The 72,089-nt window shown below is 44.2% G+C and overlaps 1 protein-coding gene across 1 annotated transcript; it reads left to right on the forward strand.

The window, feature by feature from the left end:
* Positions 1-15,567: 15,567 nt before the first annotated feature.
* CHRNG (cholinergic receptor nicotinic gamma subunit) lies at positions 15,568-35,358 on the forward strand. Its single transcript, XM_069768035.1, has 10 exons — positions 15,568-15,724; positions 15,944-16,053; positions 18,774-18,929; positions 21,203-21,300; positions 21,585-21,785; positions 25,159-25,273; positions 27,052-27,166; positions 28,901-29,111; positions 29,206-29,339; positions 33,969-35,358. Exons 1-10 carry the CDS (start codon positions 15,722-15,724, stop codon positions 34,149-34,151), a joined length of 1,326 nt encoding a protein of 441 aa, XP_069624136.1. The 5' UTR covers positions 15,568-15,721; the 3' UTR covers positions 34,152-35,358.
* Positions 35,359-72,089: the final 36,731 nt, after the last annotated feature.

The following is a 72,089-nucleotide window of genomic DNA, read 5'->3' on the forward strand; positions in this document are numbered from 1 at the left end:
TTATCTGAGACTCAGATAAAAGTAGTGCAGGCTGCGATTTTCTTTCTCCCGGACAGTCGGACTGAGAAAAAAAAAATCGGTTACCTTAAAAGTACTGTTGAGAGACACATGGTCAGTGTGATATCTGATTAAAAATCAGGAAGCGCATATGTGATATATTCGCTCGTTTTCAGGCACCAATAATCTCACAAATGCAAGTCTCTTGGTCTGTGAAAAATATCAGACAGGATGGCATACAAGAAAAACTTATGAAACTCTGAGAAAACTTTGATGGTAAAAGTTGACACACTGACCAAACTCTGAAGAAGGAAACATTGATGAAACTTGGACAATTTTTTGATATAAGAAAAATCACTGACATCTGAATGAACTCCGAAGCTTTGTTCAGACATCCGTTTTTCGCATACAAGTGCTGTCTATGGCTCTCATGGATAACATTGGTACCTGCAATTGTCCATGGGGCTGGAAAATCACAGAGACATGTCCCATTTTGATCCAAGGGTTGGATTAAATTTGGCAATGGAAGTCTATGGGTCAATGATAGAAGTGGACTTCACTCAGATGGTGTCCAAGTGGGTTATGATTTTAACGGACTGTCAGAAAGGAGAAGGTGAAGAAACTTTTTTTTCTCCACATGCAATAAAAACTGATGACATCCAAACCACACTCTGATGAAACTCTGCTCAAAATAATCCGTCATCTGAATGAGGCCTAAGGTTGAGAACCCTTGCCTTTAGGTTGTAACTAGGCTTGATTCTGGAATAAGTATTTTTTTTAACCTTTTAGTAGTCTTTATTTATATTTCAGTATACAAATATTTCTAGAGAAAAAGAGGTAAAAAATGTTGCCATGTATATTCTCCCATCTTTCTTTCCCTTTCTTCCCTTTTCTCCCCATCCCTGTCCCTGTCTACAACCCTTTTCCCCATCACTTTACCAACTACTCTGAAATACCCATTATGATCTTGCTTCCCTATTAAAAAAAAATTAGCTGTGGCATGTGTTATTAATTTTTATTTTTATGCTTTAATATAACACTTAGCCAGATATCCCTATAACATATTAGGTCAATGCTACATTGTAGCTGTTTAATATCATTTTTAAAGTGGTCGCATATAAACATTCTCTTCTTTCCAACGTCATAGATTATGTTTATTTTCTAAAAAAATCTTTCATCTAACCTAAATAATGGAAACCATCCAGTGTATCGGGATCAATTATCTGTTAATTGTTAAAATGCAATTTCTTGTCAGAACAGTAGACAATATATCACTGACACTAGTAAAAGTGGCCATTAGAGATGAGCAAAAAGATTCATAGGACACTGGTCCAGCGGTCAAGTCAGTAGTTAATGACCTCTGGACCAGAGCACTGTGAAAGTCCTACTATCTGTGTCATGTTCAGAGCCTCTTCTGATTAATAGGCTATTCCAACATCATTATTGTGGCCTACTAATCAGAGGTGGTGCAGAAGATGTGGGCTGCGTAGCCACTGACTAAAAGACGTGGTTGATGGTTTATGGACCTGCAACTTTTTTCTCAATATTTACATATAGAGCTATAAAAAAGGATGACATACGGATGATGCACATATAAAATAAGGATGAAAATCGCAATTTTTTTCTGGATGAAAAATGGAGGATTTTTCATACATTCGTCTGAACCTGGACTAATTCTCATTCACTATCAGAGCAGATGAAAAAACAACATAATATTGTCTCCCAAAACAACGACTCTAAAATCGCTAGTGTATGGCCAACGTAATAGCTACAGTCGTCGAAAAAATGTGAATATAATAGACGGTATGGGCTCGTGAACACATGGTCAATAGCATTGTCGGATACTATTCCCTGTATGACTACTATTTTCTGTAATGCAGCCCTCTGCTGTCACCACAAGTTCCCGATCACTCTCGGATCGCCCCATCAGTCTCAGTAATGCAGGACATTGTTATTTCCCTTTGTCCTCTTTGGTATCAACAGCTGACTATTCCTGGGACAGCTGGTGATAGTGTCCCGGAGGTCTGCTCGGAACCTAAAATAACCATTCCAGACATTGCAGAGAGGTTTAATTCACTTCACCCGGAGGACATGAGATGAAAGCATGGACAGCGTGGTCGTGTTACTGTCTCTGTGCTTCACAGGTAGGCCCTCACCTGATCCTCCTTTGATCTGCCATATGTCGAAATATAAATCTCTATATATATGTTTTATTATATATGTGGGGCTAATGTATAGGTCTAAATACTCATAACAGTAAAAGAAATAGTTATATACAGAATATTGATGCTTAAGGAATTGTGGTCTTAGGAATTCCTTACATTGAACCAGTTGCTATTGAAAAAATGTTTTACCTGTCCCCATGTATTTTCAATTATGTTGAGATTTAGGGGTTTTCTGCATATTGAAATTTTTATAAGCGATTTCTGAGCTGTTTTCTAAGAGCAACAGCTTTAATAATGTTGCTCCTAGACTAAGCAATATAAGAGATCTGTGTACTTTTATGAATTACGCTTCTGAATGTTCATCTCAAATAATATTGCTTTCAGGGGTTAAAAGCGGTGCTTTCATTTTTGGACATAATACAAATATGACCTCAGTTTTATTCTCCATATGTACAACTAAACATATATAACAGCTTCCAAATGATGGAGTTAAGAATTTACTATTGTTGTACCCATTGATTTAATAATAATAATAATAATAATAATACATTGTCTTTCATTTCTAAAGCGCCAACATAGCACTTTACAGTTCAGAAGGGACATGTACAAGCAAAGAGACAATACAGACTAACACGTAATTCATACATTCTGGAAGGAGTGAGGGTCCTGCATGAAAGCTTACAATCTGTCGGGAAATAGTGGTGACACACGATAAAGTGTTTGTATTGTTTAGTCCAGATATCATTATAATAAATAGGGCATTCAAATAACGCTGCATGATCCAATCACCAGCCAGTGTCTATACAAGTATAAATACAAATTGCCACTTATTGCATGAAGGGTCCTGATAAAAGGGATCAGATTCTGAGGTAAACTTAGAAAGGAAGACTAGTTAGTTAAATTAGTGAGGTGAGCTGATAGGCCAGTCTAAAGAAACGTGCTTGGAATTAACCACATTATCCTGGGTAGTGCATTCTAGAGAGCTGGTCCCCCACAGAAGAAGTCTCGGAGATGGGAGATTCAGAGGATGCTAGTCTTAGGCCACGTTCACACGTTCAGTATTTGGTCAGTATTTTACATCAGCATTTGTAAGTCAAAACCAGAGTGGAACAATCAGAGGAAAATTATAACAGAAACATATGCACCACTTCTGCATTTATCACCCACTCCTGGTTTTGGCTTACAAATACTGATCTGAAATACTGACCAAATATTGAACGTGTGAACATGGCCTTAGGTCAGAATGGAGAACACGAGTAGGATGATAGACAGAAATGAGGAAAGAGATGTAGATGGGTGCAGAATTACGGAGAGCTTTGTGGTTGAGAATGATAAGTTTATTGTATGTTGTATTAAGTAGCAGATGGGCAACTGGTGGAATGACTGGCACAGAGTGGAGGTATCGGCGTCGCAGCGGTTGGGTAGAAATATCATCCAGGCTGCTGCATTCAGGAAAGATTGAAGAGGGGAGAGCTTAGTATGAATCAAAGTAAAAATAAGAGTTTTTACAGAGTCACAGGTAAAAAAAATATAGAATTATAGAGATGCTTTTGAGGTGCAGGTGACATGAGTGAGCAAGTTTGTGAATAAATCGTTGCACAGCTGAAAAGTGGTGCACAAGTGGGAGCCCAACCCGTGAATAATATAAATATATAACTTGGCACTCAACTTTTGTTTAATTTGAAGATTTTTAATGCAGTCCAGCAAAAATAAACAACGTTTCGGTCCTCACCGGACCTTCATCAGGAACGTTGCTAAAGGTCACCGTATTACTTTATAATGTGTCCCGGGGAACTGGACAACAACAAGCGTTGGATGCTGCGTTGGAGAGATCGTCACGCCGCACACTGAGTCACCACTGGGTGAACCCGATACATAGAGAAACCTTGGGGCCTTATAGCGTACATCTATACTCCCTAACAGACAGCTGGTGGGAGTGTACCCACTATTACACACGGAGGGAGCGCCTTCACCCACGCACCAGATCTCTACCAGTTCCTCGGGACACATTATAAAGTAATACGGTGACCTTTTGCCTTACCTGGAAGTTTTCGGCTCTATACATGGTCACGGACCCACTATATTACTCGCAAGTACACAGTGGTTATTCCCACCATAGCAACGTTCCTGATGAAGGTCCGGTGAGGACCGAAACATTGTTTATTTTTTCTGGACTGCGTTAAAAATCTTCAAATTAAACAAAAGTTGAGTGCCAAGTTATATATTTATATGAGTGAGCAAGTGACTAGATGTAGAAAATGAAGGAAAGATCTGAGTCAAACATAACCGCAAGATAGTAAGCATGCTGCTTGGGAACTATAGCAGAACCGCAAACGTACATTTTAATATTTATTAATTGAGTTTAGGTAGGATAGCAGAGGGAGGAAGCAAAAGTAGTTCAGTTTTCAACAGTTTTAGTTTTTGGGCTCGCTCTCATCTGCATAAAATAAAATTGCTCCAAAGTTGATCCAGAAAAGTAGGACGATTGTCTGCAGTACAATGCAATTTTTCTCAACTAACATCTGTATGAGATTCGTATGATATGAGTATTCACCCCTGACTTCCTCTTCCTGTTCAATTTGTGCAAAGGAGGCGACAGTGACACCTGCGCTGATTGGGTGACAGACTCACGTGTCAAAAGAACTGCGTTAGGGCCCCAAGACCGTGAGTGCCTACACCGCTAAGCAGCCATACACATTGCATTTTGCCCCTTCCATCTGGAGTTTTATCTCAATCTCCCCAAATTATATTTAATCGGTAGTGAACTTCTAATGAAACCATAGAGTCCAAAGAGACAAGGTTCAGATGGACTCTATTTGCGCTTTTTTTCTACCACAGTTTTCTGAAAAGACGAACACTGGTGAAAAGAAAAAAAAAACACAGTGCTCATTTGAAGTCTGTATTTCTCATTGTACTATATAAATGCTATTTTATTTATGTTTTGAATAAAACCTGTGATAAAATTAGTTTGGTTATTAAATATATTTTTATATCACTGTCTCTAATTTTCATTCCAGTGGTCTTATGTCTCAATGAGGAGGAAAAACTACAGAGCGTTCTGATGGAAAATTATAACAAGGATTTACGGCCAGCAAGAAAGGATGGAGACATTATCAGCGTCAGCCTAAAATTAACCCTTACAAATCTCATTTCATTGGTATGTGCTGCCCCTGCAATCGATTTGAAATACAAATATTGGATAGACCATTAGCAGTCAGAGATTATTTATATGTTCCTATTTTCACTAATCACTTGTTATTAACACCTTCAGCCCCCAAGCCTGTTTTCACCTTCATGACCAAATTTTGCAATTCTGATCAGTGTCACTTTATGGGCTCATGCCCACTTGCGATGAAATCGGACGGATTCAATCCGATAAAAAATTGGATTGAATTCGGACCAATGTTAATCTATGATGTTGTGCTCATCTGCGTTTTTTTTATCCAGCTCGGATCACGATCTGGCTGGTAAAAAATCACAGCATGCTGCTATTGTAATCAGAAAATGGATCGTATCCTGCAATAGAAGTCAATGGGTGCGCACAGCACTGACACCATGCGAGTGCTGTGCGATTTTTACGCACCGGTGTCCTTTGAAAGCTGGCTATTCATATGCGACTACTGTAAAAATCACACTGACAGGTTATAATAGAAAAGATAAAATAGACATATACACATAGAATACATATATATATATATATATATATATATACGTCAGTGACGCACACATATATATACGTATATGTATTTATATTGCACAGAAATATAGATAGAAGAAATTACTAAAAGATTACTTTTACGAAAAAAATTGGCTTGGGCTCCCGCGCAATTTTCAGAACCAGCAGAGGGAAAGACAGCAACTGGGGGCAGATGTTTATAGCCTGGGAAAGGGGTAATACCCATGGAGCTTCCCAGGCTATTAATATCATCTCACAGCGGTATACTTAGCCTTTACTGGCTATTAAAATGGGAGACCCCCAACAATGACGTGGGGTCCCCCCATAATTAATAATCAGCAAAGGCTATGCAGACAGCTGCAGGCGGATATTAATAACCTAGGATGGGACCATGGATATTGGGCCCCCCTGGCTAAAAACATCAGCACTTAGCCACCCCAGAAAAGGCGCATCTGTAAGGCTACTTTCACACTGGCGTTTTTTGCCAGACGTCGCAATGCGTCGTTTATGGCAAAAAACGTATCCTGCAAAGTTGTTTACAGGATGCGTTTTTGCCCCATGGATTAACATTACCGATGCATTGTGACGCTTTGCCACACGTCACAACCATCGTGCGACGGTTGTGCCGTGTTGTGGCGGACCGCCGGGAGTAAAAACGTTACATGTAACGTTTTTTGCTCCTGACGGACCGCTTTTTCCAACCGCGCATGCGCGGCCGGAACTCTGCCCCCACCTCCCTGCACCTCACAATGGGGCAGCGGATGCGCCAGGGAAATGCATCCGCTGCACCCGTTGTGCAGTGCATCAAACGCTAGCGTCGGAATCTCTGCCCGACGCATTGTGATGGGGAGATTCCGACGCTAGTGTGAAAGTAGCCTAAGATGCACCAATTCCGGCACTAAGCCTTGCTCTTCCCACTTGCCCTGTAGCGATGGCAAGTGGGGTAAAAGTTTGGGGGTTAATATCACCTTTGTGGCATCAAGCCCTGAGGTTAGTAATGAAGATGCATCAAATAGACGCCCCCATTACTAACCTCATATAGTGAAATAGGTAATAAAACACAGACACCCATTAAAAAATCCTTTATTTGAAATAAACACACAGACTCTTTTATTGTTCTTATAAACCATACTTACAACATCTGATAATTCCCCAAAGCCCTCGATCTCCTGTAAAAAATAAAAAATAATAAACCAACACTATACCCATACCTGTCCGGCGTACAGTCAGTCCCACGCCATAATCCATATCTGGGGTGTATAAAGTTTACAACCGGGAGCGGTGCTAATGCATTGCAGTCTGATAGCAATCGCACTGCATTCGGATGTAAATTGGATGCTGCAAATTCCACAAATGAGCATTTTCAGTTCTTTAAAACATATCAAATGTTTAGAAATTCTACTGTGCCTAATAATTTGGAACAGTGCATTTTGAGTTTTTATTCATTTTGGAGATTATACTGTTATCATTGGGAAGTTTCTTCAATAAAATTTGATGTATTCTCTAACGGGTGATGACTTTTTTTTAGACTGACTGTCATTTGCACTGACCATTTAGGAAAATCAGAGAAAAATGTCATCTGCATAATAATTTGGAACATAGTGTATAGTACAATGCATACCCCATAAAGTATAATGCAGCCGCATATAGTATAATGCATCACCATAGAGTGCAATGCAGCCACATAGAGTATAATACAGCCCCACAGAGTAAAATGTAGCCACACAGAGTGTGATGCAGCCCATAGAGATTAATGCAGCCCCAAAGATTGTAATGCAGCCCCCCGTAGAGTACAATGAATTCCCATATAGTATAGTGCAGCCCCATAGAGTATAATGCAGCCTCATATGACATAATGCTTCCCCATATAGTATACTGCAGCCTCATAGAGTATAATGCAGCCCCCATGGAGTATAATGCAGCCTTATATAGTATGATGCAGCCCCATATCATACAAAGCATCTCCATAGAGGGTAATGAAGTCCCACAGAGTATAATCCAGCCCCATAGTCCACCAGTACTATGGCCACCACAAGGTACTCATCGATTTAAAAAAATAAATAAACACAATAATCACCTCTCCCCATTCCCCCTGCTTTGGTCTCTACAATGCGTCTCCTCAGCAGCTTGGTGTGCGATGAAGTGATGTCATCGTGCCCGCTCGATCAGATGCAGAGAGGGAATGAGAGAAGGAGCATCAGCTCACGCTCTCTCCTCCATCATTACTTTCAACTGTAAGTTGCTGATGCTGATACAGTTGTATGCGTGATGCGGAGGGGGAGGAGCCGGTGCTTGCTCAACCTCTTAATCACGGGCCACTGTTAGTGGCACACCACTGGCTGGGGGACCCATGGGTTAGTGGAGGCCCTAGGCAAATGCCTACTTTGCCTCCCCCTACTGCCAGCCCTGCTCCCTGACTTCGGGCACTGCTTCTGGCAGTGAGTGCCGGGTGTCAGCAAAACACCGTGCAGCAATTGATCCTGTGCACGCAAAATCGATATAGAGTATCCATACATCCAAGGTTAGGAAGTACTTCCCCACATAGAAGTATGGATACGTCCAAGGTTGTGAAGGCGTTAAAGTGAGTAGTGCCATAATTTTACAAACGTTTGCAATATGTAGCCAGTGTCTGAAATTGTTAAAGAAACTCAAGTTAAAGGGAATCTGTCAGGAATGTTTTGCTATTTAATCTGAGAGCAGCGTAATGTAGGGGCAGAGTACCTGATTCCAGTGATGTGTTTCGCACTGCATGCTGTCATTTTGATAAAATCAGTGTTTAACCCCTTTACCCCCAAGGGTGGTTTGCATGTTATTGACCGGGCCAATTTTTACAATTCTGACCACTGTCCCTTTATGAGGTTATAACTCTGGAACGCTTCAACGGATCCCGGTGATTCTGACATCGTTTTTGTGATTGTATTTCATTATAGTTGTAAAATTTCCTTGACATTACTTGAGTTTAATTGTGAAAAAAACGGAAATTTGGCAAAAATTTTGAAAATAATAAAAAAACAATAAGTCATATTGGAACAATATTTTTTTTAATTTAATTATTTAGGATTTTTTTTTTTTACACATGTAAATTTTTTTTAACTTTTTTACTTTGTCCCAGTGTGGGACATCATGGTAAAGTGTCAGATCGCTGATCTGACACTTTGCAATGCACTGTGTCAGATCAGCGATCTGACCGGCAGTGCAGGAGGCTTACCGGCGCCTGATCTGAGCAGGCGCTTGCAAGCCACCTTCCTGCAGGACCCGGAAGGAGCCCCACGACCATCTTGGATCCGGGGCCTGCAGGGAAGAGGACGGAGGAGACGCTCGGAGCAACGCGATCACATCGCGTTGCTCTGAGGGTCACAGGGAAGCACGCAGGGAGCCCCTTCCCTGCGTGATGCTTCCCTACGCCTACGGAACGCTGCGATCATGTTTGTCCGTGACCACTCCTGGCACATAGTGCCGGATGTCAGCTGTGATAGTCAGCTGACACTCGGCCGCGATCGACCGCGCTCCCCCGTGAGCGTGGCTGATCACGTTAGACGTACTATCCTGTCGGTGGTCATACGGGCCCAAACCACATCAATGGGATAGTACGTCTAATGTCAGAAAGGGGTTAATGAGCATGACTGCCATGTAGTCATTGTGCTCTGTGTAAACCCTTCCTCACCCCAACACAGATTAGCAGCTTTGTGCCAATGCACAGTGTATACAGAATGATGACAGTCAGTCAGTCAGTTACATAGCAAACATTTGGTGACAGATTCCCTTTAAGGCTGAACATGGTATAAGTAAGTACATACAGTGGGTTCACCTTTAAAAATCAGATCAAATATAGATATGGGTGACACAAAAAGCTGAGTAATATTATTAATACATTGCATCGATTTTCTCACAGTGATCCTGAGTTATTACATGTTCTGTTGTTCAGAGCTGTATTTATAATTCTGCTAACTGTAATTGAAAACAGACAAAGAAGCTATTTATTATCAGACATTGCTTAGCTGATCTCATATCAGCCAGTGAAGACAGTTCCCCCAACAGGATATAATACAGAGCGTGTTGTAATAACATCTAGAGTTAAAAAGTGCCTGCTTCACACATCCGACATTCACAGTGTGAGCACTGACCATAATGTACGGAACGGCAGCAGGTCTACTGATTCGAACCAGACAACATCATGTATTCCTATGAGGCTGCAGAGTTCAGGTCAGGAGACTCACTGCTGTCCGCACTTGGTGGTTCGTTATTTGGCCATGAATGTTGGATGTGTGAAGTCGGCCTAAGGCAAAAAAGCACATACCGGTAAGTCTGTACATTCTATCGTACAAGGAATCGTATATGTGGGTCGTTATGTGTCCCCCAAGATGTACATTGAAGCATACTAAGTCCGCTGGAGAGCATTGTACTTACTCACTGCTGAGGTTACCATGCAAAATAAAAGTGAGTGTGGACTTAGTCAAATTGTTTGACCAAGTAAGATTTAGGAAGATCTGATATGGGCTTTTATTTTTGGAGAGATCTGTAGCAGGGCCAGCGTCAGCACCCGGCATACCCGGGCAAGTGCCGGGGCCCTGGCGAGAAAGGGGGGCCCTTTCAGGGCCGGCGTTAGGGGCAGGCAGCTGCCAGTGCCTAGGGCCCCCGCTTCCCCAGGGGCCCTCAGCTAGCAGCACATCACGCAGCCACTATGGGGCCCCTGTGAGACAGGGGGGCCTGCCTGCCGCCAGTGCCGACTCCCCTGCTGCATTGAACTATACCAGCGTCTACTGGTAAAGTTCAAAGCAAATGATGGAGTAGAGAGCATCACCTGACGCTCCCTCTCCCATCATTCCCCGCTCTGCCTCTGACACTGTGGGTGCGCGATGACGTCATCGCGCACTCGCTGTATGTCAGGCAGTGCAGCGGCAGCAGCCAAGACCGGAGCAGGGAGCAGCGCGGGCACTTTGAGAGGTGAGGATTTTTTTTTTTTAACTATAACAGTGAGTGCTGGACTGGACTATGGGGGTCATTCTTGGAGGGAGGGGGGCTGTGATGTATACTACATGTCTGTGCTATATACTACATGGCTGTTCTATATACTACGTTGGCCGTGTTATATACTACAAGGGCCGTGTTATATACTAGGTGGGCTGTGCTATTTACTACGTTGGCTGTGTTATATAATATGTGGCTGTGCTATATACTCTATGGGCTGTTATATGCTACGTGGGCTGTGCTATATACTACAGGGCTGTTCTATATACTACGTGGGCCATGTTATATAATATGTGGCTGTGCTGTATACTATATGGGCTGTTATATGCTATGTGGGCTGTGCTATATACTACGTGGCTGTGTTATATGCTACTTGGGCTGTTGTATACTACATGGCTGTGTTATATGCTATGTGGCTGTGTTATATGCTACGTGGCTGTGTTATATGCTACATGGCTGTGTTATATGATACATGGGCTGTGTTATATGCGATCATGAATCGAGGTATGTGTTAAAGGGGGGGGGGCACTGAGACTCTTTCGCCCGGGGCCCTCAAAAACCTGGAGCCGGCCCTGATCTGTATGGGACGGATCTCTCCCTCCACTCCAGGTATTGGGAGTAGCCCACTGGTCCATGTCCACAATTCCCATTTAAATTTTTAGTTAAGGTTTGGGTGTGTCAGTATTGAGTTTTGCAAGCAATAGAGCTGGAACTCTATGCACACCTGTCTGTGTGAAACTACACACAGACCAGAGACTTGAGAAAGCCATTACCGCACCCAAGGATTTTACAGTGGTGCAGTCGTCTATGGAAACGGACTGATACGGACTGACACAGATGTTCCGGCTGTGAACTAGAGGATAAAGTTTGGGATTTATTTGTAAGTTGGAAAATAAAGTCGTTTAAGCTGAACTTTCTTGGGTCACTGCCTCATTGGGGCACAGACTTGAAAGTCGCTGCCTTACATAGTTCATAAGTTATCATAACCATTTATGGAAATTTGAGCTCTGAATCTTGCAGAACTGTATTATAATGAATTTAGAAACTTGCTAAATGTTTAATGTAGATGCATTAAAAGTTGGGCATATCTTAATTTATACTTATACATCGATAGATTGCTATGAGAAACAAGAATAAAATATTTTCATCATACCATACATTATATACCTTATCATGCTCTGTCCAACTCATCTCTTAGAGCAGCTATGCACAACATTTTTTGGTACTAACATGAATACATCACTAGAACCACCATCAATACATTAATATATCACCAGAACCAAATTTTCGGTATTTGAGGAGGATTGGGAGAGTGTCTACTCCAAGAAGAAATGAATATGAATACACACTAACTTATGCTGAAGTTTTGCAGCAGAAACTTGCCAAATCATCCTCATAATCTCAGATCTCTAAGTTTTAAGGATTATTGCATTTTAACATAGCCATGAAGTACAATATAGATAGCTACATGTACAAGATCAGAACCACCATCAGCACATGTATGTGGAGCCAGAACCACCATCAGTACATAAATACAGCATCAGAACCACCATCAGTACATGAATGCAACACCAGAACCACCGTCAATAAATGTATACAGCACCAAGCTTAGTACAGCGATCAATTGTAATGTCAGGTCAGCCCCATATATAATTGTATTGCTTGAACCTACAATTCCCAGTGTGTCTTTAACAGTGGTAAAGAGATGCTGGGAGTTGTAACCAGCCATCATCAGACTGCCAACCATACAGGAACCAGAGCACTAAAGAGATGTAGTCAGTATCACAAATAAATGCTTACATACAGGTACCTCATAGGTGACATCTTCTCTGATTGAAGTCATTCCAATCCCTTTGTCTCTGTGTAGTACACATGCCATAATGAGCTTTTACACCAAGAGCACGTCTCTGCAGACTTCCCTCTTCTCTATCTCCAGCAGCACATCCTGACACGGTGCCCTTCGAAATAAAAGTTTCATATACTGCCACATAAATATCAATACAGTCATGGCCAAAAGTATTGACACCCCTGCAATCCTGTCAGATAATACTCATTTTCTTCCTGAAAATGATTGCAAACACAAATTGTTTGGTATTATTATCTTCATTTAATTTGTCTTAAATAAAAAAACACAAAAAGAATTGTCCTAAAGCCAAATTGGATATAATCCCACACCAAACATAAAAAAGGGGGTGGACAAAAGTATTCGAACTGTTCAAAAAATCATGTGATGCTTCTCTAATTTGTGTAATTAACAGCACCTGTAACTTACCTGTGGCACCTAAAAGGTGTTTTCAATAACTAAATCACACTTGCAGCCAGTTGACATGGATTAAAGTTGACTCAACCTCTGTCCTGTATCCTTGTGTGTACCACATTGAGCGTGGAGAAAAGAAAGAAGACCAAAGAACTGTCTGAGGACTTGAGAAACCAAATTGTGAGGAAGCATGAGTAATCTCAAGGCTACAAGTCCATCTCCGAAGACCTGAATGTTCCTGTGTCTACCGTGCGCAGTGTCATCAAGAAGTTTAAAGCCCATGGCTAACCTCCCTAGATGTGGACGGAAAAGAAAAATTGACAAGAGATTTCAACGCAAGATTGTGCGGATGTTGGATAAAGAACCTCGACTAACATCTAAACAAGTTCAAGCTGCCCTGCAGTCTGAGGGTACAACAGTGTCAACCCGTACAATCTGTCGGCGTCTGAATGAAAAGGGACTGTATGGTAGGAGACCAAGGAAGACCCCACTTCTTACCCCGAGACATAAAAAAGCCAGGCTGGAGTTTGCCAAAACTTACCTGAAAAAGCCTAAAACGTTTTGGAAGAATGTTTTCTGGTCAGATGAGACAAAAGTAGAGCTTTTTGGGCAAAGGCATCAACATAGAGTTTTCAGGAGAAAAAAAGAGGCATTCAAAGTAAAGAACACGGTCCCTACAGTCAAACATGGCGGAGGTTCCCTGATGTTTTGGGGTTGCTTTGCTGCCTCTGGCACTGGACTGCTTGACCGTGTGCATGGCATTATGAAGTCTGAAGACTACCAACAAATTTTGCAGCATAATGTAGGGCCCAGTGTGAGAAAGCTTGGTTTCCCTCAAAGGTCATGGGTCTTCCAGCAGGACAATGACCCAAAACACACTTCAAAAAGCACAAGAAAATGGTTTGAGAGAAAGCACTGGAGACTTCTAAGGTGGCCAGCAATGAGTCCAGACCTGAATCCCATAGAACACCTGTGGAGAGATCTAAAAATGGCAGTTTGGAGAAGGCACGCTTCAAATATCAGGGACCTGGAGCATTTTGCCAAAGAAGAATGGTCTAAAATTCCAGCAGAGCATTGTAAGAATCTCATTGATGGTTACTGGAAGCGGTTGGTCGCAGTTATTTTGGCTAAAGGTTGTGCAACCAAGTATTAGGCTGAGGGTGCCAATACTTTTGTCTGGCCCATTTTTGAGTTTTGTGTGAAATGATCAATGTTTTGCTTTTTGCTTCATTCCCTTTTGTGTTTTTTTCATTTAAGACAAATTAAGTGAAGATATTAATACCACAGATTTTGTGTTTGCAATCATTTTCAGGAAGAAACTGAGTATTATCTGACAGAATTGCAGGGGTGGCAATACTTTTGGCCATGACTGTATCTCCCATGCTGCTCCCCTGAATAAATAATTGTCCAACTCTGTGCTTCCTGTGAGAAATATCCTCCTAATACTGCCCTTCTCTAAAGAATCCCCCCATATTACCCCTCTCCAAAATGTCCCCCCACATTTCACCTTTCCATAATATCTCCCCCCACACTGCCTATCAGCATAAAGTCCACAACTGTACACTATAGTGTAACTCCATTCACAACCCCCTTAATTGCCTCATTAGGTCCCAAATTGCCCCATAATGTCCCCCATAGCTCCACAATTACCCCTTTTTCCCCTGAATGTCCCCCTTTGCCCCATGTTCCCTATTGCCCCACAATGTCCCCCATACTGCCCCTTACTGACCCATAATATTCCAAATTGCCCATAATGGACCCTGTATGCCCCTATTGCCCGGTAATGTTCCCCATTGCTCCCTAATGTCACCCATTGCCTCATACTACCCCTCATTGCTCCATAATGTTCCCTATAATGGCCCCCATAGTTTTACCCATTGCTCCATTATGGACCCTGGAAAGTAACACCAAGCACAAAACAAATATTTCTTCTCGGCTCCAGGAGTGCTTACCGGTGTCTGTCCCATCCTCTGCACCTTTGCGGCCCGGTGCCAGCAGCAGTGTGATGACGTAAGTGCCTTGTTGACCTCATCATGCCGCTGAACATCATGGCCAGCACTGCTCTGCCCCAGTCCCCAGGCCGCACAACATATTTCGGTGGGCCGCATGTGGCCTGCAGGCCGTATGTTGTGCAGTCCTGTCTTGAAGGGTGATACATTAAGCTGGTTATGCCAGAATTCTGGCATAAAACACCTTTATAAGTTGTAATATTTTGGGGCAACTAGGAAGTTGTGCAAAAATATTGCACAGCTGACATTTATATCTCATTCTTAACCAGCTATGCCAATATGGATATAGCATGGGCAGGGCATAGGTGAGACGGGGCTTAGCTTTACCAGCCTATCGAATTCATGATAAATTATGCCTCTTTAGTGATGTAAGTTACTCCAGAAATGTACTCCAGTTGCAGTCAAAGACAAAGTGAAAGGCCAGAATATGTTTCTCCCAGTAGTACACAATGGTTAACCTTTGTACCTTATTCATTAAGCAGTGTGCAACAGCTAAAGAATTAAACATATTGTTAAGACTAGGGTGCACAATGCTAGTCTTAATGACTCTGCCACTTAGTCTTTTCACATTTAGTCTCATATTTTTTTTATTTCATTCCCATTGCAGAATGAAAAAAGGGAAGCTTTGACCACGAATGTCTGGGTAGAAATGGTAAGTATGTAATATAATGATACATTGTAACAAGGTTTATCCTTTGTACCTTTTTGATGAATCTGTTCGGGGTTGTTAGTCATTGACTACAGTGACTTGTTATCCATTTTTATGTACTGGGATGTTGAATATTAACTGTATGTTCACATTAACCTTTATACCCATATATTAACCTCCACATATGATCCTAATGATCTTCCCTTTTACTTTTTTTATTAGCAATGGATAGATTATCGTCTGAGCTGGAAGCCTGAAGAACATGGTGGCATTGAAATCACACGTATTCCCTCCACCATGGTGTGGCTTCCAGATATTGGCCTAGAAAACAAGTTAGTGACATCCAACATCACTCAGAAGCATAAAACTGATGTGGATTGCGCCTCTTGATGCTTTGATTGATTCGTATAGTCATCAGAGCACAGTGACCATTAGGATTTAGAGTATAGTTAATGAACTTTAACACACAAGATGTTAGAAACACATTGTTTATAGATTTGTAACTTCTACAGCAGGGATTGTGGACTAATTAATTTTAGGAAGTGAATGAAATGGCCTGAAACAATGGGAAGCTTTAAAGAAGTAATCCCTATTCAGACACGTATGGTCTATTCGCATTACATGCCATAAAATTTGGACCCACCACTCATTATTACCATGGCCACCGGCAAATACAGCTCTTGTTAAAACCCTCCTACATTCTCTTTAAATGTTTCCAGGTCTAGTACACCATTGAAGGTGATTCCAAAATAAACCTACATACTCGTAGTAGCTTAAATGTCACTTAGCAAACATTTTAAACTGCATGAGAGGAATTATGACTAGAGATGAGCGAACATCGTCAGCTCCCTCCTTATTCGCCAAGCTGTAGCACTTACCGAAGAAGCTGCATCGGGAACCCCGATATCTGGAGCGCTCCGACAAGTGTCTGGCGCCGCAGCTGCAGTGTCGCCGCAGTGTAACAGTCACAACAAACAGGCTCTCCATGCATGTGCGGTGAGGTGACTGTCACACAGCCGTGACACATGCAGCTGTGGTGCCGAACAGCTGATCATCAGGAGCACTCCAGGTATCCGGGTTCTCGATGCAGCTTCTTCAGTAAGCACTACAGCTTGCCGAATAAGGAGGGACCTGACGATGTTCGCTCATCTCTAGTTATGACTGCATAGAAATTCCTTTATCATTGTGCTGCTACACAGATTTACCAATCAAGGTCCTGACAGCTTCAGCATGCCCCTGCACCAGATTGGATAGCTGAGCTGTCAGTAACTGCATCCCAGACAGATTGAGAGGTGGAATAGTGACACTCAGCTTCCCCCAGCGGACTGATTAAGGTGAACACCTAGCCTGGTTATACAAAGGGCTAGTCAGGTGCACGTAATCAGAACCTGTAGTTCTAGGATTTAATCTTAGCCTACCTACAGCGCTACAGTGTGCAAACATTAAAAGAAATATATAAAACGGCATTGCTATTGCCAACAATCCAGGTCAGTGCACAAACTCTACTTTTCTGGCTAGGTGCCCAAGATCTTTGCCACTTGAAACTGTATTGGCATCAACATGAAGCTGATACAATTAAATCCTGTGGTAAAGCAAAGAGACATGCCCTGCCTCACTACTTTCTGGCCAGTAACGGTATGTGCACACGTTGCGGATTCTCTGCTGATCCACAGCGTTTTTTGAGGTGCAGAAACGCTGCAGATCCGCAATTGATTTACAGTACAATGTAAATCAATGAGAAAAAAAAAATGCTGTGCACACTTTGCGGAAAATCCGCTGCGGAAACGTTGCGGTTTAAAAGAAGTAGCATGTCACTTCTTTTTTGTGGATCTGCAGCGTTTTTGTACCCATTCCATTATAGAAAACCACAGGGGTAAAAAACGCAGCAAATCCGCAAGAAAACTACAGCAAAAACGCACAAAAACCACTCTGGAACCGCACAAAAAATGCAACCAATCTGCAGGTGCGTTTTCTGCCAAGAGAGGCAGAATCCGCACCAGAAATTCCTAAGCCTAATCCGCAACGAGTGCACATAGCCTAAGGCTTCTTTCACACTTCCATCTTTACAATCTGCACAGGATCCGTCAAAAGGTTGAAATGACGGATCCTGTGCAGATTTTAAAAAACGGCTGCACTGGGCCTGTTTTTCTGACAGACTCGTCGAGGCTATGTGCACCTGTTTTGTATGCGTCTTCGCAGCGGTTTTCAAAAATTGACGGATTTCGACGGGAGCTCAAAGACGGAAGTGTGAAAGAGGTCTAAGCTGCAGGCTGCTGTAGGCTTATGGCCTACAATATATCAATATCCCGAGACAATTATATTACTGCATCTTGCCAACTGTGCCAGCTTGCTTTATGTTCTGCAGGGAAGAAGAGGATTTGGTCAGATTAGGTGAAAATAAACATTATTTTTGGGAGTATGTTGGGGAATGGCACACAGTTGACATTACTACTTTTTGAGGGAACACTTTAACAGAACACTAAGGGCTCCTTCTCACTTGCGAGAAATACGTGCGAGTCTTGCATGTTAAAACCAAGCTCTGGCACCAGCACTCCAGAGCGGAGCGTGCAGCTTCATGTGTTGCTAAGCATCCGCACGCTCAGCTTTGGAGTGCCGGCGCCAGAGCTTGGTTTTAACATGCAAGACTCGCACGTATTTCTCGCAAGTGAGAAAGAGCCCTAAGGGAGCATTAATAAATTCCATACTTTGCACTGACGAGGGTAATATTCCGAAACACAGTGTATGCAAATTGGGATTCTGGTTTGACTTTTATCTTAAGTCATATTGTAAGGCTCATTAAAGGGTCAATATTGACTTGTAGAATTACTACTTCCAATAGATGGCACTAGAATTCAAGTATTCTTCCTCACTGAAGAGACAAGTTGAATATTTATAATTCTCTAAGAGAGCTTTACTCACATCTGCATGTGTACAGTGAATCTCTTATCAAAGTGCAAAAGATGAAAATAGTCAAATACTGTATATAAGAAAATGTATTGTTGGAGATTTGCAGAATTAACTTGATTAACAGCAACTTCTTTTACATTTGTAGTGTAGATGGCATTTTTAACATTGCCCTATATACCAACACTTTGGTTTCTTATGATGGTTCCATGTACTGGCTTCCTCCTGCTATCTATCAAAGCAGTTGTCCTGTTGTTGTCACATATTTCCCCTTTGATTGGCAAAACTGCTCCATGGTGTTTCAGTAAGTATATGTCTGTATAGCTCTAATATCATTTTTTATAAATGCAGCTGAATTTATGAAATTGTAGATTAATTACACAGAGTGAGGGTAAAGTATATTTTGTCATTTTATATAAGAAACAAATAGTATGAGACAAAAACTAACATTTAAATAAACTAATAATGTGTTTTGTGTGTTGCGTGTTTCATAATGCGTAGTTACCAACATCCATGCTGGAATCTAAAGGGTACATTTGCACCACCCAATTTTGTGGCTTTAAACCACTGTTTAGAGTCGACCACTGACTGGTGGTCATTTAATAGCTTGCTTAAACGGGCAGACCACACTTTAGATGCAAACTGTCATAGATCATTTGTTTTCGAATAGGCTGCCATTGTTCTTGTTTAGACAGGATAATGTGATGCTGAGAATGATCATCTTTGTGCAGCACAAAAGATCATGTCAAATGATGATCAAGTGCATTGCAGCTGGTTTAGACTACATTATTGTTATGAAGCATGTGTTCCTAGGAACATTTGTTCACTATAATCTTGAAGTGTAATTGGACCTTTAGGTCCTCACCCAGAACCCCTAATTTGTGGGTGTAGTTTGCATAAATGCAGCCATTTTTTTGTTCTGAGACATTACCACATTTTTGGAATCCCATCCAAAATATTGGGACTGTCCCAGCAAATTCTGAACAATCGGCCTTGATACGTAATGTGTAAGAACAAATCCCTTGTATAAATGAGTCCACCTATAGCGGGGGGGGGACCTCAGGCCCCAGGGCTATTTACGGCCCTTGATGACCTTTTATCAGGCCCCCGAGCAGATTCTCAGGGACCGCATTCTTGGTCAGGGAGGTGTATTTTGATTACAACCAGCTCATTAATTTCTTCTTGCTCTGTTAGTACACATGCAGTGTTCATTACTGAGCACTGAAGGGCATGCAATGAAAGATTACATCCTGAAACCAGTGCCAGAGTCAGGATGTACTTTGTGGGCAGAGTTTGTACGGCCCCCGAAGGATGGTATAAATATCCAAATGGCCCTTCGCAGAAAAAAGATTCCTCACCCCTGATCTATAGGAACTAGTCTTTTATTTTTAACCCCTTAATGACAGCCAATACGTCTTTTAACTGACCTGAGATATAAGAGAATAGCATCTCCATACAGGTAACAATCCAGTAGCTGTCGGACGTACACTATAGCTGACAACTTGCTGCATCAGCCAAGATCAGTGTTTGCACCGTCCAAATCTGTTTATCCCCTTAGATGCTGCTGCCAATAGTGACTACATCATTATAAATCGTTAATAGACTGTGGGGCCTTCCTCCTAATCCCAATTGGTGCCCTCAGATCATGATTTTGTGGTCCTGATGTTTGCGATTGGCAATTCATGACAAAATTCTGGCCTAAGAGTCTGCCGGCTGTTGTAACCTGTTCAGAACTTAGAGACATTTTGGTGGTTAAAAAGGCACATTTTAATTTCTGTCATGTCACTTTGCATTAATTCCTGAAAAGCGCCTGAAGGGTTAATAAACTACCTGACAGAAGTTTTCAATATGTCAGGGGGTGCTGTTTTTAAAATGGTATCACTTTTGGGGGTTTCCAAATATATGGGACCCCTAAAGGCACTTTAAACATGGCTAAGTCTCTAAAAAAAAAATGTTGTAAATTTCCTTAAAAAAAATGAAAAATTACTGCTACATTTTTAAACCTCCTAAAATTCTAACAAAATAAAATAACATTTTACAGATGTTGCTGATGTAAAACAAACATGAGGGAAATTTTATTTATTAATGTTTTGCTGTGGTCTGACTATCTGGATTAAAGGGATAATCATTCAAAGTTTGAAAATCGCTAATTTTTTAACATTTTTCTCAAATTTCTGATATTTTTTGTAAATAAACACAAAACATATTGACCTAAATTTACCGTTGTCATAAAGTATAATGTGTCACGAAAAAACAATATCAAATTCACTGGGATTTGTTGAAGCGTTTCAGAGTTATTACCACATAAAGTGACACTGGTCAGATTTCAAAAATTTGGCTCCGTCACTAAGGGGTTAAATTATATGGAGTCTGGTAAAAAATATTAATGATAAAACATCTCAGACCAGTAAATATTCTGTAATGTTTCTTATATCTAAATGTGCTTTGATGCCTACAGTTATAATAACCTATATTATAGGACATGAGTATGGAGACAAACATGACATCACTACTCTCCAATATGTGTAATTTTATGCTATAACATATTCCATTTATTAAATATCACTCTTTACCCAGGTCCCAGACATACAACGCAAATGAGATTGAATTGCTCCTAACAGTGACAAACGGGGAGACCATAGAATGGATTGAAATAGACCCACAAGCATTTACAGGTACAAAGAAGTTTGGGTAATAAGGATGATTGAATATATGATAGACTCCAATTGTTTCCTCCTTCTACAGATTAATATTATCAGAGGTGCCATTTTATAAGAATTGCTGAGTGGTTGAGCAGCTTTGTGTATCTGGTCAGAGTTTCCTGTCTATGTGGCCTGTATGTGATGGTGTTCAATCTGTACAGAATTTGTAGCGATTACATTGAATTTCAGTAATAATGAACCCTTAGATTTCTTAAATTTTCTTCTTGTATAAATTTTGTTGAAATTCATTTCTGTAGAAAATGGGGAATGGGCAATAAAACACATGCCAGCCAAGAAGATCATAGACCATCGGCATACCCCAGATGACATCAATTATCAGGCGATCGTCTTCTATCTCATCATTCAAAGGAAGCCCCTCTTCTATATCATCAACATTATAGTCCCCTGTGTTCTCATTTCATTCGTTAGTGTTCTGGTTTACTTCCTCCCGGCCAAAGGTATCAGTCAATTTATTCTACTACCATGAAGAGTGTGACTATTTTAATTTAAAGGGAAACTGTCAGCAGATTTTGCCTCTATAAGATGTGGCCACTGCCTTTCAGGGCTTATCTACAGCATTCTATAATGCTGTAGATATGTCATGATCCGCTTAGTTTGTGGGATTAGGTAGTCCAGAGGTTAATCTGGAGGGCCTCACTCTGGGATTCTGGGAGGCTTCTTCTAGCCTCATTGTGGGGTCATTCCTCATCGCTTATACTTTAACCCTTGGCCGAGTGTGTGTGACCCTGTTGTGCCTGTGCCTGTGCTTTGTGCCTGTGCTACTTTATGCTTATAGAATCATAGAATGATAGAGCTGGAAGGGACCCCCTGGGTCATCCGGTCCAACCCCCTGCTCAACGCAGGATTCACTAAATCATCCCAGACAGTTGTCTGTCTCACCACCTCTCGTGGCAGATTGTTCCACTCATTGATCACCCTAACTGTCAAAAAGTTTTTCCTAATATCTAATCTGTGTCTCCTCCCATTCAGTTTCATCCCATTGCTTCGAGTCTTTCCTTGTGCAAATGAGAATAAAGATGATCCTTCTACAATGTGACAGCCCTTGGAATATTTGTAGATAGCTAGATGCAAGCTATGTAGATGCAAGCTAAGCATTCCCAAATCCTGCAATCGTTCCTCATAGGACATGGTTTGCAGACCAGTCACCATTCTGGTCGCTATTCTCTGAGCTTGTGGTGCCCAAAACTGGATACAGTATTCCAGATGAGATCTGACCAAAGAGGAGTAGAGGACAATAATGACTTTGTGTGATCTAGACTGTATGCTTCTGTTAATACATCCCAGAATTGCATTTGCATTTTTTGCTGCTGCATCACACTGCTGACTCATGTTCAGTTTATGATCTATTAGTATACCCAAGCCTTTTTCACATGTGCTGTTGCTTAGCCCTATGCCTCCCATTCTGTAAATGCTTTTTTCATTTTTATTGCCCAGATGTAGTACTTTGCATTTTTCCTTGTTAAAAACCATTCTGTTAGTTGCTGCCCACTGCTCCAGTTTATTTATATCTTTTTGAATCCTCTCTCTCTTCTCTAGTATTAGCTATCCCTCCTAGCTTTGTGTCATCAGCAAATTTAATTAGTGAACCCTCAATTTCGTCATCTAAATCATTGATAAAGATGTTGAACAATGCAGGGCCTAGGACAGAACCCTGTAGTACCCCACTTGAGACATTCTTCCAACTGGATGTGCAGCCATTTACGACCACTCTTTGGGTCCGATGACTAAGCCAGTTATGAATCCACCTAACAGTTGCCTTGTCCATTCCATACTTAGTCATTTTTTCAATAAGGATGGTGTCAGATACTTTGTCAAATGCTTTGCTGAAGTCAAGATATGCTATATCTACAGCATTTCCCTGATCCACCCAGTCAGTGATTCTGTCCTAGAAGGAAATTAAGTCAGTCTGACATGACTTTTCAGTTACAAACCCATGCTGACTTTGTTTAATCACTCCATTCTTATCTAGTTACTTACATAAATGTTGTTTAATAATTTGTTCAAAGATCTTTCCTGGTATGGAAGTCAGACTCAATGGCCTATAGTTCCCTAGGTCTACCTTCTTCCCCTTTTTGAAGATAGGAATGACATTTGCTCTTCTCCAGTCTTCTGGGACTTCTCCCGTTCTCCAATAATTTTCAAAGATTATGGAGAGTGGTTCAAAAATTTATTCTGCTATCACCTTCAGTACTCTGGGATGTAATTCATCTGGACCTGGAGACTTGAATTAATTTATGTTAACTAAGTGTTTCCTCACTATCTTTCTGTTTATAGATATCCTGTATTCTTCTACTCCTTTAACAGGACAGTGAAGATCAGTTGATGTTACATTACCTTTCTGAGAGAAAACAGATGCAAAATAGGAATTTATAAGTTCGGCCTTCTCAACATCCTTTCTTACAATTTCATCATTTTCATCCTGTAAAAATCCTATAGCATCTTTGACTTTTCTTTTACTTTTGACATATCCCCAAAATCCTTTTTTACTGCTTTTAACGTCTCTTGCAAGCCTTAATTCATTGTCAGCTTTAGCTAATCTGATTTGTAACCTGCAGGTTCTGCAGACAACATTATATTCTTCTTTAGATATGTCTCCCTCTTTCCATTTGATAAACATTGTCTGATTCTGTCCCTGTTAAGAGTTCTGCCTGTGCCTCCTGTACTGCGCTGTTATCTCCGTGTATGACTCCTTGCCTACGTTCTGACTATTCTCTGCTCACCTCTCCTGTAACACGCCACCCTCTCCGTGTATGACTCCTTGCCAACGTTCTGACTATTCTCTGCTCGCCCCTCCTGTACCGCGCCACCCTCTCCGTATATGACCCCTGTTTGTCCAACCTGAGTTCCCCTCTCCTTTACTCCAGGGTCCCAGTAGCATCCTGCACTCATCTCCAGCAGCAGGATGCTAAGTCTCGCCCCCTGTGGTCACATGATCGCAGGTCCTTCTGCTTTCTGCTATCCCTAGCATCCCCTCTCGCCACGATGCTCAGGTCCCGTCTGCCTGAGCTTTCCCCATGGCATCTGATCCTGGGCTCTCTGCAGTGTGGGTGAGTCACACTACTCAGCTGTGGCACTTCACTGGTGCTGACAGGATCCTGATAAGATAAGCCCCCGGTCCAACCTGAAAGATAAGAAAAATAAGTTATATTATACTCACCTGGGGGGGCGGTCCAGTGTGGTCCAGAGTCAATGGGTGTCGCAGGTCCTGCTTCTTCATCGCTCCCCACCATTGGCACTCTTGCACAGGTGTACTTCTCTACCCTGTTGTGGGCAGAGTAAACTACTGCAGTGTGCAGGTGCTGTGCCTCTCTGACCTTTCCCAGCACCTGTGCACTGCAGTACTTTACAGAGAAGTACGCCTGCACAGGAGCGCCAATGCCGGGGATTGATGGAGAAGCAGGAGGGCGGCATAACAAGAAGATGGGAGGCGCCGGGCCCGGACCTGTGATACCAATCGGACCAGACCGCCCTCCCAGGTGAGTATAATAAAACTTACTTTTCTTCACTTGCAGGTCAGACCGGGGGCTTATTTACAGCATTACAGAATGCTATAGATAAGCCCTGAAAGGCGGTGGCCGCACCTTATAGTGGCCAAATCAGCTGACAGATTTCCTTTAAGTTGTTTGTTTTTCAATTGTAGAAGTGTTATATGACATGTACGGCAAAAAAAACTAAAAAGTAGGTTAGCTATTGAAATGTAAAAAAAGGTGAAAGAATTGCAATTGGTTATAAAGAAGTATAAAAATAGAATCAAAGAAAAATGCAAGCAACTGTATTATTTCCCACATCTTAACTTTCTCTTTTTTTTAGCGGGTGGTCAGAAATGTACAGTATCCATTAATATCTTACTGGCTCAGACCGTATTTCTCTTCCTGATAGCCAAAAAAATTCCAGAAACCTCCACAGCTGTGCCACTTATAGTAAAGTAAGTGTAACCCCTTGTACAGTATATGTTATTTAGGTATACCACATATACTTGAGTATAAGCTGAGGCACCTAATTTTACCATAAAAAAACTGGGAAAACTTAATGATTTGAGTATAAGCCAGGTATGCTTTATCCCCTCAACCCTATACTGGTATACATGATTCCTCATCCCCATCATGGTCCGCACGTCTCCTCATCTTATCCTTGTATGCATGACTCCTCATCTCTATCCTGATCTGCACAGCTCCTCATCCCCATCCTTGTATTCATGGCTTTTCATCCATATCCTTGTATGCATAGCTCTTCATTCCTATCCTGGTCTGCATGGCACCTCATACCTATCCTTGTCTGCATGGCTTCTCATTCCTATCCTTGTATGGATGGCTCCTCATCCCTATCCTTGTATTCATGGCTCTTCATCTCTATCCTTGTATGTATAGCTCTTCATTCCCATCCTGGTATGCATGGCTCCTCATCCCTATCCTTATCTGCATGGCTCTTCATTCCTACCCTTGTATGCATGGCTCCTCATTCCTATTCTTGTGTGCATGGCTCCTCATTCCTATTCTTGTCTGCATGGCTCCTCATCCCTATCTTTGTATGATTGGCCCTTCATTCCTATCCTCGTATGCATTGCTCTTCATCGCTATCCTTGTGTGATTGGCCTCCATTCCAATCCTGGTATGCATGGCTCCCGTCAAACAAACAAAAAAAATAAACCATCCTACTTACCTTTTTGCACTTCCTCGCAGTGTCTTTTTTCGGTACATCATGGGCTGTTTTCAAGTAGAGCACAGCTGCCGGAATACTCACTGCTCTACACGCTGGGGCTACGTGCTTGTAGCGCAGTGAGTATTCATTGCTATTAAGTAGGGTGCATAGTGTCAGCTGCAGCTGGGCGGTCACATCTGCCCGCTACTTAAGAGAAATGAATATTCACTTCTCTCCACTCCTATGTATTTCTCTTGATATTTCTTTTAGTAGTACATCCATACATTTCCATCCTAGCTCAGCACTTCAGTTGAATGTGCCTTCAGATTATCTGATTATGCCCCAAATTAGCAAAAGTGCATATTGGTGTGGAGACATGTATTGTTTATCCTAAATCTTAAAAGCATGAGTTCAATTTCTAGAACTCTAGAACAGGGTCTGTATTTTTTATCTGAATTCTGAAATATTTAATTCTGAGTATTCCAAAGGTTCCCACACTGACCACTAAAGCACAAAAAAGAAGGCAACATTTCCTATTTTTAGCAGCTTGCTCTTCAGCTTTGCTGTTTTAGACTGGGGTAGAATAAGCAGAGTCATCTCATTGTACTGGTGGAGGTCTACATAAGTAGGACAGCAACACTATGTATGCAGCTTCCCTGACACTCCTTGGTCTCATTGTGAAGAGTGTATTTTATAACTTCTTGAATTTTTTAATAATCTATTACATTTCTCTGCCGCTGATCCCAATTACTTTCAACTGCCATAAAGCACACATTCTGCTGTACTGTCTATACAATCAATACAGAAAGAAAGTGTGTATCTTCAAATTGACTGCTCCCAGTAAGTATATGAAACTAAAAAACAATAGCTACAATGGTTAAAAGAATACTAAACACGTTATTTCTCTTCTACAAACTTATCATCTAATTAATGAAACTAAAATTAGATTAAAACATTCATGGTTAAATTTTATATGGAATATTATGATGCAAATCTTTAGATTTTAAAAAAATGTATATCCAATGATAACTACTGCTTAGTAAGTGTAATTTCTTTCTTTTCTAGGTATATAACATTTCTTATAGTGGTCACTATCACCATCGTACTTAATGCTGTTGTTGTTTTAAATATTTCTCTCCGCACCCCAAACACTCATAAGATGTCAAGCGGTGTAAGAGAGGTATGAGGCAGCACTTCTGCTATTGCTAGGGTGCAGGATATTCTGTTCTAGAAGTAGCTTCATGATCAAAAATAGATGATACAGTACAGAGTACGTGTGCGCTTTTGACCATTGGATGCGTTTTAAGGAAGCAGTCCCATTAAAAATTGTGTGGGCTACACCTAAGTGAATGTATATGTAGTGTAGTGTGGGGGCACTCATTTACTCACTGATTGCCATCTTTCTCAGTAACTAGAGCCGCTGGGAATCCTCTTCTGGGTCATATGATAGCTATTCCTATTTGCCAGATCACACTGTGCTCTATGTGTGAGCCGGAAGTCTTTTTTTTTACAATGACACTCTATAGATTTACAGCTTCCGGTTCACACATAGATCCCATCGGTGCTGAACGTCATAGAAGACAGCAATCGATGAGAATATTAATACACCTATACAACATACAGCCCTGGAAAAAATTAAGAGACCGCCAAATCAAAACCCTGCCATGGGCAGCCCAATCTCCAGACCTGAACACCATAGAAAACCTCTGGAATGTAATCAAGAGGATGATGGATAGTCACAAGTCATCAAACAAAGAAGAACTGCTTACATTTTTGCACCAGAAGCAGTGTGAAAGATTGGTGGAAAGCATGCCAAGACGCATGAAAGCTGGGATTAAAAATCATGATTATTCCACAAAATATTAATTTCTGAACTCTTCCTGAGTTAAAACATTAGTATCGTTGTTTCTAAATGATTATGAACTTGTTTTCCTTGCATTATTTGAGGTCTGAAAGCACTGTTCATTTTTTGGTAATTTGGACCATTTCTCCTTTTCAGAAAAAAACAAAAAACAAAATGTATTTTTGGAAATTCGGAGACATGTTGTTTGTAGTTTATAGAATAAAAGAACAATTTACATTTTACTCAAAAATATACCTATAAAGAGAAAAATCAGACAAACTGAACATTTTGCAGTGGTCTCTTAATTTTTGCCAGAGCTGTATACATTCACACAAGTTTAGCCCGTAAAAAAATTTATGAGAGTGTTTCTTTAAGAACAATTTGCATCTTTGAAGGTTTTTTTTTATTAAAAATTAAATTATGGAACTGTCTAGTTTAATGTTATGCCAATAAAAATGACTAATATAATGTTATTATTGGAACTTCTTACTTTTCAAGAACCAGTGTTCTGTTAAACATCCCTTGGTCTCATTTACATGAACATATTTTACCCAAATGGGACTGTTCTCATTCCACACTTAACAATCAAACTCTTCAAAGTTCGAAAGAACCAATTTTTTTTAAAGACACAGAGCTCTACAGTCCCCATACACATGAAATCAAAGCTGTCCAAACCCACTGATTTTGGCAGAACTGGCTGCCCATAATATACTGTATACAGGGGCCTCACGGTTGAGTAAAACTGTCAGGGGTCCACAGGTTACATCCTGAAAAATGCAATTAAATAAAGGTATGACACACCACCATTTTTTCACCTTTTTTGCACTAAATAAAGTTTAGATCCTCAATTAAAAGAGTTTTTTTTATTTAGGACACCCCTCACTAGAGGCTATCCTTACAGAGCACCCAGCTTATTTATGCATGACTTGCATCGGATATCATTTAGTACGTAATTTCCTGCAAGTTTTGTGCCACAAGAAAAATGTTTATAGAATATACATTATTTGCTTTTACTGATTCCTAGCTCTATAACTGATTACATTCTATTTCTTTTCTTGTTTTTGTACTCAGCTCTTCCTGAGAAAACTTCCACGACTTCTTAAAATGCACCTCCCCCAGAGTGACTCGGCCCCAGACCCTGGCCCGCTCATGCGTCGCAGCAGTTCACTTGGGCTTATAATAAAGGCTGACGAATACATGATGAGGAAGCCGATAAGCGAACTTATGTTTGAGAAGCAGAAGCAGAGAGACGGACTCATGAAGACTGTGTTAGAAAAAATTGGTACGTTTCCCTCAATTCAGCTACAAAATTATAATTATGAATCAAAGAATTTAGATCATATTATATATACAGATTTTTTATCTTTTAAATTAAGGCAAAGGAATAGGAAACGGCACTGTCCAAGACCTGATTCACAGCTTGAGTCAGGCTTCTCCTGAGATTCAAGACATGGTGGAAGCTTGCAACCACATCGCAAGGACCACCAGGGAAAAGAAGGAGTTTAAAAGTGTAAGTCTTCAAAATGTCCTGAAGAAGTACATTTCTTATGAAAGGATCTTTTAAAGCCTTGTGTTTTTGATTCACACGCATCTATTGAACATGAAGATGCCCCTTTGGATCTACTGGTGGCAGGGCCGGCTCCAGGTTTTTGAGGGCCCCGGGCGAAAGAGTCTCAGTGGGCCCCCCTTTAACACATACCACGATTCATGATCGCATATAAACACAGCCATGTAGTATATAGCACAGCCACTTAGCATATAACACAGCCATGTAGTATATAACAGCCCACATGGCATATAACACATTCACATAGTATATAGCACAGCCCATATAGTATATAGCACAGCCACATAGTATATAACATGGCCCATGTAGTTTATAGAACAGCCATCTAGTATATAGCACAGCCCATGTAACATATAACAGCCCATGTAATATATAACACGGCCCACGTAGTATATAGCACAGCCATGTAGTATATAGAGACACTTGCCCCATATAGTGCTGCACAAACGTTATGGCCCCATAGTTGCTCCATACAGACACTTCTCCCATATAGTGCTGCACAAACGTTATGGCCCCATAGAGACACTTGCCCCATATAGTGCTGCACAAACGTTATGGCCTCATAAGATGCTCCATACAGACACTTGCCCCATTTGCTGTTGCTGCGATAAAAAAAAAATCACATACTCACCTCTCCGTCACTCAGGCCCCCGGCACTTTCAATATTCACCTGTCCTCGTTCCAGCCGCCACTCCATCTTCTTTAGCGTCTTCTGCACTGATGCTCAGGCAGAGGGCACGCAGTAACCACGTCACCGCGCCCTCTGACCTGAGCGTCACTGCAGAGGACGTGGAAGACGGAGCGGCGGCTGGAACGATTAGCAGGTGAATATCACCCAGCGCTCCCCTCCCCGTTACTGGTGCTGTGCAGTCCCTGCTTCCTAGCGCCGGCAGCTTCTTCCTGTATTGAGCGGTCACCGTTACTGCTCATTACAGTAATAAATATGCGGCTCCACCCTTATGGGAGGTGGAGCCGCATATTCATTAATGTAATGAGCGGTACCATGTGACCGCTCAGTACAGGAAGAAGCTGGGGAGCCGGGGACCTGCAGGGACAGCGCCAGCCGCCAGGAGTAGGTGAGTATAATTAGACAGCCCCCGGCCACTCCCCTTCCCCTGCCGAGTCAGCTCCGTGATGTGCCGCTAGCTGAGGGCCCCTGGGGGAGCGGTGGTCCTAGGCACTGGCAGCTGCCTGCCCTTAACACTGGCCTTGCCCGGGTATGCCGGGTGCTGACACCGCCCATGTGCAAGAACAGCATATGGGCCCTTTGCATCTTAATATCAAATTGTAGTGCAAAATTCACCTGCATTGGAGGTGGAAATGTACCCCCTTACCCCTTGGGCTCCTGTGTTGCTGCACAGTCGGTGCCTATGATATATCCGACTCTGATCCATTTTGGAGACACACATTTTTATAGTCATCCAATAATGACCTGGTTTGCTCCATGGAACATGAAATATTCTGTGTGGTAGCACTGTTCTGCACAGGACTTCATTTGGTATTGAAAGTGCCTCATCAGGAACTTCCAGCATTTATCCCGCTATTCCTGTGCTACCAGTTACTTGAGAAATCACAACACTTTGTCATCAAGCACTGTAAGAACGGCTCAAATTTTTTTCATTAGTAAATGGCTGCATGTTATGGTTATTAAAGAAGATTTAATAATAATAATAATCTTTATTTTTATATAGCGCTAACATATTCCGCAGCGCTTTACAGTTTGCACACATTATCATCACGCTGTCCCCAATGGGGCTCACAATCTAAATTCCCAAAAGACTACCTCTCAGAGAAGACCAACACTATCTATCTCCTGTGTGTTAAAGTTCCACCATATATTATACTAGCCACCTTCTCTGAGAAGACCACCCCCCCCGGAAGACAGCATTTTAGTACAATTTTGGTTTGTCACCTCTAAGAAATGCCATTGTACTCACTGATGCTGTTAGTTGACCAACAAAACTATTTTCTGTTTTGTGGAACCAACCATTTTTACAACAGTTACAACCAGACGTGCCGCCATATTAGTTATCACTTTTCAATTATGCGCTCAACAACTGATTGCACAATTAACGATAAAATTAAATTTTTACCATCTGTGAAGCTATTTAAAAAATGACAAATAACAGGCTGCATGTCGACTACAGACATATGTAAAAATAACTCCTTAGCGCTCTTGACATGTCTGTCTACTAAATGCTTGTATTCCACATAAAAAAACATTCTGGATCCTTTTTTCTTAGAACATTGTAACGCTATTACCGACACCTTTCCATGGTTCCCCTTCCCCCTCTATGCAGGGATGCCGGCAAACTCATTTCCCTGGCCGCGCAGCAAGGTCCCCGGCGTGCTCCCTGTCTTCCTGATGTAGTGCGCTGTCCTCTACTCTTAATGGGGCATAGCACGCATTTAGTAATATGCCCCCAGCCAATGACTTGGAGGCTTTTAATAACAGAAGATGGCTCCCAGCCAATAGCTGGGAGGCATCCTGTATATAAGGCACACTCCCTTATAGGGCGGTACCAAGCAACACAGTAACTCATTAGGTAGTCTGGTATTCTACTAGTGAAGTTGTTAGGTCCCCTGGTCTTGATGTGGCCAGAGTTCTGAACCCAAAATCTCTGGTCCCTCTGAGGCCAATCCTGGATCCAAAGTCCCTGGTCCTTGCGAGGCCAGTCCTGGATCTGAAGTCACTGGTCCTTGTGCAGCCAGCCCTGGATCCGAAGTCCCTGATCCTTGTGTGGCCAGTCCTGAACCCTTAAGTCACTGGTCCTTGTGCGGCCAGTCCTGAACAAAAAGTCCCTAGTCCTAGTGCGGCCAGTGCCTGAACCTCATCCTCCTGTCCATATGTGGCCAGTCCCTGAATCAGTATCCAAGACCTGCGGTTTCAAATTAGCCCTGTCTAAGACTCCATGTCAGTAACCATTCTGCAGAAGGTCTGAGCCTAGTAGTCTGAACAGAGTCCATGTCCGTGTCAGTAACCATCCTACAAAGGATCCAGAACTTAGTAGTCTGAACAGAGTCCAAGCCCTTTCCGTGTCTGCGTGCCTTACCCTGGGGTCAGCAACTGCAATAACCAGGCCTGCCTAGGAGTGGTACTTGGTGGCTACTTGCAGCCAAGCCTGGCTCCACCATCAAGTGCTCCAGGGGACACCTGGAAGCCACTTAGATACACCCCTCCTAGGTAGGCTCAGCCCCATGGCACAGTGGGTCTGTAAACCACGTGCACCACCTGCGTGCATGACAAACTCTATGTTCTGACATTCATCTGCTATTCCTCCTCTAGAAAATTGACAACAGGGTATTATCCTTCACCTAGTCAAAGGATTTGTTCTTACACAATCTTATAATGTCATCACTGTGTAATGCTGGTGGGTCTGGATCCACTGGTCCAGGGGCCAGGCTTATCCTGGAGAGGCATGACTAAGTGTTTACCAGGTCTTCACTAGGGCTTCTGATGGTGAGGTTAAGCTGGGCTGCTAGACACCAGGCACCACTCCAGGGCAATCCTTGAGACTGCAGCAGCTGATTGGAGGGTAAGAGGCGAAGGTACAAGGTACAGGAGAGCGAGAGAGAGACGTAATCAGACGGTCCGAGGTCAGGGAAGGAAGCACAGGATCAGATTACAAAGCCGATAATATAAACAGGAGACCAAACAGTCCATATAAACAGGACACTAGCAGAAGAACTAAGTAGGAATCAATGTTCAGGCAGAGAGTGGTCTGAGTAGCTGTCTAATATAGATCCTTCTGGCCCGAGATAGTCCAGGGAACCTAATCTCTGCAGGATACAGCAGGGTTAAATTCCTGCAGAGACCGGACATGTCCCCTAAAGTCAAATGGAAACCACTTGTAGAAGCAGCACTGTAGAGGAGTGCTGCAGAAGGCAAACTCAGTGAGATGGCCAGAAACGAGAAGCCATGCAGTGACCATGGTGAGTAGGGTGGCGCTGAAGATGCATGCGAATTACCACTGTGACACATTGATTGGTCAATGTCAATGTTTAGGGACACAAATTCTACTGATATCACTGAGTTATGAATTAAGTCATACATTTTAGGAGGTACAGAGAAATTGACACAATTTTCTTAGAGTCATAAGAAAAGATGTCCTAGTTTCGTTATTATATTGGGAATATAATTAGAGATGAGAGGATCACTTTGTGCAACCTCTCGCTTTGTCAGTGCTTTGCGGCAGTGTACAGGAGCTACACAAATATCCATATCTTTCTTTATCCCAGGCTCAGCATATGATTAGCCAGGCTGGCGAGACGTCACCTGTGCACCACATGCTGCACAAATGATGTCATGCACGTCAGCAAATCAAACACCACGCACGTCGAGGAATCCAGAAGCATAAGAAAATTGAACTACTCCTGTCCACAGCCAGAAAGCACTGACTTGGACAATGGAAAGGGGCTGCGAAAAGTGATCTGCTCATCTCTAAATATAACCATTTTCTAGGACAGACATGACATGACAGCTACAAGGTCTCCTTTAAGAAATAAAGTCTGTGGCAAGATTACTTTTCATGATATAACAATTTGGTCATTGATAATTGTTTTTGTTTGTAGGAGAATGAGGAGTGGATTTTAATTGGTCGAGTAATAGACAGAGTCTGTTTCTTGATCATGTTCTCACTGTTTATACTGGGGTCCATTGGTACCTTCATGGCTGGTCACTACAATCAAGCACCATCACAACCTTTCCCTGGGGATCCTAAACTCTATCTGCCACTATTGGAAGGATCTACTTGAAAATATTACTACAGAATTGGAAGACATCTGCTCATAAGCCTTGCTATGAGTCGACCTTCTGGACTTGCAGTTCTGTACCTGCTATAGTCTATGAACCTTTCGACCTACAATATTGATAGGCAGGGTTATCCCTCCAAGTGGTTAGGAGATGCATTGGCTGCATGTTCTTGATGTGTCACAGAGACTATGCATCTGTTTGTAGTGGAAAAAGGATAATGGCTTAAATCACTAAGGGCTGAAAGTTTTATCTGGACGTGGTGGTCCTGATGCTCAGAGAATTCAGAACATCTAAATAAGCTTTTATATTTGTGCAGGTTCATTACTATGATTACATTTGAATGGAAAAATGCTGGTTAGAAATGCATAGAAAAAATCACTGTGACACCTTTACATTGAGTTTGTGACTAGTAAGAGAGTGTCCTATTTAATGCAATGTAATATGTTTGATTTGATAATCATGGTGAGAAGTTATCTTTATGAAATTGAGAAGAAAAATATGTTTTTTTTAATTTCTTGCGTTTTTGTGTGTGTGAGTACTACTGCAAAACCGATTGTTTGCACATTAAAAATAGCTTTATCAAGTGGCATGTTACAACTACCCCAATGGCAGCATTGGCAGATCAGTTACATATGTAGCAAAGAGTGCTATTCTTTTCTTACTAAGTAAAAGCTGAATGGATCCAGATACACCCAACTGTCATGGCCCCATACTCGTTGACTGAATCTGCCCATGTCGACAGGTTCAGCCAACAGTCTAATGTGTACGGGACACCTTAACATTCCTCTAATAGATTATGTCGGCGAAGATAATGATATCTCAGATTTCTGACTGCCAAATCTTTTGTTCTCTAAGAGATAAGTCCCCGTAGAGGAGTCTGGCAACAGATCTCTCATAGAAAAAAGAGAGCATATGGCAGAGCACGAGGAGTCTGGTGGGAGAGCCAACCCATCATTTGTCCAACAGCTATATAAAGTCTATAGGAGCTTTAGTCATTGGGGTGCGTCGGGCTCTATTGGGATGCATTGTACAATGGAGGCATCTCAGCATTATGGCTTTTGTAGACATGGACAAAACCTAAGAAAATGAAAACTGTGAACTTATTGGTGTTAAGGCCCACCCCAACATCTATATGTTGGACTAATTTGAGTAAATGTGCTTCATTCTTTCTACTTGAACTGCTGTTTATCTTAGAAACTCACATACATGCGCTAAATATCTATATACAGTGGGGCAAAAAAGTATTTAGTCAGTCAGCAATAGTGCAAGTTCCACCACTTAAAAAGATGAGAGGCGTCTGTAATTTACATCATAGGTAGACCTCAACTATGGGAGACAAACTGAGAAAAAAAAATCCAGAAAATCACATTGTCTGTTTTTTTAACATTTTATTTGCATATTATGGTGGAAAATAAGTATTTGGTCAGAAACAAAATTTCATCTCAATACTTTGTAATATATCCTTTGTTGGCAATGACAGAGGTCAAACGTTTTCTGTAAGTCTTCACAAGGTTGCCACACACTGTTGTTGGTATGTTGGCCCATTCCTCCATGCAGATCTCCTCTAGAGCAGTGATGTTTTTGGCTTTTCGCTTGGCAACACGGACTTTCAACTCCCTCCAAAGGTTTTCTATAGGGTTGAGATCTGGAGACTGGCTAGGCCACTCCAGGACCTTGAAATGCTTCTTACGAAGCCACTCCTTCGTTGCCCTGGCGGTGTGCTTTGGATCATTGTCATGTTGAAAGACCCAGCCACGTTTCATCTTCAATGCCCTTGCTGATGGAAGGAGGTTTGCACTCAAAATCTCACGATACATGGCCCCATTCATTCTTTCATGTACCCGGATCAGTCGTCCTGGCCCCTTTGCAGAGAAACAGCCCCAAAGCATGATGTTTCCACCACCATGCTTTACAGTAGGTATGGTGTTTGATGGATGCAACTCAGTATTCTTTTTCCTCCAAACACGACGAGTTGTGTTTCTACCAAACAGTTCCAGTTTGGTTTCATCAGACCATAGGACATTCTCCCAAAACTCCTCTGGATCATCCAAATGCTCTCTAGCAAACTTCAGACGGGCCCGGACATGTACTGGCTTAAGCAGTGGGACACGTCTGGAACTGCAGGATCTGAGTCCATGGTGGCGTAGTGTGTTACTTATGGTAGGCCTTGTTACATTGGTCCCAGCTCTCTGCAGTTCATTCACTAGGTCCCCCCGCGTGGTTCTGGGATTTTTGCTCACCGTTCTTGTGATCATTCTGACCCCACGGGGTGGGATTTTGCGTGGAGCCCCAGATCAAGGGAGATTATCAGTGGTCTTGTATGTCTTCCATTTTCTAATTATTGCTCCCACTGTTGATTTCTTCACTCCAAGCTGGTTGGCTATTGCAGATTCAGTCTTCCCAGCCTGGTGCAGGGCTACAATTTTGTTTCTGGTGTCCTTTGACAGCTCTTTGGTCTTCACCATAGTGGAGTTTGGAGTCAGACTGTTTGAGGGTGTGCACAGGTGTCTTTTTATACTGATAACAAGTTTAAACAGGTGCCATTACTACAGGTAATGAGTGGAGGAAAGAGGAGACTCTTAAAGAAGAAGTTACAGGTCTGTGAGAGCCAGAAATCTTGATTGTTTGTTTCTGACCAAATACTTATTTTCCACCATAATATGCAAATAAAATGTTAAAAAAAACAGACAATGTGATTTTCTGGATTTTTTTTTCTCAGTTTGTCTCCCATAGTTGAGGTCTACCTATGATGTAAATTACAGACGCCTCTCATCTTTTTAAGTGGTGGAACTTGCACTATTGCTGACTGACTAAATACTTTTTTGCCCCACTGTATGATACAAGAGTGGGAAAAGCACTTGGCACGTGAGCTGTTATGAACGATCCATGGCTATGGTAAGGACTAATGAATTATGAGCAATGTCTGAGATGTGATGCAGCTGGATTAGGACTTATTATTTTTATTATATTTACTTGTATCAAATATGTCTTATATAATATGAATTAAGATGATCAGAAAAGTTACTGTATGTATTGATTAGGGGCCACAGTGCAAGGATAGCCCTGTAGTCGCTCCATATTCAGGACTTGAGAGGGTTAGAGCTCAGACACCCATTGATCACAAAGTGATGCCACATTCTAGCTGTTTCAGATGACAAATCTTTTTAAATAAGAGATATAAATTAAACTCGGATATTCTCATAATCTGAACCATAAATAATTCACAGTTTCTGAAGCTTTTATTGAGTGTCTTAGTTTGATTAAAACATTGTAAAACCTTTCAATTGTAGCATTGTATACTTCAATAAATATTATGGCTGGTGTACCATATCTCTAACTATCTATTATTATATATCAATACTGAACTATCATTGGTGCGGCGTGACCTTCTGCTTGGGTCCACAGGGTCCCTTTTTGCGCTGGCTAAAAATTTGTATTCACTCTGATGAAACTGTTTATTAAAGAACGCCGAAGTACGAGGAAAATTGTGTTCTGTATGCGGTGTACTTCAGTGAAGACAACTGTGCTGTCCAACTGGCCACAGGTGACAAACTACACAACCTGAAGTCAGAATGGTACTTCTTAAAAGAGACCTATGACAAGTCGAAAAATTGAATTTTTGATGGCAGAAGATGTTCTGATCTTTTCATCATCTACTATTGGACGCTGTACTATTGGACGCCACACGGATGTCACACACGGACAGTAAACGGATACATGAATGTCACACGGATGTCATATACATATATGGATGGCACACGGACACAGAACACGGATCTCACCAGTACTGTTTTTTCCTGTACAGAAATCACCAGGACATGTGAAGGGAACCTAATATTGTAGAAGGGGGTATTGTGGAAACATATTATTATTATTATTTATTTATATAGCACCATTAATTCCATGGTGCTGTTCATGAGAAAGGGGTTACATACAGAGTTATAGATAACGTCCACTGTGTAAGGGGGCTGTATGGGGAGATAAAAAGAGCAAGGGGGGTTGTGGACACATAGTATTGTCTAAGGGGGCTTTATGGGGACATAATACCAGAAAGCGGAGTGTGTGGACACATAATACTGTGCAAAGGGGTTGTGTGGGAACATCATACTGTGTAGGGGGACTGTGTGGGAACAGCATACTTTGTGGACGGCTTTGTTGGGACATAATACTGTTTGAGGAGACATCACATTGTCATAACTATGGGGGCATCATATTGTGTAATGTAATACAGTCATCCAACCACATGGTGGCATTATTGCAAACTGACACAGGACACACTAAGGCATATCTATGTATAGGCCTGGTCATCTTACAAGGGTGATAAAATGTTACTGGAATATGTCAGTTACACTGTTATGTCTCGGCTCCAGGGCTTGATCCGGTGAGCTCTGACTGGTGGCTGGTTTCTCTCTCTGTTGGACCACAGCCTGTGTTGTATCTGTCCAACTGCTGATAATACTCTTGTCTTTGTTTTGCTGTGTTGATTCTACGCAGGTGTTTTCACTTTCTCGTTTGGTTGGTTCCATCACAACTTGAGAGGCGCGATTTATACTCACCTTGAACTGACAGTCTTTGCTTGCTATGTTCCAAGTTTGATGGTGGATGGAGATCCAACTTCTCAGCTAGAGATTATCTTTCTGACTAATCTCTGTTGTTTTTTCCTACAGTTTGTTTGTGTGTCTTCCTCCGTAGTACTTTTTCCTTTTGCTTACTTTTAGGATCTGGGAGGTCTTCCACATATTCCGTTTGTTGTTTGGTTCTTATTATTTTCTTCCATCTTTCCAGTGTGGCAGTATGAACACATCCTTAGTCCTTCTTCTCACCCTCTGCTTGTGTGGACTCTGTTCTGTTGTTGTGGTTTTGGGCTACACTTTGTGTATAGTTGAGGGTGCTAATGCAGCACCCCAGAGTCTTGGTTGTTGCAGTAATGTCATTCTTCCACCAGGGGGGAGCGATGTTACGTCTGATGGTGGAGCGCCCCCAGACACAGGGCCACAGGTTACTCGGTACCGGTCCTTTCTGTCTCAGTTCTGGGGTTGTCACGGTGGCTGGACCCGGTCCGTGACCCTGCTAAGGGGCGTCCAATAAAAGGTGATAGGAGTCTGTCAAGGTTTCGTGACGCCACCTGTGGTGTTCGGTCAGGGTGACCGACGCTGCTGTGGGGTCCGCTGGGGTGATGAAATGGCAGCTAGATGGTATACCTTCCCACAGGTGAAGTATGTCCCCAGGGCTTCCCAGTAGGGTGGATGGTGATGGTGTGAGGTACAGACAATAACGAGGACACAAGGTTGCACCATATATTAGATCCGGCTTACCCATGGTGATTCTGCTAGGAAAGGTGTCCCCTCCTGGTGTGGCTCCCCTGGACGCGCGTTCCCTGTTGAGAAAGTGACATAACGCGAAACGTGCATCCAGGGGAGCCACACCAGGAGGGGACACCTTTCCTAGCAGAATCACCATGGGTAAGCCGGATCTAATATATGGTGCACTATAGGCACTATGCGGTTGTGCTTGTTGTATTGAAGAGAGACCGGTGGGACCCTGAATGGAATGACAAATGATTTATATATGCTAGTGTAGGGGATGATATTAAGACATATATGATATATGAGATAGTGTTTATCCCTCCTTGTGTTCTGGCTATCACCACGTCTCCTTTTTTATCTTCCTGTATGTGCAGAGTGCCTACAGTACTTACTGCACTGTTCGCATTAGATATATATTTCTGATGCTAGTATTGGTGTTATCATTGTTGTTACTTTTTGATATAATTACTTAATAAACATTATACCTTTTTAATAACTATGGTGTTATGGATGTTCATGCTCCGTTTTTTCGTATTGATATATTACAGAAATTGGCACATTTTACCAGGAAGGGGACCAACATGGGGCACATTACACCTGGAAATGGATCACGATGGGGTACATAATCCCAGAAAGGAGACCAGGAGGGGGCATATCATCCCAGGAAGGGAACCAGGATAGGACACATTGTAAGATGCCCAAGCGAGGTAGTTGTGGGTGAGCTCTGGTCCCCACTTGCTCTGGCATCCTACCGACAAGGGGTGTCTCAGTCCTGGTGTGCTGCTGTGTGTGAGGTGCTTTCTACTAACATGTGGCCAGCAGGCCTATTCTGAGTCCAGGAATCCTTCTTTTTGAACCAGGACAGGAAGCAGTTCAGGAGACACATGGTTCATAAAAACAAACTTTTACTGAGAGAATGGCAGTTTGTATAATATTTGCAAACATCTTTAAAGGATAAGGTCCACAGGGTTGTAATGTTTACCACAGGTACCGGATACAACGTTAGCCTTAGTTCTTGGGATAGGTGACATATCCCCTTTTCTGGCTTTCCTAGCCCTTGGGGATCTTCCTCACCTCTAGCAGCATTTCTGGATTGCGATACCTTCTGCTACATGTAGTCTAAGTCCATCTTTCTATCTAGCTTTGCTAGCTGAGTGTGCCCCTGGCCCCCAACGTCCATCTGGAGGTTGCCCTTGGCCATTAGATGGAATCACACGAAAGGAATTTACGGCAATCTGCTGCCCCGAATATTGAGCTTGCGTTTTCCCTTAGCAGCCTACTATCCCTGCTGCATATGCAGTCCTGCATTTGTATTAACTGTCACTTCCTGCCTCTGCCTCTAGCACTCAGTTTCCCCCTTCCCATCTGGGTTGGTCACTATAGTTAACCCTTTCTTAGCTAACTGCAGCACATGGGGATATTCTACCTGTACTGCAAACAAGTACATAAAGACATTTAACTCTTGAGGGTCTGGAAGCAATCCACCAGCTTCCACCATCATTACATTATCCCAGGAAGGGAAAACAGGATGGCGTACATTATCCCAGGAAGGAGACTAGGTGTAAGGATTTGGACTGTACATCTGTTCCTGTCTGCTGTTGCCCTCAGTTCGGTTACTTTTGCCCTTACCTAAGATGGAGTCACTGGCCTCACGGGGGCCATCTTGCTTCCTGTCAGACTTTCCTTGTTCCTGTCTGTGGTGTATATAAGGGAGCTCTGTATATTACTCACTGCTTGAGTATCTTGTTCCTGGACTTGTGATCAAGCTGGAAGAACTGCTATCTTGCTGGTTTCTTCATTACCTTGGGATACCCCATCTGTCTCCGGATCTACATCTCTTCATCATAAGACTTGTTTCCCTGGATCTGCTCTGCACTCATCTCTGCTGCTGGACTGTTCCCTGCTAGGAGGCTGGCCTGGTCTCCAGGTCTCTGGATCTCACATACTTGGACTTCCACGGTCTGTACACGTGCTTACTGCTTATCCAGCTCTGTCTGCTACTAACTTGCTGTGTCATAGCTGTTTACCTGCATACCATCATAAATATTATTGAACTCTTAACCTGTTGTCTCTCGGCCTCTTTTCTGACCCATGATACTGATCTCCACTGCACTTAGCACTAAGTTTATAACAGAATACTCAAGCCCAAAAAAATGGAGATCTCTGGGTCAGATTCTATGGAGGTGCGAATGAAAAAACTTTGCTCTTTTGTCTCTGGACTTCATGGGGAGCTGCAGGCTATAAAAACAAAACTGGGGACATTAGAATCGCAAACTAATCATAATGCGAATGTGGCCGATACGTCTATTCAGGCCTTAGCATCTCGACTTTCAAATGTGGAGATTACAGCTGCAAACATGGTATCTGCTCCAATCCCGGCTCCTGGTCCGGCTTTTCCTAAACTCCCACCATCCAGGTTTGGTGGTGAAAGAGAGAAATTTCGGGGGTTTTTGAATCAATGTCAGCTGTATTTCTCTGCACGTGCGGCCCAGTTTGCAACTGATCGGGATAAAGTGTTGACTATAATCATGTTGCTAACAAACAAAGCGTTAGCCTGGGCTAATCCTCTGATTGAGACTAATGATGTGTGCTTGAATTCCCTGAAAGACTTTACTGCAGCAATGTGTCAAATGTTTGATGACCCTAATCGGAGTATCACAGCTGAAACTGCATTACTGACACTACGTCAGGGGAAGCGTCCTGTTGTGGAATACGCAATGGAGTTTCGGAAATGGGTGCTGGATACTACTTGGTGCGATTCAGCGAAATATGCAGTGTTCAGGAGAGGTTTATCTGCTTCCATCAAAGATGAACTAGCTCGAGGTGAATCACCTACTAATTTGGCTGACTTTATACATCATTGTATTCGGATTGATATTCGTCTCACCGAACGTCGTCAAGAAAAATGGGCTGATGCTAATCGTAATAACTTTATGCCTTTTCCATCCCCCACCAAGGAGGCGCTGACTAAGACTTTATCTCAGACAGAGCTGGAACCTATGCAGGTTGACGCAGTACGGAGGAAACCCATCGATGCACGTAAGGAATATCGTTTCAAGGAGAATCTATGTTTTTACTGCGGTAAATCGGGTCACTATATTTCAGAGTGCCCTGGGAAAAATCGCAAGTCCGCAGCTGCAGTAACTGGACTTGACTTTTCGGATGTATCTTCAGTGTGTTCTCTTCCGCACAGACAGGAAATATCCGCTGATAACTTTGATTTTCCTGATGATTCATCATTAACATCATCACCTGTGGACATAGCCTTACTTTCCGTAAGTTCTACCACGGCGAGGAGGGATTCGCTCTGCTGCGTTTCCATCAAAATTTGGGTGTGTTCCTGCTGGATCACCTGCTCCGCCATGATAGACTCTGGAGCTTGCAGCAATCTCATGGATATCTCCTTTGCTGAAAAACATGGCATACGCTCACGAAAAAGAGACTCTCCGGTGTTTATGGAGACCGTGGACGGGTCTCCACTAATATCTGGGCCTGTGAAACTCGAAACAGTCCCATTAAAGATCCGTATGGGCGCGGATCATTCTGAAAATATGTCCTTTTTGTTGATTTCTTCTCCTAATTTTCCTATTATTTTAGGTTTGCCCTGGTTGCGGCTGCGAAATCCGACTATCAATTGGACAACGAAGGAATTACAGTTTCCAAATGAATCAGCGTTGTCCGGAGAGCTGGCTCCAGTGAAGACAGCAGTCACGGTCGACTCGACATTGCCGGTAGAGTATCGGGACTTCAGTGATGTGTGTGACAAAAAAAATGCGGATAAATTACCGCCACATCGGCCATATGACTGTCCCGTGGAATTATTGCCTGGTGCCGCGATTCCTTTCGGGAGTATTTATCCATTGTCTGGGCCAGAATTAAAAGCTCTCAAGGAGTACATAGATGAAAACCTAGCTAAGGGGTTTATACGACCATCTTCCTCCCCAGCAGGTGCTCCAATCTTCTTTGTCAAAAAAAAAGATGGCTCACTCCGACCATGCATTGACTACCGGGAGCTCAACAAAGTCACAATCAGGAACTCTTATCCACTCCCGCTAATTCCCGAATTACTTGAGAGAGTGCGACACGCCAAAATCTTCACAAAATTGGATCTTCGTGGAGCGTACAATTTAGTACGGATTCGTCCTGGCGATGAGTGGAAAACGGCTTTTCGGTCACGTTATGGACATTTCGAGTACCTCGTTATGTCTTTCGGTCTCCGTAACGCACCAGCTACATTCCAGCACTTGGCGAATGATGTTTTCCGGGATATACTCGATATTTTTGTTGTGATTTATTTGGATGACATCTTGATTTTTTCCAGCAACATCGAGGACCATCAGCGACACGTGAAATTAGTTTTGGATCGTCTACGGCAGAATCATTTATACATCAAACTGGAGAAATGTGAGTTTCACAAAACAGAAATTCAATTCTTGGGATATGTTATTTCTCCCCAGGGTCTCAGCATGGACGCAAGCAAGACACAAGCCATTCAGGACTGGCCGACTCCCAAGTCAGTAAAGGAAGTACAGCGATTCATCGGATTCGCCAATTTTTACAGACGCTTTATTAAAAAATTTTCAGCGATCGTTGCACCCATCACTCAGTTAACCCAGAAGAAGACGCCATTTGTCTGGTCTCCCCAAGCTCAAACAGCATTTTCTACATTGAAATCTAAATTTACGACAGCTCCCATTCTTATCCACCCTGATCCAGACAAAGCCTTCATAGTGGAAGTGGATGCCTCGGACTGTGCTGTAGGGGCCATACTCTCACAAAGAACAGGTGAGAAAGATCTCTTGCATCCATGTGCCTTTCTCTCGCAAAAATTGTCACCCGCAGAAAGGAATTACGACGTTGGCAACAAGGAACTGTTAGCCATTATAACCGCATTTAAGGAATGGAGACATCTGTTACAAGGAGCATCCCAACAGATTGTTATACTCACAGATCATCGGAATCTCGAATTTATGAGGTCGGCAAGATGTCTGAAACCTAGACAGGCTCGATGGAATCTTTTTCTTAATCAATTTGATTTTGTCATTTCCTATAGGCCGGGCTCTCGTAATAAGAAGGCTGATGCACTATCCAGGATTCATTCAGATGAAGCAACTTCGGCTTCGTCTTCAAAGACCATTCTATCTGAGAAAAACTTTGTAAGCGTCTTGCATAATCAGGATCTTCTAACTGAGATTAAGGAGGCATATGCTGCGGATTCACTTTTGAGTCAACCACCCACTCGGGTAAATCTGACTTTCAAGAATGGACTTTGGTTTCAAGGACAGCGTCTGTATATCCCAGAAACAGTAAAACTGAGTGTGTTGAAATTAATGCATGACTCCAAGTTTGCCGGTCATAGGGGAGTTCAGAAGACTCAGGAATTTCTGTCTCGTTTTTTCTGGTGGCCGACTTTTTGGAAAGATGTTCTTCGGTACGTGTCATCGTGTGAGGTATGTGCCAGGTCAAAAGTCCCTCGTTCTTCACCTACAGGACTGTTGCAACCTCTGCCTGTTCCATCTCGTCCCTGGGGGTCAATTTCAATGGATTTTATTGTGGAGTTGCCTTTGTCACAGGGAAAAACCACGATTCTTGTAGTAGTTGACCGGTTGACTAAAGCTGCTCATTTTATTCCCTGTGCTGGTGTCCCAACAGCTAAGCAAACAGCGGATCTTGTTGTGCAAAATGTTTTTCGTTTACACGGAGCTCCGGATGAAGTCATATCTGATCGTGGAGTTCAATTCACCTCACGGTTCTGGCAAAGCTTCTGTGCTGCTCTGGACATCAAAGTTAAATTATCATCTGCTTTTCATCCACAGTCTAACGGCCAAACAGAGTGAACCAATCAAACCTTGGAGCAGTACAGGTCCTTCTCAAAAAATTAGCATATAGTGTTAAATTTCATTATTTACCGTAATGTAATGATTACAATTAAACTTTCATATATTATAGATTCATTATCCACCAACTGAAATTTGTCAGGTCTTTTATTGTTTTAATACTGATGATTTTGGCATACAACTCCTGATAACCCAAAAAACCTGTCTCAATAAATTAGCATATCAAGAAAAGGTTCTCTAAACGACCTATTACCCTAATCTTCTGAATCAACTAATTAACTCTAAACACATGCAAAAGATACCTGAGGCTTTTATAAACTCCCTGCCTGGTTCATTACTCAAAACCCCCATCATGGGTAAGACTAGCGACCTGACAGATGTCAAGAAGGCCATCATTGACACCCTCAAGCAAGAGGGTAAGACCCAGAAAGAAATTTCTCAACAAATAGGCTGTTCCCAGAGTGCTGTATCAAGGCACCTCAATGGTAAGTCTGTTGGAAGGAAACAATGTGGCAGAAAACGCTGTACAACGAGAAGAGGAGACCGGACCCTGAGGAAGATTGTGGAGAAGGACCGATTCCAGACCTTGGGGAACCTGAGGAAGCAGTGGACTGAGTCTGGTGTGGAAACATCCAGAGCCACCGTGCACAGGCGTGTGCAGGAAATGGGCTACAGGTGCCGCATTACCCAGGTAAAGCCACTTTTGAGCTACAGAGAAGCAGCACTGGACTGTTGCTAAGTGGTCACTCCCAAGTACTTTTTTCTGATGAAAGCAAATTTTGCATGTCATTCGGAAATCAAGGTGCCAGAGTCTGTAGGAAGACTGGGGAGAAGGAAATGCCAAAATGCCTGAAGTCCAGTGTCAAGTACCCACAGTCAGTGATGGTGTGGGGTGCCATGTCAGCTGCTGGTGTTGGTCCACTGTGTTTCATCAAGGGCAGGGTCAATGCAGCTAGCTATCAGGAGATTTTGGAGCACTTCATGCTTCCATCGGCTGAAATGCTTTATGGAGATGAAGATTTCATTTTTCAGCACGACCTGGCACCTGCTCACAGTGCCAAAACCACTGGTAAATGGTTTACTGACCATGGTATTACTGTGCTCAATTGGCCTGCCAACTCTCCTGACCTGAACCCCATAGAGAATCTGTGGGATATTGTGAAGAGAAAGTTGAGAGACGCAAGACCCAACACTCTGGATGAGCTTAAGGCCGCTATTGAAGCATCCTGGGCCTCCATAACATCTCAGCAGTGTCACAGGCTGATTGCCTCAATGCCACGCCGCATTGAAGCAGTCATTTCTGCCAAAGGATTCCCGACCAAGTATTGAGTGCATAACTGAACATTATTATTTGTTGTTTTTTTTGTTTGTTATTAAAAAACACTTTTATTTGATTGGATGGGTGAAATATGCTAATTTATTGAGACAGGTTTTTTGGGTTATCAGGAGTTGTATGCCAAAATCATCAGTATTAAAACAATAAAAGACCTGACAAATTTCAGTTGGTGGATAATGAATCTATAATATATGAAAGTTTAATTGTAATCATTACATTATGGTAAATAATGAAATTTAACACTATATGCTAATTTTTTGAGAAGGACCTGTATCTGCGTTGCTACGTGTGTCATCTACAAGACGATTGGGTGAGTCTACTGCCGTTGGCTGAGTTCACGTATAACAACTCTCAGAATGCTTCCACCAAATTATCTCCGTTCTCTGCTAACAAGGGATATCATCCCAGTATTCTCCCTCGACTCCCCATAGACATGTCTGTGCCTGCGGTTGCTGACCGCATTGCATCTTTACAGCAAAATTTGGACGTTTTAAAAAACACCTTAGTTTCAGCACAGGAAAGATTCAAGAAGGCAGCAGACAGATTCCGTAAGCCAGCACCAACGTACAAGGTAGGAGACATGGTCTGGCTCTCAACAAAAAACTTAAAACTCAGAATTCCAACTTCCAAGCTGGGGCAAAAATATGTTGGCCCATATAAGATCAGCGGTATTGTGAGTCCTGTAGCCTGTCGACTCAAGTTGCCTAACTCTTTAAAAATTCATCCTGTTTTCCATGTTTCCCTGCTTAAACCAGCAGTGCCTAATTCTTTTCCCGGACGCACCTCTGCTCCTCCTGATCCAGTCCTCATTGATGGGCAAGAAGAATTCGTCGTGGAGAAAATCTTGGATTCACGGATTCATAGGGGACGTCTTCAGTATCTGGTGAAATGGCAGGGATACTCTGTTGAAGAAAATTCCTGGGAACCTCTGGAGAACATCCATGCTCCCCATCTGATCAGACTGTTTCACAGCAGATACCCCAATAAGCCAGACTTAAGATCGTCCAGAGGACGTCTTTTAAGAAGGGAGTAATGTAAGGATTTGGACTGTACATCTGTTCCTGTCTGCTGTTGCCCTCAGTTCGGTTACTTTTGCCCTTACCTAAGATGGAGTCACTGGCCTCACGGGGGCCATCTTGCTTCCTGTCAGACTTTCCTTGTTCCTGTCTGTGGTGTATATAAGGGAGCTCTGTATATTACTCACTGCTTGAGTATCTTGTTCCTGGACTTGTGATCAAGCTGGAAGAACTGCTATCTTGCTGGTTTCTTCATTACCTTGGGATACCCCATCTGTCTCCGGATCTACATCTCTTCATCATAAGACTTGTTTCCCTGGATCTGCTCTGCACTCATCTCTGCTGCTGGACTGTTCCCTGCTAGGAGGCTGGCCTGGTCTCCAGGTCTCTGGATCTCACATACTTGGACTTCCACGGTCTGTACACGTGCTTACTGCTTATCCAGCTCTGTCTGCTACTAACTTGCTGTGTCATAGCTGTTTACCTGCATACCATCATAAATATTATTGAACTCTTAACCTGTTGTCTCTCGGCCTCTTTTCTGACCCATGATACTGATCTCCACTGCACTTAGCACTAAGTTTATAACACTAGGATTGGGCAAATTATCCCAGGAAGGGGACCAGGATGGGGTACATTATCCCCGGAAGGGGAACAGGATATGGCATATTAATTCAGAAAAGAGACCAGGACGGGGTACATGATGTCAAGAAGAGGCCTAGAATGGGGTATATTTTCCCAGGAAGGGAACCAGAATGGAGTACATTATCCCAGGAAGAGGACCAGGATAGAACATATTATAGCAAGAAGAGGACCAGTATAAGGCACATTATACCAGAATGGGGGACATTATCTCAAGAAGGGGCCCAGTATGGGGCACATTATACCAGGAAGGGGCCCAGTATGGGGGACATTATTACTGGAAGACTGAAAGGAAGGGGCATCCCTTAATACATACCATACTCTCTAGCTATGTTTGGGCAGCCCTTATTACCTAGTGTCCTCTGTTGTTATATACAATGTTGTCCCATTTTTATATTGACTGATGTCATGTGGAGCTCTGTCTCTTATGTGTTGTATTCTCATTATTTTTGTTAATCACAGCACCCTATATTTATTGAATAACCCTCTCCTGTTAGATATAAAATGACTGCTGATGGAGCAGCACCTGACCAGGAGACCAGTCCAGTGGCCTCCTCCATCAGAAAAGAAGTCCAGGCCTCCTCCATCAGCAATCATTTCAGTTTATACCTAATGAAAGAGGACGGTATGTAATAAAGAACAGAGCGCTATACATGCTGCAATGCAGTGACCCCTGTTACAGCTAGGGGGCGCTGCATGTTCTCCTAAGAATACGCATGGAGGCGTAACTGGGTTTGTGAAACGGTGTCCGGCATGATTGTAAATGGCCGATATCTGTCGCAGAGTGAGTCTGCGCTGTAAGCCAGTGTTGTTATTCGGGGACCTGTAGTCCTGCAAGTATTTGTGTAGATTTAAAGGGAGGCTTGCAGGGTTAGTTGGAGAGCTGGGTGGGTCTGACTAACCACACACACCTCCCACCTGTGGGAGTGGTTTCTGTGATATAATGTGAGTGAGGTCTGGTCACATGGTTGGTGTGTCAGGTCCTGAAAGGCTTATGTGTTGGACAGTCCTATGAGTGGATGGACGCCCTGAATAGCACACTGAGAGGCTGTGGACTTGGAAGGCCTGTGTGTTGGGAGGTCCTTAAGGTAGGACCAGATCCCTGAATAGCACACGGAGAGGCCATGGACCTGGATGGCCTCTATGTTGGATGGTCCTGGGAGGAGGACCGGAGTCCTGAAGAGCACAGGGTGAGGCCATGGTCCTGCAGAGCTGGTGATGGTTACTGTATTGGGGGAGCAACAGACATTCTGGGGATCTGGACTGTCAGGTGGTCTGGTGAGCAAGGCCTTTTCCGGGATGGTGATCCCAGTTCAGCAGCTTCCCTGGAAGAGAGAGGACTGACAGGAGGTCAGCGTGTGGAGCAAGAGCTCCATCAAGGTAACCCTGGGTTGGGGGACTCTATGTACTGAAGATGGTCAGTTAATGAACTGTGTGGTCTCCCACAGTGACTGGAAGAAGTAAGTTCCGGCATGTTTAGAGACTGCAATCTCATGTCGTCTAATGCTGTGTGAATAGAGACATTAATACGGCACACGGACAACCACGGGAACTAGTCAGAGTAGGGCAGGCGGGTGTAGTGTCTGTCAGTGAACTTAATGCCATATACTATAAAGTGCTGTGGAGTATGTGTTAAGCCTGTGATAGATAATATGGCCTCAAGTGGTTTATGAAGTGTAAATAAACCACATATACTGTTTAAAGTGGAAAGTGTTCCTGTGTGCCTTAAATCTTGCAGCCAAGTGAGTATTCCCCAACCCGCTAGTGAACGCTATCTCACAATACCAAGAGAATCCATTATGTAAGGGATGGTGGTGTAATATTCATAATGAGAGGAGACTATGTAATATACAGTATATACACACAGTGTATATATATATATATATATATATATATATATATATATACACTGTGTGCAGAATTATTAGGCAAGTTGTATTTTAGAGGATTATTTTATTATTGATCAACAACTATGTTCTCAATCAACCCAAAAGACTCATGAATAGCAAAGCTTAATATTTTTGGAAGTTGGAGTGTTTTTTTTTAGATTTGGCTATCTTAGGAGGATATCTGTTTGTGCAGGTAACTATTACTGTGCAGAATTATTAGGCAACTTAATAAAAACCAAATATATTCCCAGCTCACTTGTTTATTTTCACCAGGTAAACCAATATCACTGCACAAAATTTAGAAATAAACATTTCTGACATGCAAAAACAAAACCCCCCAAAATTAGTGACCAATATAGCCACCTTTCTTTATGATGACACTCAACAGCCTTCCATCCATAGATTATGTCAGTTGCTTGATCTGTTTACTCCCTGTAGATCTCACATTTTATGAGGGACCACAGGTTCTCTATGGGGTTAAGATCAGGTGAACAAGGGGGCCATGTCATTATTTTTACTTCTTTGAGACCTTTACCGGCCAGCCACGCTGTGGAGTAGTTGAAAGCATGTGATGGAGCATTGTCCTGTATGAAAATCATGTTTTTCTTGAACGATACTGACTTCTTCCTGTACCACTGCTTGAAGAAGTTGTCATCCAGAAACTGGCAGTAGGTCTGGGAGTTGAGCTTCACTCCTTCCTCAACCCGAAAAGGTCCCACAAGTTCATCTTTGATGATACCAGCCCATACCAGTACCCCACCTCCACCTTGCTAGCGTTTGAGTCAGAGTGGAGCTCCCTACCCTTTACTGATCAAGCCTCTGGCCCATCAAGAGTCACTCTCATTTCATCAGTCCATAAAACCTTTGAAAAGTCAGTGTTAAGATATTTCTTGGCCCAGTCTTGATGTTTTATATTATGTTTCTTGTTCAAAGGTGGTTGTTTTTTAGCCTTCCTTACCTTAGCTATGTCCCTGAGTATCGCACACCTTGTGCTTTTTGTTACTCCAGTAACATTGCAGCTCTGAAATATGGCAAAACTGGTGGCAAATGGCATCTTGTTTGGTGATCACGCTTCAAAAGTTTGGCAATTTCAAGACTGCTGCATCCCTCTGCAAGACATCTCACAATTTTGGACTTTTCAGAGCCCGTCAAATCTCTCTTCTGACCCATTTTGCCAAAGGAAAGGACGTTGCCTAATAATTAAGCACACCTTATATAGGGTTTTGATGTCATTAGACAATACCCCTCCTCATTACAGAGATGCACATCACCTGATTTATTTAATTGGTATTTGGCTTTCAAGCCTGAACAGCTTGGAGTAGGACAACATGTATAAAAAGTATCATGTGATCAAAATACAACTTGCCTAATAATTCTGCACACAGTGTATATACAGCTGTAGCTTGGTTGCCTCAAAAAGAGGGGGCCAAGACACATTTCTTGCACAGGGGCCCTGAATTGTCAGTGTCTACCCCTGTATAAAAGTATACAGTGGGTTCAGAAAGTATTCATGCCACATTAAATGTTTCACTCTTTGTTTCATTGCAGTCACCTGGTAAGGCTGGTTTCACATTTGCATCTTTGTGCGTAGCGTTTGATCCGCATAGATCCGCATTTGTCATTCGCACATATATTTAACATGGTGTACACATGGACATGTTTTTGCATGCTTTTGTGTACGCATGTGTCATTTGGCGGTGTGTTGAGGGGCACGGCGACCGCAACATGTTGCATTTTTGGAGGCGTCAAATATTGCACAATCGTCTGCGGATGATTGCGTCAAAAACGCATTATTATGTATGGGAACGCAATGGTACGCAAGGACATGCGTACGCATGCATTCGATACACATACGTACTTCACACTAATCATGTCCTGGAAGTGACGTTTACACCCCCAATACAAAGCTGATAAAAGGAATTCTGGAAACTGCAAAGCCATTACTTTCAAGACTGGACCTGACCACAACACTAGCTATTGTAAGTATAGAACCTTTGAAAATGTCTGTCTCTCTCTCACTGCTGTCTGTACTTTGTACTAATTTTTTTTCAGGTGAAGTATGTCCCCAGGGCTTCCCAGTGTGTAGATCGTGTATGGTGAGAGGCGCAGTGAAGAACAAGGACACAAGGTTGCAGTCTCTTTACCTTTACTGAAGACTTCAGCATCCACAGTCCAGGCACCAGATCACAGGGCAGGCAGAGTCTGGCCGCTTTAGAGACAAGTCCAGAGTCCCCTTGTCCAGGTGGAAATCAGTAGCCTTCCCATGCGCTGCAGTGCTGTAGTTCCTTACTGCCTAAGGCTTCACATAAGGTCCTCACAGATGTAATGTCTTTATCTCTGTCCCCCATATAGGATAGGACAAACCCGTATGACTGGTGGCTTGAGGCTGTTTATAGAGACTCTAGGCTCCAAAGGTTGCCACCGTGCCTCCTGGGTGTAGGGCGGACAGGTAACTTGCAATTAGCTGTCCTGCCGGTCTCTGGAGCAAAGTATAAAGGTCCCTACTCCCTCGGTGTTCCGGCTACTGGGGTTCTGCGCCTCAGAAGGAGGCAGCCTGTGTAGGGCTGGTCCCCTTCTGGTATCCTCTCCTTTGCTACGACTTAATGCACGCTCGCTGCAATACAGTTCTGCCTTCTGAGTGTCTCTTTCTTGGAGCTGCAGCTCTGAGGGCATGCACAGCTCCGTGTCCTTCCTCCTTCTTTCACTGACAGGATCCCACCCCTGTCAGGGACCAACTAACTGAGCTGAGCTCAGCCAGCAACTAGCTCACTTTCCCTACAGGTGACCAGTTTTACCTATGTGGGGAGTGATCTAATAAATAGGAGCAATAGCTCCCCCTGGTAGCCTGGAGTGTGAAATGTGTTGCATGTTTGTGATATCTGGATGCAGTTCTCCTTCTTTGCCTCCAAACGTAGCATCACTCTCCCTGAGAGGAAAGCAATACCATGGCGATGACCAGGACCCTGGGGCGCCGCATTATTACTGGTTGTCTCCTGGCGCTGCTGTCTCTCCTGGTGCTTCTGTCTGTCCCTGTCCTGTTCTGACTGCTGTGCTGTTGGACTACTGCCTGTTATGTAAGTATTGGTGTCCATTTTTGGGGGGGAGGGGAGGCTACATTATGTTTGACTCTTAACAAGTTTAAATTTTGTTTTCTTTTCTTTCTGTATTGTGTCACTTGACTGTTTTCTGCTCTTCAAACATAAATAAATAAATAACCTTTAATTTTATACAGTGCTAACATATTCCGCAGCGATTTACAGGTTGCACACATTATCATTGCTGTCCCCTTTGGGGATAACAATCTAAATTCCCTATCAGTATGTCTTTGGAGTGTGAGAGGAAACCGGAGTACCCGGAGGAAACCCATGCAAACACGGAGAGAACATACAAACATGTCCTCAAGTGAAGAACTGACTGCTTCCCAGGGTAGGTATGACACAGATTATGTAATCACATTTGCTATACTGATTGGTCTGATTGGTATGTATTGACTGGCAATACTATACCTGTGTTAAATCATGTAATTTATTTACAGGTACCTTTCACTGATGAAGAGCAGGAGCAGTCAAGTGGAAATGACTGTCTGTCTGCAGTCTCCAACATCATGTCCGCTCTCTATCTGAAACTCAACCTCTCCAAAACTGAACTTCTTCTGCTCCCACCATCTACTAACCTCCCTAAATCTGACATTTCCCTCTCCGTGGGTAGCACCATAATAACACCCCGGCAGCAGGCGCGCTGTCTGGGTGTTATGTTTGACTCCGATCTCTCCTTCACCTCCCATATACAATCTCTTGCCCGCTCGTGCCGCTTACACCTAAAGAACATCTCTAGAATCCGCCCTTTTCTCACCATGGAGACAGCTAAAACCCTCACTGTCGCCCTGATCCACTCCTGCCTGGACTACTGTAACGCTCTACTAATTGGCCTCCCCCTCACTCGACTTTCCCCTCTCCAGTCCATCCTTAATGCAGCAGCCAGGGTCGTCCATCTGGCTAATCATTACTCGGACGCGTCCACTCTTCGCCAGTCGTTACACTGGCTACCCATTCATTACAGGATACAATTCAAAGTACTTGTTCTCACCCACAAAGCTCTCCACAGTGCGGCACCCCCTTACATCTCCTCCCTCATTTCTGTCTATCAGCCTAACAGACCACTGCGCTCTGCAAATGACTTTCGATTAACCTCTGCACTAATCCGTACCTCCCACTCCCGACTCCAAGACTTCTCCCATGCTGCGCCAATCCTCTGGAATGCTCTACCCCCAAGATATTAGGACCATCCATAATTTGCATAGTTTTAGGCGCTCGCTCAAAACACATTTGTTCAGAGCGGCCTATCACGTTCACTAATCAAAGTTATGTTATGTTTGTGTGTGTAGCCCATTCACTATCCCCATTTATTCCCCAACCCCTGAAGATGGCTGGACCATCATTGTAAATACATCATTGTAAATACACACCTGTACTTTGTATCTCCCCCACCTCATTGTAGATTGTAAGCTCTCACGAGCAGGGTCGTCCTATTTTGCTTTAATTATTGTATTGTTAACGTTGTTACTTATGACTTTTGTGTTTGAAACTGTTAAACTGTAAAGCGCTGCGGAATATGTTGGCGCTATATAAATAAAGATTATTATTATTATTATTAAATGATTCTTCCCAGGGTCGTCGGACTCATGTGTCTCAGCAGGAAAGACATGGTGTAAGCATTCTTTTCATCAGAGTAGTAATTGATTTATTTTTCATTTTTACTTAAAATTATTTTGTTTTATTGGATTTATAGGTTCCACAACGAGAAGAAGCCAAACAGGACATTGAAAATGAGCAACTAATTAACCTTGTGAAAGAGCAAGTACTGTTGTGGGACACATGTGATCATCAGCACTCCGACATTGTTGTGATTTGATGACACTGGGAAGAAGTGGCCAGATCGCTACTGCATGATTGGGACCGTGCCACACTACGTACCAGAAATGATTTTGGTAAGTATTGCAATGTGGTGTGACGCGCCAGTGAAACTGTAAATGTAGGTGTATTGTTTTAAAATTCATTTTTTCCCCCCTTCACAGTGAAGAGAATAAGAGTGCGTTGGCGCTCGAAGAAGTATCGCTTCAATAAGAATATAAGACAGGAGAACCAGGTTAAAAGTGGTGCTGCTCAAAGGATAATAAGAAAATACAAATACCACCAAAACCTTTCTTTTCTGAGGCCTGCGCTTGGTACGTGAATGTGAGTATCTTTTGTGTTGTCTTACTATTATTTAATCTTTTCTTGTTTTTTACTAATGTTTTTCTTTTATTTTCACCACAAAACCTGGTGCAGCACAACACAACCTGGACCATCCTCTGTTGAAGCGGCCCCTCATCGACCAGCCAACAAACAGATGCAGTCTCAATCATCCACCAGGGACGTAGTAACCTGTCAGGCCTCACAGGCTGGGGAACAGGTAGCCACCAGTCCATCAGGTTTTCCCCTCTTCCAACCCTCTGCCGCTGGTTTGGTTGAGTCTTCTCGTCAGTGGCAGAGGGCCTGAGAGAGGTCACTCATGCCCGAGATTATGCGCTTAAGCTTGGTCTTCCAGGATGGGATTAAGGTGCTTCGTGATAGACTGAAGAGTGGGTTCACCCATGTGAACACACTTCTACAGGATGTAAACAAACACCTTGACCACCTGGAAGCCGACCTTGAGAGACCGGCGCAACATTTTTTTTTTCAATAGAGCGGGAAGTGTTTGAAAACCGTATGCCTCAATTTCAGATCAACGTCATGCAGGCCTGCCATGCTGCTTCCAGACAAGCATTGCAGCAGCAGCAGTCCCAAAGCTACAATACACAGGCCGGAGGATATTACCAGCAGCTGAATATCTACTTTCAAATTCTCACAGCACCGAACTATCCTCCACTATCACCGCCTCCAGTTCACAGATCCACCATGCTGCCGACTTCATCATCCCTACAGCCAGCAGCATCCACCACGCTTCCAAGTTCAGCACCCCTGCAGCCAGCAGCATCCACCACGCTGCCCAGTCCAGCACCACACCAGAAGACTGCTACAGAGGCCACCACTCCCACTCAGCCAAGAAAACAAAGGTCCAAAACCAAAAACATTCCCACCAGGATGAAGACCCGGAGGCAAAAAAAACCCTGCCAAAATTGGATCCACGACTTCCACCCTCACCTACCAATTTGTTTCTGTTGTCAAATGTGTCAGTACCTTCCCTTATGTCTGTCCCTTCCAGTTTGTCTATCAATTCCCATGATTCCATCCATGATCCAATCCTTCAATTTGTTGCCCCTTCCTCTGTAACCCCTTCCTCATCAACTACCACTCAATCCTCACAGCTCCACACCTCCAAGGTCCACCTCATCTCACCCTCAGATAGACCCCGATCCTAAACCCAATAATTTTTTGTTAAATACATGTTTATTTTCTTTGTCTCTTTAAGTGTAATACCCCAGGTAACCGGTTGTTACAGTGATGTTGCTTTCCCTTAGGGGAGGGTGATGCCATGTCTGGAGGCAAGGAGGACTTCCTTTAACAGGTAAAGTACCTACATGCAACACATTCTGAATCCAGGCCAGAAGGGCGAGCTCTGAACCCTGATTCAGGGGAGCTTCTCCGAGAGATATGTATTCTGGTCTGGAGGAGGAGTTAGGCAGAGGGTAGAGACGGTGAAGTAGAGAGGTGTGTGAGCAGAGAGTGGGGCCGTGCAGCCACGTGTGTGCTGTAGCTCCAGGACAGAAGAGAACCAGAAGGGTTACAGTGATATTGAGCACTTGAGGGGAGAAGCAAAGGAGAAAAAAGGAGCTTGGAGGGGAGAAGCAAAGGAGAAAAAAGGAGCTTGGAGGGGAACTGTGACCGCGCACCATCTGAGCTGAAGCACAGAAACCGGGCATTGGGAGCCCAAGGCTGTGTCGTACTTCAAGTCTCATAGCAGAACCGGAAGGACAGAGGGCTGCAAGCCATCTGTCCGCACCCACACCTGAAGGTGCCGCAGAATACAGAGAGCCCGGGTCCTGATAGAGACCCTGGCTTGCATTGCCCACCATATAGGTTACTGTCCCAGGACAGGAGAGAGAGGACTTTGTAAGGGAGGTGCAGGCAGCAAGGACTTCGCATAAGAGCGTAAACAGGAAGGCTTACAAACCTCACCTTGTGTCCATGTCTCTGTGCCTTGGCCTGTTCCTGACTTTGTCTTAGCCTAGTCCTGTTCCTGTATCCATTTATATCCCTGCCTTGGTTTCCTCTCCCTGCTGTGCGTTCTCTGTATCTTGCTTTGCTCTGCTTTCAGCTCCACTCTCTGCGACCTTGCTTTGCTCCTTGCTCTGCATTCTGTGACCTTGCTCTGCACTCTGTGGTTTCGCTCTCGGCTCTGCACTCTGTGTCTTGCTCTGCACTCTGACTTTGCTCTGCTCTCAGCTCTGCACTCTGTGGCTTTTCTCTCAGCTCTGCTCTCTGTAGCTTTGCTCTGCACTTTGCTCTGTACTCTGACTTTGCTCTGCTCTCAGCTCTGCACTCTGTGGCCCTGCTCTGTGTCTCCGCTCAGCTCTCGCTCTGCAGCTCCGCTTCTTGTGATTCTACCTTGCTCTGCTCCTTGCGGTTCTACCTCTCTTGCTCTTGGCTCCACCTCCTGTTCTTGGCTCCGCCTCCTGTGTGGTTTTTGCTTGGCTCCGCCTCCTGCTCTTGGCTCCGCCTCCTGCATTTCTGTTCTTGGCTCTAGCTCCTGTGCTTTCGCTCTGCATCCGCTCTTGCAGTCTTTTTCTACCTATTCTTAGGTCCTCCTGTCTGAATAGGTTCTTGCTTGTTTAACATACCTGCCTGCAGACCGGTCCCTACCGGTTCTTCCAGTGTACCAGCCTAGTCCGCCTGTTCTACCAGAGAGCCAGCCGTACCTGCCTGCCTACCAGAGAGCCAGCCGTGCCCGCCTGCCTGCCAGTGTCTCTGTTGTACCAATCTGCCTGCCTGTGTCCCAGCCATACCGCCTGTCTGCCAGAGTGCCAGCCGTGCCCGCTTGCCTGTCTATGTTCCGTTCCCCGGTGGGATCAGCAGCCACAACCAGACACCACCCTGGAGTGGTACCTGGTAGCTTCCTATTACATAAGTCTGATCTCACCATCAGAGGCTCCAGCGAAAACCTAGGAAGCTACTTAGTTACGCCCCTTCCAGGGAAGTTTGGTCTGTGGTCCAGTGGGGCCGCACGCCCGTGCCAACCAGTCTGGGCGCGAGCGTGACTGTTTGCACAGGCCATGGTTCCCACTGAGTCCCATGTCCTTTCGCTCTCAGAGCAAGATGCACCAATCATTGTCTCTGATGCTATCTTTAATGAAATTCTGGCCTATGAAAAGCAAGCTCCTGCGGATCCGCCAAGGTACCATGGGGATCCGAACTTGTGCCATGTGTTCCCTGGAGCAGTGTATGCTGAACTTTGAATGGTATGCTTCTGCTTTTCCCTCTGATCTGTTCAAGGTTGGATACATAATGTCCTACTTAGCAGGAGATGCTTTGCTATGGATCAACCCCTTCTTTGAAGCAGGGGATCCCATTATCACGGACTTGGAGGCCTTCCTGGCAGCCTTCAGTAAAGTCTTCGATGTGCCTACTTCTGCATCTCCTGAAAAGTCTTCCCCTCCAAGCTCACAGAGATGGTCCAGATGAAAGAAACCAGTAGGTAAACCATCGCTTCCGTCCATGACCATCCAAGACACACCTGTTCCACAACCTGCCAAAGCAGCCACCCGATCAAGATCCAAGAGGTCTAATAAGAGGGGGCTGGCAAATCTGCAGCCTGAATCAGGTGCTGAGATTGAAGTACAGTATCCCTGTGGTTGTAAAGAACATTCAGATGGTCTTTGCCCTGTGAAGCCTGTACTCCAAAACCCTGGGCCAGTAGGAGAGGCTGCCCCTAGCGAGAGTACTTCCTCTCCATATAAGTTAATGACTGTTTCTCTGCCTTCTTGGAGCTTTGGTGTGTTTAAGCCGCCTATCATACGGAGTAAGTGTATGGTCTCCGTTCTACAGCAAAAAAAGAGTTGAGGCAAAAGAACCACTCCAAAATACAGCACACCACTAATAAATTTGAATATGAAAAAGGCAAACTTTAATTGATGCAACAAATTTAAAAACATCTAAAAATTCCCACCATCACCCAGAAGATCCCGCCATAGATGACAAAGGTAAAAAAAATACATGTATAAGACAAATATTATTATAACATATCGGAATATGATGCAAAGTAGCTATATAGCATGTCATATGACCTCATATATAATAGCATAAAAAACTAATCAGCTCCCCGGGGTTGAAGATATAAACAACACATGCATGGATAAATATACAAAAAAGGACCTAACTGAATGATTGCGTGTACACCCATATACCCTGCACAGTATGTACCTATATGCCAAAAAAAGTATCAAAGCACATGAGAAGGCAGGGGTAGTGGCGCAAATTTATGCCACAACTTATGAACGGAATAATCAAGTCAGCGCAATGACAACCGCAGCCAAAGCCCCAATCATATATTAGAGAGCATTGTGCCATAGGTCTGTAAGCATAAACATGACCTCAATATGGCACCAATAACAACCTAAATCCAGCCATGTGTAAACCCCAAATGAATGAATAAAGGCAACCACCGGAGGCAGAAGAAAGGCAGGGATCAGCGTGGGGACGAACCCTACGCGTGTCGCTGTTACAAGGACGGCTTCATCAGGGAAAGGTAATGAGAAAGATCGATCAATCTTAGTTTAAATACCTTTAGGTGTATTGAAATCAGCGCGCGGGGTATATGAGGGCCGGAACCGGAAATGATGTGTGAAGGGCAAAAGAATACAGGCAGGCGTCCCTGCCAGTAGTACAAGATGCGCATGCGCCAGAAATGTTCAGCGCGGCGCATCATGGACTTGGATGCAGAGCAGGAGTGGAGAGGGGAGGGCCAAATCAGAATGATGAGAACATATGACCTAGTGAACATGGAATAGGGAAATACAGACAACAAATAACAAATATGGACGGGACATAAGGACCACAGGATATAAGACACACGTATAAGGACACACATATACAGGAAAATGTATATATATATATGAAAATAACGTAAAGACAAACCAAGGGAAGAGATATAACAAACACCATAATCGTGATGTCTATAAATATTCTATGTTTATTGATATCTGTTACTTGCCCCTGCAAAATAAACCTGTGAGGAGAAAACCAATTGAAAAGAAGAAATTATGTACAGCAACGTAGCTTACTGATATCAAAAACCATGTTTATTGAAAGATAATGAAAAATAAATAAATAATTATTTTACAAAAACAGATAAAAGTAACACATCAAAATACGGAATTGTATGCTACATACCTGGATGCCAAACAATACAGGCCATTGCCAGAAGGAGATAAGACCATTATACGGAGAAGATCACAATGGTCAAAATGTCCTGGGTAAATAGAGAGAGTCCCTAGGAGTGTCAGTGCCGAAGGACACTAACCAATCGGCTTGGAAGACCCCACAAAAAGGGGGGGGGGGGAGGGAAGGGCCTGGGAGAGAGCACAAGCCTTTGAATAGTAGGCTATGTCCCAAACCAAAAAGAAAGCAGGAAAAAATCTAAGAATGAGTAATGCCCTAACCAAAGGCATGAAAAAAATCCCCAAAATACATCCAAAAAATAATAATAAGCAGGGCTAATCCAGAACCCAAATGAAGCCCATGACATACAGGTACAACTATGGCATACGGGTACGACCAAGGAGACATATTAAAGGGACTCTGTCACCTGAATTTGGAGGGAACAATCTTCAGCCATAGGGCGGGGTTTTCGGGTGTTTGATTCACCCTTTCCTTACCCGCTGGCTGCATGCTGGCTGCAATATTGGATTGAAGTTCATTCTCTGTCCTCCATAGTACACGCCTGCGCAAGGCGCAATCCAATATTGCAGCTAGCATGCAGCCAGCGGGTAAGGAAAGGATGAATCAAACACCCGAAAACCCCGCCCCTATGGCTGAAGATTGTTCCCTCCAAATTCAGGTGACAGAGTCCCTTTAAAGAATGGTCAGGAAAGGATGTAAAGAACGTGCCCAATAAAAGAAAAACAATCGAACATCCAAAAACTACAACCTATAGAAGAACCATAATGCCCGGAGAATATTTAAAACAGGGATATGGTAAAGTGAGTTTATGTATCCACACTATGCCCAGTTGGGGATCACAGAGTCCACATGAGTAAAGTTCATCCTCCAAAGTCACAAAAAGAGATACTGAGAGACACATGCACATCCTCAGTTGCACTTTCTTCCCTTAGTCGGAAAGATATTCATGGCAACGTCCATTCCTCAAAAGTGTTCTCTTCATTCGGAGGTCAAAAAAGAGACCGAGATAAATCCTGAGAGCCATCTGAAAGGGAACACAAGAGAAACGTTGTAAACCAATGGTTCAACCAAGGAACCCCGTGAAAAGGAAATCTTCGTTTATACCCAGCGGAGCTTATTTTCAAGTGATCCACCCCTGCCAGAGCCCCTGACCTGTTCAAGACCCACTATCCTGGTGTCTGAGCATCTGCCCGCATGATGTAATAAGTAGTGAGATGCCACTGTGGTCAGATCTTTGCCTTTACGAGAGTCAACCAGCGCAATATTGATAGTGGAAAAATGTTTTTGGATGCGTCGGCGTAACTCTTGGGACGTCTGTCCCACATTTACAAGTGGACAGGGACAAATAATTGCGTAGACTACATTTGCGGTCTTACAATTAATGTAAGCCTTCAGTGATTGCAACGTTTGCCAATATATGCATCCCGTTAGGGACAAGTTTTGTAATCCTACTGATCAGACTGAACACAGTCTGAAGGCCTACATTAATTGTAAGACCGCAAATGTAGTCTACGCAATTATTTGTGGCCGGCTGGTGAAGATTTCAAAACAGCAGTTTGTTCACCTCAATTTTTCTTTGACTCGGTGGAGGTGTTGTTCTCCACACTCATCTCTAATGACTTTTCCTGTGTTCAGTATTCAAGAACTTCTCTGCTACCTGTTGGACAAAAGTTGAACCCCCGTGGGAGGGTTTCCAGTTTCCAAGTGTCTGGCTGGTGAAGAGGTTAAGACAGCAGCATTCAAGTCCCTGTTACCTGTCTACTTGGAGGAGGTGGTCCAGCTCATTGTGGAAGCTAACCCTGTAGAGCACCAAGAGACTTTGTTTTCTGAGATTTCTGGTGACCTGCCTGCCTTATTCTACCCTGATGATGTCATGTCGGCCTGGTCTGTGTGTGGGCCTATTCTTCTTCTGCAAATCATCCTGGCGAGCTTGAAGAAGAGGGGCCGTAAAGGGGGGGTACTGTAACAACCCTGCTGGCATCGCTGCATGGCCTCCCATCCAAACCTGCATTACACTCAAACTCACTTACTTCTCTGGGCCTTGTTGTGACTTCTCTCTGCTGTCAGCTCCATGCTGTGTGCCTCATGTCTGCTGTTTGCTCTGTGCATTATTGAGTCTGTGTGCACCTTGCTAAGGTGTCCCCGGCCAATTGCCATGAGGCTTCCTGTATTTAAGACATCCCCACCCATTGGTGGGGGCCGGTGCAACTTACTCCCTCAGTCAGTTCTTAGCTGCTGAGGTGCCAGACCCTGTCTCGTTTACTCTCGTGTCCGCCACCCAAGGGGGCATTGTACCCTGGTCTGTGTCCTGTGTAGCCACCCAGTGGGGCTTAGTACCCTGGCCGATGTCCTTGAGTAGCCACCCAGCGGGGCTTCGTGTCCTGGCCTATGTCCGCCACCCAGAGGGGCGTCATACCCTGGCTTGTGTCCATGTCTCTGTGCCTTGGCCTGTTCCTGACTTTGTCTTAGCCTAGACCTGTTCCTGTGTCCATTTATATCCCTGCCTTGGTTTCCTTTCGTTGCTGTGCGTTCTGTGTCTTGCTTTGCTCTGCTTTTAGCTCCGCTCTCTGCGACCTTGCTTTGCTCCTTGCTCTGCATTCTATGACCTTGCTCTGCACTCTGTGGTTTTGCTCTCGGCTCTGCACTCTGTGTCTTGCTCTGCACTCTGACTTTGCTCTGCTCTCAGCTCTGCACTCTGTGGCCCTGCTCTGCGGCTCCGCTTAGCTCTCACTCTGCGGCTCCGCTTCTTGCGGTTCTTCCTGGCTCTGCTCCTTGCGGTTCTATGTCTCTTGCTCTTGGCTCTGCCTCCTGCGTTTCTGTGCTTGGCTCCGCCTCCTGTTCTTGGCTCCGCCTCCTGCATTTCTGTTCTTGGCTCTAGCTCCTGTGCTTTCACTCTGCATCCGTTCTTGCGGTCTTTCTCTACCTATTCTTAAGTCCTCCTGTCTGAACAGGTTCTTACCTGTTTAACATACCTGCCTGCAGACCGGTCCCTACCGGTTCTTCCAGTGTACCTGCCTAGTCCGACTGTTCTACCAGAGAGCCAGCCGTACCTGCCTGCCTACCAGAGAGCCAGCCGTGCCCGCCTGCCTGCCAGTGTCTCTGTTGTACCCGTCTGCCTGCCTGTGTCCCAGCCGTGCCCGCCTGTCTGCAAGAGTGCCAGCCGTGCCCGCTTGCCTGTCTATGTTCCGTTCCCCGGTGAGATCAGCAGCCACAGCCAGACACCACCCTGGAGTGGTACCTGGTAGCTTCCTATTGCACAAGTCTGACCTCACCATCAGGGGCTCCAGCGAACACCTAGGAAGCTACTTAGTTACGCCCCTTCCAGGGCAGTTTGGTCTGTGGTCCAGTGGGGCCACCTCCCGCCAACCAGTCTGGGGATGAGAGTGACAACTATCCCTTTTACTTGGGCGCCCAGTGCTACGGACCGGGTCACCGCTGTGACAAGTACCCTATAAGTACTGGACCCGGTACCGAATACCCCACGGCCCTGGTGGGCATTCCATAAGTGCTGCCGCTGCAAACACACACGTGTGTATTGTACAAAAAGAAAAAAAAGAACATGAACCGTACATCCCAAAATCATACGTTGATCTAAAGCTGCTAGGCAAAAATTTATATACTGAACATGAGGTTTTCAGTTTAACATTCTGATCAGACTGTATGAAGCCCACTGCCACTTCACGGCAAACCTCGTAGTGAGTCCTACCTCCCTAACGGAGCGGAGCCGTGCGGCGACCACTGCCACAGCGGCCATGCACCAGCAGGGCGGACGGCCTGTTGCCCCACAGCACCCATGCTGTGAGACTGAGCCCCCATGACTCCAGACCGCGCCGCCCCACCAGCACAAAGCCACAGCAACAATGGCCGCCACACAGCACCAAAATGAAAGGAGCATTGAAACTCACCTTCCTCCAGCTCTTCAGTGAGAGCCAAAATGGGCTAGACCCCTTACTATGCAGTCTCCTGCTAATTAAAATCACCAGGTATATACTATATTTAGGAGGAGATGACAAACAGGTATATAATATATACAGAATGAGATGACACATGGGTATATACAATATACAGGAGGAGATGACATACAGCAGGTATATACTATTTACAGGGGAGATGACATACAGGTATATACTATATACAAGAGAAGACATACAGGTGTATACTATATATAAGGGAGATGACAAACATGTCACTGAGGTGAAAATGAGGGGCGTGAGGTGAAAATGAAAAGGTGTGAGTGCAAAATGAGAGGAGTGAGGGAAAATAGTGGAGTGATCGGAAAATGACAGATGTGAGGTCGAAATGACAAGTGTTAGGGGGAATGAGAGGAGTGAGGGAGAAAATAAGAGGAGTGAGGGGGAAAATGAGATGTGTAAGGGAGAAAATGAGAGGTGTAAGGGAGAAAATGAGAGGCATGATGGGAAAATAAGAGACGTGAGGTGCTATAACTAACCACGGATATTTACGATGCCCAGGCAACGCCAGGCTCTTCAGCTAGTATATATATATATATATATATATATATATATATATATATATCTATAATATAACGCTGGGAGCGTCACTCTGTCCGAAGCCTTTATAGACTGCGCAGGCGCAAGCGCCGGCGCAGTCTGGCCCCCACAGAGTAACGCTCCCAGGAGATCGCGGTATGCGTAAGCACTGAACGCACACCGCGATCTCCACCGGAGAGTCAGGGACCGCCAGGAGGGTAAGTATATTCACCTTTCCCCGTTCTAGCGCTGCGTGCGGCTCCGTCTCCCGGCTCCTCTGCTGTGACAGTTCAGAGGGCGCGATGATGCGCTTAATGCGTGCCGGCGCCGCCCTCTGACCAGTCACAGGCAGAGGAGCCGGAGTGTGTCTTCAAGAAAATGGCGCCGGAAAGCGTGGACTGCGCAGGCGCCGATTCCTGCAGCAGGAATCGGCGCCTGCGCAGTCCGGGCTTTCCGGCGCCATTTTCTTGAAGACACACTCCGGCTCCACTGCAGGTGTGTCTTCAAGAAAATGGCGCCGGAAAGCGCGGACTGTGCAGGCGCCGATTCCTGCTGCCGGAATCGGCGCCTGCGTAGTCCACGCTTTCCGGTGCCATTTTCTTGAAGACACTCCGGCTCCACTGCAGGTGTGTCTTCAAGAAAATGGCGCCGGAAAGCGCGGACTGCGCAGGCGCCGATTCCGGCAGCAGGAATCGGCGCCTGCGCAGTCCGGGCTTTCCGGCGCCATTTTCTTGAAGACACACTCCGGCTCCACTGCAGGTGTGTCTTCAAGAAAATGGCGTCGGAAAGCGCGGACTGTGCAGGCGCCGATTCCTGCTGCCGGAATCGGCGCCTGCGTAGTCCACGCTTTCCGGCGCCATTTTCTTGAAGACACTCCGGCTCCACTGCAGGTGTGTCTTCAAGAAAATGGCGCCGGAAAGCGCGGACTGCGCAGGCGCCGATTCCGGCAGCAGGAGGACGAAGAAAATGGGCGGAAAGGAATGGCGTAAGTAACAAATTGCTGTGGCATGAAGCTGTGACACTTCATGCCACAGCAATTTGTTATTTACGCCACCTGATTCCTTTCCGCCACCATTTTCTTGGTCCTGCTGCCGGAATCGGCGCCTGCGCAGTCCGCGCTTTCCGGCGCCATTGTCTTGAAGACACACTGCCGGCACCATTTTCTTGAAGACACACTGCAGGTGTGTCTTCAAGAAAATGGCGCCGGAAAGCGCGGACTGCGCAGGCGCCGATTCCGGCAGCAGGAGGACGAAGAAAATGGCGGCGGAAAGGAATCAGGTGGCGCAAGTAACAAATTGCTGTGGCATGAGGCTATTTGTTACTTACGCCACCTGATACGGGGCATATACTATGGAGCATCTTATGGAGCAGCGTATGGGGCATATGGATGGGAGCAGCAAATTAAAGAACGGTGCCGCAGGATGGGAGCAGCACATGACAGAACGGGGGCGCAGGATGGGAGCAGCACATGACAGAACGGGGGCGCAGGATGGGAGCAGCACATGACAGGATGGGAGCAGCAAATGACAGAACGGGGGCGCAGGATGGGAGCAGCACATGACAGAACGGGGGCGCAGGATGGGAGCAGCACATGACAGAACGGGAGCGCAGGATGGGAGCAGCACATGAGAGAACGAGGGCGCAGGATGGGAGCAGCACATGACAGAACGGGGGCGCAGGATGGGAGCAGCACATGACAGAGCGGGGGCGCAGGATGGGAGCAGCACATGACAGAACGTGGGCGCAGGATGGGAGCAGCACATGACAGAACGGGGGCGCAGGATGGGAGCAGCACATGACAGAACGGGGGCGCAGGATGGGAGCAGCACATGACAGGATGGGAGCAGCAAATGACAGAATGGAGGCGCAGGATGGGAGCAGCACATGACAGAACGGAGGCGCAGGATGGGAGCAGCACATGACAGAACGGGGGCGCAGGATGGGAGCAGCACATGACAGAACGGGGGCGCAGCATGGGAGCAACACATGACAGGATGGGAGCAGAAAATGACAGAATGGAGGCGCAGGATGGGAGCAGCACATGACAGAACGGGGGCGCAGGATGGGAGCAGCACATGACAGAGCGGGGGCGCAGGATGGGAGCAGCACATGACAGAACGTGGGCGCAGGATGGGAGCAGCACATGACAGAACGGGGGCGCAGGATGGGAGCAGCACATGACAGAACGGGGGCGCAGGATGGGAGCAGCACATGACAGGATGGGAGCAGCAAATGACCGAATGGAGGCGCAGGATGGGAGCAGCACATGACAGAACGGAGGCGCAGGATGGGAGCAGCACATGACAGGATGGGGATGCAGGATGGAGCAGCACATGACAGAATGGGGGCGCAGGATGGAGCAGCACATGACAGGATGGGGACGCAGGATGGAGCAGCACATGTCAGGATGGGGACGCAGGATGGAGCAGCACATACCAGGATGGAGACCATATACCAATATAAATGCTCGGCACCTGGGCGTAGAACGGGTTCAATAGCTAGTATATATATATATATACACTGCTCAAAAAAATAAAGGGAACACTAAAATACCACGTCCTAGATATCACTGAATGAAATATTTCAGTTGCAAATCTTTATTCATTACATAGTGGAATGTATTGAGAACAATAAAACATAAAAATTATCAATGTAAATCAAAATGAATATCCCATGGATGTCTGGATTTGGAATGATATACAAAATCAAAGTGGAAAATCAAATTACACGTTGACACAACTTCAGTGGAAATGCCTCAAGGCAAGGAAATGATGTTCAGTTGTGTGTGTTGCCTCCATGTGCCTGTATGACCTCCCTACAACGCTTGGGCATGCTCCTGATGATGCAGCGGATGGATTTCCTCCAAGACCAGGACTAAAGCATCCGCCAACTCCTGGACAGTCTGTGGTGCAACGTGACATTGGTGGATGGTGCGAGACATGATGTCCCAGATGTGTTCAATCGGATTCAGGTCTGGGGAATGGGCGGGCCAGTCAATAGCTTCAATGCCTTCATCTTGCAGGAACTGCTGACACACTACAGCCACATGAGGTCTGGCATTGTCCTGCATTAGGAGGAACCCAAGGCCAACCGCACCAGCATATGGTCTCACAAGGGGTCTGAGAATCTCATCTCTGTACCTAATGGCAGTTAGGCTACCTCTGGTGAGCACATGGAGGGCTGTGTGGCCCTCCAAAGAAATGCCACCCCACACCATTACTGACCCACTGCCAAACCGGTCATGCTGAAGGATGTTGCAGGCAGCAGAATGCTCTCCACAGCCTCCCCAGACTCTGTCACGTCTGTCACATGTGCTCAGTGTGAACCTGCTTTCATCTGTGAAGAACACAGGGCGCCAGTGGCGAATTTGCCAATCCTGGTGTTCTGTGGCAAATGCCAAGCGTCTTTCACAGTGTTGGGCTGGGAGCACAACCCCCATCTGTGGACATCAGGCACTCAGACCGTCATGATGGAGTCGGTTTCTAACCGTTTGTGCAGACACATGCACATTTGTGGCTGCTGGAGGTCATTATGCAGGGCTTTGGCAGTGCTCCCCTGTTCCTCCTTGCACAAAGGCTGAGGTAGTAGCCCTGCTGTTGGGTTGTTGCCCTCCTACGGCCCCTTCCACATCTCCTGGTGTACTGGCCTGTATCCCGGTAGCACCTCCAGCCTCTGGACACTACGCTGACGGACACAGCAAACCTTCTTGCCACAACTTGCATTCATGTGCCATCCTGTATGAGCTGCACTACCTGAGCCACTTGTGTGGGTTGTAGAGTCCGTCTCATGATACCACGAGTGTGAAAGCACAACCAACATTCAAAAGTGACCAAAACATCATCCGGAAAGCATTGGTACTGAGATCTGGTCTGTGGTCCCCACCTGCAGAACCACTCCTTTAATGAGTATGTCTTGATCATTGACAATAATTTCCATCTGTTGTCTATTCCATTTGCACAACAGTATGTGAAATTGATTGTCAGTGTTGCTTCCTAAGTGGATAGTTTGATTTCACAGAAGTTTGTTAAACTGTTCCCTTTATTTTTTTGAGCCTTTTATATATAATAATAATAATAATAATAATAATTTTTATTTATATAGCGCCAACATATTCCGCAGCGCTTTACAAATTATAGAGGGGACTTGTACAGACAATAGACATTACAGCATAACAGAAATACAGTTCAAAACAGATACCAGGAGGAGTGAGGGCCCTGCTCGCAAGCTTACAAACTATGGGGAAAAGGGGAGACACGAGAGGTGGATGGTAACAATTGCTTTAGTTATTCGGACCAGCCATAGTGTAAGGTTCAGGTGTTCATGTAAAGCTGCATGAACCAGTTCACTGCCTAAGTATGTAGCAGTACAGACACAGAGGGCTAATACTGCATAAAGTGTATGAGAACATGATGCGAGGAACCTTTTTTTTTTTTTTTTTATTATAAATAGGCCACACAGGGATCGTTAGGTTAATGCATTGAGGCGGTAGGCCAGTCTGAACAAATGAGTTTTTAGGGCACGCTTAAAACTGTGGGGATTGAGGATTAATCGTATTAGCCTAGGTAGTGCATTCCAAAGAATCGGCGCAGCACGTGTAAAGTCTTGGAGACGGGAGTGGGAGGTTCTGATTATTGAGGATGCTAACCTGAGGTCATTAGCGGAGCGGAGGGCACGGGTAGGGTGGTAGACTGATACCAGGGAGGAGATGTAGGGTGGTGCTGAGCCATGGAGTGCTTTGTGGATGAGGGTAGTAGTTTTGTACTGGATTCTGGAGTGGATGGGTAGCCAGTGTAATGACTGGCACAGGCTAGAGGCATCGGTGTAACGGTTGGTGAGGAATATGATCCTGGCTGCAGCATTCAGGACAGATTGGAGCGGGGAGAGTTTTGCAAGAGGGAGGCCGATTAATAGAGAGTTACAATAGTCCAGACGAGAATGAATAAGTGAAACAGTCAGAGTTTTTGCAGAGTCGAAAGTAAGAAAAGGGCGAATTCTAGAAATGTTTTTGAGATGCAGGTAAGAAGAGCGAGCCAGTGATCGGATGTAGGGGGTGAATGAAAGGTCAGAATCAAGGATGACCCCAAGGCAGCGGGCATGTTGCTTTGGAGTAATGGTGGAACCGCACACGGAGATGGCAATGTCAGGCAAAGGTAGGTTAGTAGAGGGAGAGAACACGAGGAGTTCAGTTTTTGACAGGTTTAGTTTCAGGTAGAGGGAGGACATGATGTTAGAGACAGCGGTAAGACAATCACTGGTGTTTTCTAAAAAGGTCGGTGTGATATCAGGAGCAGAAGTGTATAATTGGGTGTCGTCAGCATAGAGATGGTACTGGAAACCAAATCTACTGATTGTTTGTCCAATAGGGGCAGTATACAAAGAGAAGAGGAGGGGGCCTAGGACTGATCCTTGAGGAACCCCAACCGTAAGGGGAAGGTGAGAGGAGGAGGAACCAGCAAAACATACAGTGAAGGATCGGTCAGAGAGATAGGAGGAGAACCAGGAGAGAACGGTGTCCTTGAGGCCGATGGAGCGGAGCATAGTGAGGAGGAGCTGATGATCCACAGTGTCGAATGCTGCAGAGAGATCCAAGAGAATTAGCATGGAGTAGTGACCATTAGATTTAGCTGTTAGTAGGTCATTGGAGACTTTAGTGAGGGCAGTTTCAGTTCAGAATATATGTATTCTATGTCTATATATCTATTCTATCTAGTCTATTCTAACCTGTCGCTCTGTGATTTTACTGTGCTTGGCAAACTAATTGCCGGCTTTTCTTCTATCTATCTATCTAGAAGTCCAAAAATCAGAGGCAGCACACCATTCTGGATAAGGTTATGAAAGTATTCAAATTTAATAGCCCATCATGGCAACGTTTCGGCCCGTGGAGAGCCTTTCTCAAGCTCTCCACGGGCCGAAACGTTGCCATGATGGGCTATTAAATTTGAACACCTTCAAAATCTAATCTACAATGGTGTGCTGACTCTGATTTTTGGACTTCTATGACAAGGTTTGGTACATGCCTGAGGGGCCCTGCACCCTGATTTTTGTTTTTCTTTTCTGTGCTGCTCTCACTTTTTTGCAATTGTTACATATCTGTCTATCTATCTATCGATCGATCTATCTATCTATCATACAGTATATACAGTGGGTACGGAAAGTATTCAGACCCCTTTAAATTTTTCACTGTTTGTTTCATTGCAGCCAATTCAAAAAGCTAATTTTTTCTCATTATTGTACACTCTTCACATCATCTTGACTGAAAAAAGAGAAATGTAGTAGTTTTTGCAAATTTATTACAAAAGAAAAACTGAAATATCACATGGTCATAAGTATTCAGACCCTTTGCTCGGTATTGAGTAGAAGCAACCTTTTGAGCTAGCACAGCCATGAGTCTTCTCGGAATTGGATCGCCCCCATAGGGCAGTGGGGTACTCGGTACCGGGTCCTTCAGTTCTCAAGAGGGATGTCACGGTGGCTGACCCGGTCCGTGGCCCTAGGGACATCCATATTAAAGGGAAAGGTCTTTAAAGGGATAATGTTCGTGACGCCACCTGTGGTATTCGGTCAGGGTAACCGACGCTGCTTAGGGGTCCGCTGAGGTGATGTTATGGCAGCTAGATGGTATACCTTCCCACAGGTGAAGTGTGTCCCCAGGGCTTCCCAGTGTGTAGGTGGTGGATGGTGTAAGGCGCAGTGAAAAACGAGGACACAAGGTTGCAGTCTCTTTACCTTTTACTGAAGGCTTCAGCATCCACAGTCCAGAGCACCAGATCACAGGGCAGGCAGAGTCCGGCCGGTTTGGAGGCAAATCCAGAGTCCCCTTATCCAGGTGGAAATCAGTAGCCTTCCTTTGCGCTGCAGTGTTGTAGTCCCTTACTGCTAAGCTTCTTATAAGGTCGTCACAACTGTTGAAGATGTTATGGGTCTCTCTCTGTCCCCCAGATGGATAGGACAAAACCCGTATGACTGATGGCTTGAGGCTATTTGTAGGGACTCTAGCATGCCCCGGCCTCTGAGAGGTGCCACCGTGCCTCCTGGGTGTAGGTGCGGA

This window comes from Ranitomeya imitator, chromosome 5 (assembly GCF_032444005.1).
Source record: "Ranitomeya imitator isolate aRanImi1 chromosome 5, aRanImi1.pri, whole genome shotgun sequence".
In the NCBI taxonomy this organism is placed as follows: domain Eukaryota; kingdom Metazoa; phylum Chordata; class Amphibia; order Anura; family Dendrobatidae; genus Ranitomeya; species Ranitomeya imitator.

Excerpts from the sequence above, each read along its gene's own strand:
- CHRNG (XM_069768035.1), top strand. Across the intron at positions 25,274-27,051 it reads GCTGTGCCACTTATAGTAAA|GTATATAACATTTCTTATAG; the intron begins GTAAGTGTAACC and ends TTTCTTTTCTAG. Across the intron at positions 29,340-33,968 it reads AAAAGAAGGAGTTTAAAAGT|GAGAATGAGGAGTGGATTTT; the intron begins GTAAGTCTTCAA and ends TTTTGTTTGTAG.